Below are 68,620 nucleotides of genomic sequence, written 5' to 3'. Positions count from 1 at the left end.
CCGGTTTGCTGTCTGGTAATCCTGAACTCCTGCCTGCTGTGTTCAGCCCTGCAGTACCAGTGAGCCTCCTGCCTGCCCAGCCCTGTGCGTGACACGTTGCTTCCACCCACAACTCAGCAGCTACTGGCAGCATGGACGCAGCCACAGCTGCTGCACTTGTAGCTCAGAACCAGACGCTGCAGCAGACAGTAACCCAACTGAGCAATGCTGTGGCTCAGCTTCAGCAACAGCTTCAGCAGCAAGCTGCGGCAGTACCGCCACCGGCCACGCCCAAGTGCCCGGTGAGCCCACCAGAAAAGTTTGCGGGCAATGTGGAGGAGTTTCCTGTCTTCCTAGCCCAGTGCCAGCTGTACATCAGCCTGCGCCCCGAGACTTTCCTGATGATAAGACCAAGGTGGGCTTCATACTGAGTCTTTTGAAAGGCCAGGCGGCCAAATGGTCCACCCCTCTGCTCCTGGAATCGTCGCCGCTGCTGCAAGACTACACTGGGTTTGTGGAGCGGCTCCAGCAAACTTTTGCCAACCCCGTTAAGGCTGAGAGCGCCAACCGGCGCATCCGACGGCTCCGCCAGAGACGGGGGTCCGTGGCCACCTATGTGACGGAATTCCAGCTACTGGCTCAGGACCTTGCGTGGAACGAGGCAGCGCTGCAGGACCAGTTTGTGGAGGGCTTGTCCGATGAGGTTGCAGACGAGCTGGCCCGAACAGAACGCCCCAGTTCCCTGCAAAACCTTGTGGTGCTGTGCCAGCGCATTGACCAGCGCCTGGAAGCCCGGAGACAGGCACGCAGTGAAGGGGCCCGGCGGGGAGGGGTGCCCTGGCCAGTGCCCGCCGGCCCCTACTCCGCCCCCGCTGCTCCAAAGGGGGTGGAAGGGGTGGAGCCCATGCAGCTGGGCGGCACCCGACCCCGTCTTACGGCCGCAGAGAAAGCAAGGCGACGCACCCAGGGGCTCTGCTTGTACTGTGGCGGGGCTGGCCACTATGCCAACGCCTGCCTGGAAAAGCACCACCCAGAAGGTGCAGCAAAAGCCCGGCCCCGGCTCGCGGCGACCCACGCGGACCGGGGTGAGAGGTTTACACCAATGGGGCCCTCGACGTCGGAGGGGGACACCTCCTCCTCCACCTAGAAATCCAGTTGCCAGATGGGCGGCGTGTGGAAACCCGCGCCATGGTTGACTCTGGTGCTTCCCGGAGTTTCATGGACCGGCAGTTTGCCCATCAGCACCACATCCCGTTGCACAAAAAACCCATTGCTGCCCTAGTGGAGGCCATCGACGGGCGGCTACTGAAATCCGGGCCAGTAACCCACGAGACTGAGCCGGTGGAGGTAGTTGTGGAAGGCCACCGGGACCACGTCCAGTTCGATGTAGTCTGCATGCCGCACTTCTCGGTAGTGCTGGGGCTGACCTGGCTCAGGGGCAGCAACCCGCTCATCGACTGGAAGCGCCATGTCGTCCAGTTCCCGACCAGGAAGCCGGATCCCCTCCTGAAGCTGCTCGCCAGCGCCGACGCCAAGGTCCAGGGATCCCTGCTGCCACCCCGCTATGCAGAGTTCGCGGACGTGTTCGAGGAGAAGGGGGCTGATCAACTACCTCCGCACAGACCCTACGATTGTGCCATCAACCTGATTCCTGATAAATCCCTTCCCAACGGACGCCTGTACTCGTTATCGGAGCCAGAACGAGTGGCCCTCAAGGACTTTTTGGCAAAAAACCTAGCGCGGGGGTTTATCCGACCCTCAGCCTCTCCGACATCTGCACCAGTCCTGTTTGTCAAAAAGAAGGGAGGGGACTTGCGGTTATGCAACGATTACCGGGCCCTTAACCAGATTACAGTCAGAGACCGCTACCCACTACCTCTGATCCCTGACCTCTTAGAGCGGCTCCGAGGAGCAACCCGGTTCACTAAACTAGACCTGCGGGGGGCATATAACCTCATCCGGATACGGTCAGGGGATGAATGGAAGACAGCTTTTGGGACTCGTTACGGCCAGTTCGAGTACCTGGTAATGCCCTTTGGCCTATGTAATGCGCCAGCGGTCTTCCAGCGTTTCATCAACGACGTGTTCCGGGACCTCCTCGACCACTATGTCATCGTGTACTTGGATGACATCCTGATTTACTCCCGCAACCCTGCCAGGCATGGGGAGCATGTGCGTTCTGTGTTGGAGAGACTTAGACAGCATGGGTTGTATGCCAAGCTCGAGAAATGCGAATTTGACCGGGAAGAAGTCGAGTTCCTGGGACACCGAGTGTCCAACCAGGGAGTACAGATGGATCCCGCTAAGGTCGAGGCGGTACTTTCCTGGCAGGCCCCCCGAAACCGTAAAGAGGTTCAGCGCTTCTTAGGGTTTGCGAACTACTACCGACAGTTCATCCCTGACTTAATGCACTAGCCGTCCCCTTGACCCGATTGACACGGCCCCACCTGCCATTCCAATGGACCCCGGAAGCCCAACTGGCCTTTCAAACCCTGAAGACCCGGTTTACGACTGGACCGGTCCTTGTGTACCCAGATCCGAGCCTCCCGTTCATAGTGCAGGCTGACGCCTCTGACACCGCTTTGGGGGCAGTCTTAGCACAAAAACGCTCCTCCCACGAGGTGTCCCAACCATGTGCCTTCTACTCCCGACAGCTCACCCCAGCCGAGCGGAATTACACTATCTGGGAGAGGGAGCTGTTGGCCATCAAGGCTGCCTTTGAGACCTGGCGGCACCATTTGGAGGGAGCTCGGCACCCGGTGGTGGTGTATACAGACCACCGTAACCTAGAACATCTGCAAACCACCCGAAACCTAACGCAGCGCCAAATCCGATGGGCGTTGTTCTTCTCCCGCTTTCAATTTACGATCCAATATATCCCTGGCTCACAGAACAAGTTGGCGGATGCCCTGTCCCGGAAACCCGAATTCAGCCGGCAGGCAGGGGAGAAGCCACCGGCCACAGCCATTCTGGCTCCTGAGGTCTTTGCAGCCACCAATGCCCCAGATGCCCTGCAGGATCGGATCCAGCAAGCTCAAGGCACAGACCCCTGGACACAACGCATCACCCAGGGACTACAGGACCCCGCGCAGCCAGACCCCCCAGGCTACCTCCTGCAACAGGGCCTCCTTACATATGAAGGCCGAGTCTATGTTCCCCCAGGTGCGCTACGGGGGGAGGTACTGCAGCTTGCTCATGACACCCCAGCAGCTGGTCACTTTGGGAGATACAAGACCTTGCACCTATTGTCCAGGGATTTCTGGTGGCCCCGTATGCAGGTGGACGTGTTCCGCTACGTACAGTCCTGTGATACATGCCGGCGGGCCAAAGACCTTCCAGGGAAGCCAACAGGACTGTTACAACCACTGCCCACACCCGAGGGGCCCTGGGAAACCGTTTCCATGGATTTTGTCACGGACCTGCCACCCTCTAAAGGGCATACATGCATTGCGGTGTTTGTTGACCTGTTCACCACGCTGGCCCACTTTGTACCTTGCCCATCGCTGCCTACAGCCAAAGATTTGGCATACCAGTACGTCCAAAACGTGTTCCGGCACCATGGGATTCCCCGGCACCTGGTTTCAGATCGGGGGGTGCAATTTACTTCGCGTTTCTGGAAGGCCCTCCAGACACTGCTCGGAACCCAGGTTCATCTGTCCTCGGCCCATCATCCACAGTCCGATGGGCAGACGGAGCGGACCAATGCCACGTTGGAGCAATACCTGCGCTGCTACATAAACTACCAGCAGGATGACTGGGCAGACCTTCTAGCCATGGCCGAGTTCGCGTATAACAATTCAGTGCACGCCTCCACATGCCAGACCCCGTTCCTGGCCACCTACGGACGCCACCCACGTTACTTTCCCAGAGCAACGCCAAACTCATCAGTACCGTCAGCAGATGACTTCGTCCAGGAGCTGCAGGCCCTACACCTGGTTCTGCGAGAACAGTTGGACCGAGCCAAACGAGCCTACAAAGCAACCGCAGACCGGCGATGGTGGGAAGGGGACCCTTTGAAGGTGGGGGACTCGGTGTGGCTTTCCACTCGGCACATTCGGTCACAGCGGCCCTCCCAGAAATTGGACCACCGGTTCATCGGGCCCTACCGAATTACCGCCCAGATCACTCCTGTGGCCTACCGATTGGAGCTCCCGCCAACACTCCGGATCCACCCCGTGTTCCATCGCTCCCTGCTCACCCCGGTAGCACCTCCACACCCCCTCCGTGAACCTGTACCACCGCCTCCCCCGGTCCTGGTGGACGGACAGGAGGAGTACGAAGTAGAACGGCTCGTGGACTCTCGCTGGCACCGGGGCCGTCTGCAGTACCTGGTGGAATGGAAGGGCTATGGACCCGAGGATAGATCATGGGAACCGGCCGAGAACCTCCATGCACCCCGCTTCATCCGCCAGTTCCATCGGACCTACCCCAGCAAGCCCGGACCCTCGGGTGGAGGGGGCCTTGGGAGGGGGGATGGTGTCATGAGTCAGCCCCAGCCCCAACTGGCCACCTTACCTAGTGCCTCAGAGTCCTCCTCAGAAGATGAGCAGGAAGGGCCAGCAGGATCTCCTCTGGAGTTGGAAGCCCCTGCAGAAGCTATGGGAGAGGAGGAGCAGCCAGAAACTACTGCTGCTGCTCCAGAGGGAATTCAGCAGGAACAGCCTGGAGCTTCTGCAGAGACTGTCAGGGACGAGGAACAGCCAGAAACCTCCACAGAGGCTGTAAGAGACAAAGACTCCCCCAGGGCAAGAGCGAAATCCGAGCCTCTGGGGCCAGCTGAAAGGAGGAAACTTAGAGATAAGGCAGCGTTCCTGGAAAGGCGGAGGAGTGGCCGGCTACTAGCACAACGCCGGACTGGGCTGTTCGAGGGAGAGGCAACAGCTGCCCCTCATTAGGACAGCAATAAAGGAAGACGCTGGGAAGACCGAAGCGTGGAAGCAACTCAGCTCGCCACTCCCTGCTACCTGGACGTTCGTGTACCCTGCTCTGCTGCTTGCTTGGACTTTGACCTTGGCCTGCCTATTGACTACTCTTCTGCCTGTCCCTCTCTCTCTCTGACTGATAGCCTGATCCTGACACCTGGCCTGACTCCTGGACCCCGGTTTGCTGTCTGGTAATCCTGAACTCCTGCCTGCTGTGTTCAGCCCTGCAGTACCAGTGAGCCTCCTGCCTGCCCAGCCCTGTGCGCGACACTATCCTAGATGTGGTGTATCGTATAAACTCAAGATTTGCGACCTAGAGGAAGTTACCAAGAGACGTGATTGTGCAATTTACAACCAGAAATATGAAAGAAATGATTGTGAGCAAGCAATTCCAAGACCCATTGGAGGTTGATGGCAAGACGGTGATTATTATGAAGGAGTTACCTAGATCGGTGTTGCTTGATCGGAAAAAATATAAAGCCTTAGTCCAAATTTTGAAGGACATGAAAATAAGGTATAGATGGGAATTACTGGAAGGACTGGCATTTGAGTTTGGAGGAGTGAAAAAGCGCATCAGATCTGAATTTGAAATGGAAAAGTTTATGAGGGACAATGAAAAGGACTTACCAGCAACAAGGCTATGAACATGGAATGTAAGGTTATATCTTGGAATGTAAATGGACTTAATTCACCCAATAAGAGAAAAAGTACTTTTCACTGGCTATTAAAACAGAAATGTGATATTGTTTGTTTACAAGAGACTCATATTAGAAAACAGGATGTAAAATATCTAAAACTGAGCAAATTGGGCACTCATTTTGCAGCGGCCACAAAAAAGAAAAAAAGGGGAGTGGTCTTGTATATTAGAGAGGAGCTGCAGCCAAAGTTAGTGTTTAAGGACCCAGAAGCCAGATTTTTAGCGGTGGAATGTACATGGAATTTAAAGAAAGTGCTGGTGATTGGAATCTATGCACCTAATGGAGCAAAAGAAAGCTTCTTTGAGGATTTGAGGAAGCAATTAGATGAACTTTCTTACGACCAGATAATTCTTGCAGGAGACTTCAATGGAGTTACAAATTTGGAGCAGGACAAGAAATCAGCAACTGCACAAAAGAAAAGAGGACTACTACCAAAAACTTTTTTTGCATTAATGCAGCAGGAAACTTTGGAAGATGTATGGAGAATACAGAATCCCAAGGGCAGACAATTCACATTTTTCTCCGCAAGACACTCTACTTTATCACGAATTGACATGATCTGGGCCTCAAAGGACTTAGTGTTATGGACTAAAGAGGTGGAAATAATGCCTATGGTAGGCTCAGATCACAATCCAATTATGTGGAAGTTTGGGAAAAGAACTAAGAGGAAAGGATGGAGAATAAATGAGGACTTGTTGCAAGAGGGAGAAAACTTGGAGATGTTGAGAAGGGAAACTAAGTTCTTCATACAATACAACATGAATCGAGAAGTACCAACCAACAAGGTATGGGATACCTATAAGGCAGTAATTAGAGGCATACTAATGGACTTAAACGGAAGAGCCAGGAAAAAACAAGAGGAGAAGAGACAGGAGATTATAGGGAAAATAAAAGCCAAAGAAATACTACTAAAGAAAAGACCAGGGAAGAAGAAAGTTTACCAAGACATTAAAATTTTACAAGAACAGTTGACAGCAATGAATAATAAAGAACTGGAATGGAATTTGAAGAGAATGAATCAAAAGTCGTTTGAAGGAGCAAATAAACCTGGGAAATATTTGGCATGGCAATTGAAGAAGAGAAAGGAGAAGAAGACAATAAATAAAATATGTGAGGATAATAAAGTATATCTGGAACAGACTGCTATTAGCAGAGCCTTCTACAAATTTTACGCTAAATTGTATAATAAAAAAGAGGTGAATAAAGATTCAATAGCGACATATCTGGGGAAAATGAGGCTCCCAGTGATCTCGGAAGATTGGAGAAATAAATTGAATAGTGAAGTGACAGAGGAAGAGATAAGGAAGGCAATACAGTCAACAAATCTGGGTAAGGCGCCAGGGCCTGATGGACTCACAGCTAAATTTTATAAGGTAATGGTCAATGAACTGGTGTCATTCCTAAAAGAAGTGATCAATGGTGTTATGAGAGACCAAAGAATTCCAGATACTTGGAGTGAAGCTAATATATCACTGATCCCTAAAGAAGGACAGGACTTGACTAACGTCAAAAATTACAGACCTATTTCCTTACTTAACAATGACTATAAGATCTTTGCGAAGATCTTAGCGGAAAGAGTAAAGGGATGGCTATCCGAAGTTATTGGGGAAGAACAAGCTGGTTTTTTACCGAATAGACAAATCAGAGACAATTTAAGGACAGTTATAAATGCTATTGAATATTATGATAGGCGTTGTGATAAGGAGGTTGGGTTCTTCTTTGTGGACGCTGAAAAAGCATTTGACAATTTGAACTGGGATTTTATGTTCGCCACTATGGAACAGCTACAGTTGGGAGAAAGATTTATCAGAGCAGTAAAAGAAATCTACAGAGACCAGAGTGCAGCAATTGTGGTGAATGACGAGATGACTAAGAAATTGACTATAGGCAAAGGTACAAGACAAGGTTGCCCGTTGTCTCCACTGTTGTTTATAATGGTTTTGGAAATTTTGATGATACAGATCGGAGAAGATAATGCAATCCGTGGAATAAAGATAAAAGACTTTTCCTATAAGGTCAGAGCATTTGCAGACGATATAATGTTAATTGTGGAAGATCCAATTGAAAACATGCCAAGGGTAATAGAAAAAATCACAGAATTTGGAGATTTGGCAGGTTTTTTTGTAAACAAAAAGAAGTCAAAGATACTGTGTAAAAATATGACTAAACAAAAACAACAGCAACTTATGGAAATAACAGACTGTGAAGTAACAAATAAGGTGAAATATTTGGGAATTGAACTGACTGCAAAGAATATAGATCTATTCAAGAACAATTATGAGAAATTGTGGACTCAAATAGAGCGAGACTTGATTAAATGGAATAGATTGAATTTGTCATGGTTGGGAAGAATTGCAGCAGTCAAGATGAATGTGCTGCCAAGAGTGATGTTTTTGTTACAGACAATACCAGTTATTCGGGATTCCAAGCAGTTTGAGAAATGGCAGAGAAAGATATCGGACTTTGTTTGGGCAGGCAAAAAGCCTCGAGTGAAAATGAAAGTGTTACAGGACGCGAAAGAGAGAGGCGGAATGCAACTGCCCAACCTAAGACTTTACTATGAGGCAATCTGCTTGGTTTGGCTGAAGGACTGGATGATGCTTAAAAATCGCAAATTGCTGGCCTTAGAGGGATACAAAAAAATATTTGGATGGCATGCATACTTATGGTATGATAAAGTAAAAGCGGACTCTATGTTTTTACACCATTACATTCGGAGAAGCCTCTTCACAATATGGAAAAAGTACAGAGATTACCTACAAGAAGGAATTCCCTCCTGGGTGGTTCCTTATGAAGCGATAGATCCGAGAACTGTTGATAATGAACAACAGTGTTTAACGTATAAGGAGATAACACGAATAGAATTTTCTAAATTAAGAATAAAGACACAAGAAGAGTTGTCTCCAAATTATGACTGGTTTCAATATAGACAGCTCAGAGACCTTTATAAATCGGATTGTGCCAAGGGAGGGATAAGAATGGAGAACTCGGACTTGGAGGAAGTAATTTTACAAGAAGACAAAAAGGAAATTTCAAAGGTCTATAAAGTGTTGTTAAAATGGTATACTGAAGAAGAGGTAGTTAAGGTGCAAATGGTGAAGTGGGCTATAAATTTTAATAAAGAAATAACAATGGAGGCGTGGGAATATTTGTGGAAAAATACTTTGAAGATTACGACATGCACTAACATTAAAGAGAATGTCTATAAAATGATCTATCGTTGGTACCTGACACCAAAGAAAATTGCGCTAGGGAATGTGAACACGTCTAATAAATGCTGGAAATGTAAAAAGCATGAAGGATCTTTGTACCATATGTGGTGGACTTGTGAGGTAGTCAGGCAGTACTGGGGGGAAATAATAAGAGTAATAAGTGAGATTTTACAGTTTCAAGTTAATAAGAACCCAGAACTCCTGCTACTGAACTTGGGAATGGAAGATATTCCAGCACAACATAGGACATTGCTTTTTTACATGACAGCAGCGGCTAGACTTTTGTATGCGCAAAAGTGGAAAGTACAAGAAGTGCCAACTATCGAGGACTGGATTCACAAATTGCTGTACATGGCGGAGATGGATAAACTGACAAGAAAACTAAGAGACCTTGATCCAGGACAGTTTAACACAGATTGGGAGAAGCTGAAACAATATTTGGTGAAAAAATGGGAGGTGGGAGGAGAACTGTGGCAGTTTGAAAATTATTGAAGAAAAACAAAAGAAGAGAGAAGTGACTATACCGGGGGGAGGAGAGTTAAAGAAGAATTACTAAGCAATTATTCTATTTGATTATTCTATACAGTATTAAGTAATAGTTATTATGTGATATATAAGAATAGAAATTAATTAATTAATTATGTTGCTGGCAGATAGGGGTGTAATTGAGAATTAACAGAATTAAAATCCATGAATACAAGAAGGGGGGGAATGAGAAGTAGCATATAGAATATAGGTTAAATTGATTGACTTATGCTGAAGGTATTTTTGGTTATAGCGATATTTAGAAATGTGCAGAACATGGGTCAAATTGATTGACTTATGTCGAATGTATATTGTGTTTATAGGTATATTTAGAAATGTGTAGAATACGAGTCAAATTGATTGACTTTATGTTACAAAGATAAGAGATAAAAGAGGAAGTAAAGAGTAACATATAGAGTATAAGTTAAATTGGTTGACTTATAAATGTATTCATCACTTATGAGTACTCAAGTTATGTATAGGGAGGGATAAATTGTTTGTCCCATATTGATGACATTAGAATGAATAAGTTAGAGTACAGGATATTGAGAATATTACCAGTATTATTACTATTGAATAACATGCCAGGAATGTATTAGTTAGTTGATAAGTGAAGGGAAATTGACTTAGCACTGTGTTATAATAGACTAGCTTAGAAGAGTGTGAAAGTATATGTTTAATTGACAAAATAAGTTGAAATGAGTAGGGGAAGAATAGACAAAGGGTTGGAAAACTGTTGGAAGTCAACAAACGGGGGGGGGAAGGGAGGGGGTTAGAACTGGAATATTAAAGTAATTTGATTGTTATAAATGACAAAATATTTCTAATTCCAATAAAAAAAATTTTTTTAAAAAAAAAGAAGAGAGATTTTTGGGGCCAAATATGATTGTGCTGTGCGTACCAAACATTTTAATTTCTGAAAGAGAAACACTTCCTTGAGGAAAGCCATCTGAATCCCATACAAAATATCAGTGATCTGTGCATTTGTCCTGTTTGTTTACTAAAATGAACAGTATTTGTGATTTTGGAATCTGTTAAATTTAGACCAAATCAGAGGAAAAGTACTTGTGTCTTACCAAGTTAATAATTGATGCAACTTGAAAACATTAAATGTTAACTGTAAAATCTAATATTGAAATGAAACTTGGTAGTTAGTGGGCCTCCTCAAAGTGCCCTGTAACACACTTCCTATGTTCCAGATGTTTGGACCTCTCCCCTCATTGTGGAAGGTCTTTCCAAATCTTTGGGTCATTTCAACGTAGTGAAACTGGCTTCGGCAGAGTTCAGAAGGATGCCATTCTGCTCCGCCAAATTCTGGTATGAATCAGAGATTCTGGAATGACTTCTGTAATTTATTTCATAGAACCCCTCCTCCCTGCCCTGCCCTATATAGCCTAGGTGAGCCTGATCTCATCAGATCTCAGAAGCTAAGCAGGATCGGCCTTGGTTGTTAATTGGATAGGAGACTGCCACTGAAGACCAGAGTTGCAGAGGCAGGCAATGGCAAACCACCTTTGTTAGTCTCTTTCCATGAAAACCCCACCAGGGGTCGCCCTAAGTCAACTCTGACTTGAGGGCAACACACACACACCCCTCCTCCCCACACATCTTAGGCATGTGGGAAAAGGTGTGCATGCATGCAAGTGCGCAAGTTCATGGCTGATTCCAGACGACTAACCTGAAGGCACTGCATGCCGCTTTGTTCCGGATCGTGACAGGGAAAACGCAAAATATCGAGTTTTCTCGCGCGAGTTTGGCGCGACGTCGCACCAAACTCGTGCGAGAAAACGCGATATTTCGCGTTTTCCCCGTCGCGATCCGGAACATGGCGGCATGCAGTGCCTTCAGGTTAGTCGTCTGGAATTGGCCCATGTCTCCAGGCAATGATGTCACTTCCAGCACAACCAGAAATAATGGTGTCGCATCAGGGCCAATTCTTTAAACCTCGACCCCAAACACAGTGAAAATGCTATGTTTTGGACTGAGTGTTAAACAGCTAGCCCTGGCACAATGCCATCACTTTTGGGTTGCAGTGGGAGTGGTATCATCGACTGGAGACATGAGCACAGCTGTACCCATTTTCCTGGCCTGCCTCCCGTTTTTGTAATTTTGTAAAGAAAAAGGACTTGAAGAGCAGACCTTCCACGGACAACTGAGTGATGTTTTGACAACAAAATGGCAACTGCAGGGTTTATACTTCAGTGAAACTTGGTGGTCTTCAGTCCGGAAGAACCTGTCAATGATGTTTCATTGAGGTGTTTGGGGTTTTTTTTAGGAGTTTTGCAGTAAGTTATATAAACAGAAAAACAGACAGAAAAACGACATCTGGTCAAGATATTTTTTCTACAAAATGATGAAAACACCACAGGCAAAAGAGACGAGGGAAAGTTCCTTTCTATGCATCCAAACTGAGTTTGTTGTGGTGTTCCTGGTGACTGTTGTTTTCTGGCTCCTCCTCTACAGGAATCTAGAAGGAAATGCAGACAAGAAATGCATTTGAGCCCATGACATTTCATTTGTTTTCCTCCCGCTGTATTTGAGTTTACATTACAACACATAACCTTTTTCTCTCTCTCTCTGAGGCAATGCATTTAATTGGTAACAGAATAAACAAAGCTGCATTCTGTTCATGTCAGCAGTTCTGAGTCTGTCTCTGCCAACTATGACAAATTCTCATGTTTAACCTACAAATTCCAGTGTCTGCATAAGCATCAGTACATTGGATCCTTGCATCTTTTCACACCTGGTCTGCATGACAAAAGCCACAAACAAAATAGAGGGGAGGTCTCTAGAAACCAGTAAACAACCAGGGACCACAGTCCTGTGAGACCTAACAGATACTGAAGTTAGCAGTAATATGATTTTTAATTTAATTTTTAATGTTTCTATTTTTATAAAGTGCAAGGTGCAAAAAGTGCAATCTTATACTATGGCCATTTCCTCACGGCTTACCTTTACTCAGAATGACCCGGAACGTCGCGCAAAAAACGTGGAAGATTGTGTTTTCTCGTGCGAGAAAATGCAATCTTCCGCATTTTTTGCACAATGTTCCGGGTTGTTCCGAGCAAAGGTAAGCCATGTGGAAACGGCCTATGTCTAATAACTGTAAATTCTTCACATCCAATCAATTAATACCCAAGTCGCAAATATTCAATCAACCAGTGCTCCAAAACCAGGTAAGTGTCACAGTTCATTTCACTAAAGTCCATTTCCTGTTATAATTCCTTTTCTTATTTTCTTTTGCAGGCAGACAACCGTCATGGAAAACAAAAGTTTCATCCGACAGGAAGCAGTGATCCGGGAGAGTTGGCAACGGGTGCGCTAGCAACTGAAACATTCCGTTTCGCAAAGCTTCTTCCTAAGCCACATTCAAAAAGCATCTCCATACAGAATCAATTCTATCCATTAAATTGGCGATAATGCCAGCATTTTCCTCCCATTGTTAGTGCACCTGTTGCCAACTCTCCCGGATCACTGCTTCCCATTGGATGAAACTTTTGTTCTGCATGACAAAAGGTCTGTCGGTTACATTGTCAACTCTGCTTTGGGAAATTCCTAGAGATTTGGGGATGGAGACTGAGGAGGTCGGGGTTTGGGGAGGGGAGGGACATCAATGGGTATAATGCCACAGACTCCTCCCTCCAAAGCAGCTATTTTCTCCAGGGGAACCGATCTCCAACAGTTGTAATTCCAGGAGATCTCAAAACCCACCTGGAGACTGACAACCCTACCTGTAGGGTTAACTGCAGTTCTCTTCCTAACCATTTTTAGATCCCTTGAAAAAATCCGCAAATCCATTTTTATGGCCATTTTCTACCTCTCTGTGAGAAAGGTTTCATTGGATCTTTAGGAAGGAATAAATAACACTTGCTAACAGCTGAGAAACAGGGAAACAGGGATCTTCCAGTTAGTGAGTGGGGGGAGGGAGCTGTGAATTTCCTGCATTGTGCAGGGGGTTGGACTAGATGACCCTTGGCGTCTCTATGTTTCTATGTCATAGAACACGCACTGTGGTTCAAAAGTAGCCAAAAACTCTCTGAAGGTCTATTTCACACAAATAGTAAGGAAAGAGAAAGGACATTTATAGAACCAATGCTTGGAGAAACAGCCAGCAGCTAGCAACATGACAGATAAGAAAGGGAGAAAAGTAAAAGGAGTTCTTGAGGAGAATTCGGCCTTGCTTTGTTCAGGAACAAACTATTTGGTGTCAAGAACAAGACTTCACAAAAGAGTACAGTACAGAAGAATGCTGCAGCTTATTCTTGCCATTTTTATTAGAGACAGCTTTGGATGTGTTACTTTATATTTAGCCTTTGAACTTGAGGGTCTGAGGAGAGAGAAAAGTATCTATTCACTCTTGGTTGTGCCTTACGTCTTGAGTGTAACAGTCACATATGAGTTGCAAGTTTTCCTCAGTTCCTGAATGTGCAGTGTCCAATTTGGATTGTAAATGCAGTATGTAAGGCGACTCGCCCCCCTCCCCACAGGCACACAAACACCATTTTCCTGAACTCAAATGGCCTGGTGGGGGGATATTTGGTCTGTTGCGGAAACCCACAACTGTACACATGAGGTTTCCTCAGTGGGCAAAACAGAGCACCCCAAGACTGTTGCAGAGTAGGAAAACAGCACAGGTGGGAGGGGGAAGATTCTTCTCCACACGTGTCACGGTTGCCATGAAAATCAGGCACTGTGCATGTAGAAACTGAGGCTAACCTGCAATTCACATATGATTAGTTTCAGGTGGGTAGCCTTGGTGGCCTGCAGTAGAGGAACAAGATTTGAGTCCAGTAGCACTTTAAAGACCAGCAAGATTTCCAGGGTATGATGAGCTTTTGAGAGTCAAGTTTCATCAGATGAAGGGAGCTTAAATCTTGAAAGATGACACGTGAGTTTTGACTCTCAAAAGCGTATACCCTGGAGATCTTTTTAGTCTTTAAAGGGCTACTGATCTCAAATCTTGCCCCTCACATGTGACTCTGTTTCACAGGACCCAATCTGTATTCTCCAAAAGACGGAGAAACCATAAAGGAAATTGTGTGTTACCTAAGGATTCGACTTCACATTACCTTTTTTCTGTGTTTAATTTCAATGCAGGCTTATAAATTGTTTGATCAAGGAGGAGGCAGGGAAAGGTTAACTCTTCCCTTTTTTCCTCTGGAAAAAGCTACTCCTGCATCTCTTACTTCTCCAGGGGGGAAACTTATAGGTACTTATTTTGCCCCCAATGGGGCTAAAAAGCATTTAAAGGGGGGGGACAAATGTTCCACTGAGAAATGTTAAAGTTTCCCTCTCCCCTGGACACTTAATAACTCTTGGAGGGCATCTTCATCAGATAATAATGGTGAGGGAGTATAGCAGTTCATATGCCACCTTTCGGATATTTTTGCTTTGAGTTAGTTGTGCTTAAAACCAAGACAAATGTGTAAATCTCAATAACAGCTTGCCAGTGTTTTGTCTCAATCTCTCAACTGGAAATCTAAAAGAACCTGGTTCATGCTGTGATAAACTCTTAGAAAGACATTAGAGTAATATAATAATCAGGGCTTTTTTTCCGGGGAAAGAGGTGGTGGAACTCAGTGGGTTGCCCTTGGAGAAAATGGTCACATGGCTGGTGGCCCCGCCCCCTGATCTCCAGACAGAGGGGAGTTGAGATTGCCCTCCATGGAGGGCAGTCTCAACTCCCCTCTGTCTGGAGATCAGGGGGCAGGGCCACCGGCCATGTGACCATTTTCAAGAGGTTCCGGAACTCCGTTCCACCGCGTTCCAGCTGAAAAAAAGCCCTGAACCTAATCGGAACACATCATTCCAAATGTGACCAAATCACTCTACTATGATGTCTTATTTTTCCATTCCTTCCTAATGTAGGAGGGGGAGAGAGAGAGAAAGAGAGAGAGAGGCTGAATGAAGAAAATGGATACCAAATAAATGGAATGCAGAGAGATCTGTAGGATGGGAGAAAAGAGAGGAGGTAGTGGATGGGGTTCAGAGAACACAGTATTTGATATGGAGAAAGTAGGTTAAAAAGACAGAGAGAGACGAGTGAGGTGAGGAAACAGCAATAGAAGGGGGGCACCAGATGAGAGGAGCCAGCCACGGAGTGACGTAGAAAGAGAGAAGGACGTGTGCTTGCAGGATCAGGGACAGAAAGAGAAGGTTCTATGTGATGCCAAGGCGGGTGATAGAGAATGCACTTGAAAGAAGTGAAATTGTTAAAAAAAACCTCCCCTAAATGGCCTTTTCATGGTTAACCCACCAATTAAGCCAACTTCAATTGAAAAAGAAGTAAAACTGACTTTGAGTGTGATTTGATTTCTACACTAATTGTCAACAATCCTGTAGGACTGACAGCACTCTGAGAACCAAGCTACAAGTGACACCTTACACAGGTTGGTCACTTGTCAGCTTCCCTCAAGTTTTGATGGGAAATGTAGGCGTCCTGGTTTTACAGCTTGGCTCTGCATTACAGCTGCAAGACCAGGATGCCTACATTTCCCATCAAAACTTGAGGGAAGCTGACAAGTGTCCAACCTGTGTCAGGCGTCACTTGTAGTTTGGCTCTGAGACAAAGGAGCCCCATTGCTTCTTCTAAGGTTACCATTTTGAAAGGTGTAATTTGGGAAAGGACTCTTATGAAGTGGATCCATCTGTTAAGGAAGCAGAAGCTCTCTCAATTGCAATGGATGGATCAAAAGCAGAAAGTGGCACTGGCCACGCTTCTAACTCTGCCATCTACTTTTCAGCATGTGGCATCATGCTGCGCTACAAACCCTGGTTAGCTTGAAGGAAAAGTTCTCTGCTGCACAATTGTATCCTACCTCCCAATACACCGAGTCGTCATAACACAACTGATCCGGGGGCTGTCCCAGGAAAGGCAAGCTCAGAATCAATCCTGCATCGTGGGAGAAGAAAACAGCAATAGATTGTTAATGGGCAGTTCTTTGTAGCAGTTTCTATATATCAGAGTCCCCAACATTTTTGAGCCTGTGGGCATCTTTGGACTTTTGACAGAGTGTGATTGGCACAGCCACAAAATGGCTGCCTCAGATGTGACCAGCCACAAAATGGCTGCTTCAAAAATTGCCCTCATCAAAACAGTCTGTTTTAAAAAAATAAAAAATAAAATAAAATGCTACATGGATTTCAGCAGCTCAACCTTTCATTCATTAATAAATTATTTTCTTTTTAATTTAAACTTAAAATTAATTTATATGGAAGCTTTGTATATTCTTATGCAATCTGGAAAAAATGGGAAGTGATGTCCAGATCCCAAATGAGATACAAGTACTATCTACCTTCTTGATTTTAAATATATATTACTCTACCCAAGAGTTTGTATTTTCACAAAACGTTTTGCGCAGATACAGGCACATTTCTAAGACTACATTCAGAGGGCTTTCGTTTACTGACCTGTGAATGCTCCTCCTACCAAAGCGATCCCGATGGAGCATCCTAAAGCAGCAGCCTGCATACCAGGTGATATTCTAAAATATGATGAAATAAAATAACACATCGTATCACTTTCACAGGAACAATATGGGAACGACATGAAATTATATGCGCAATTTTTCTTACACGACAACATACAAAACATCTTTCAGTGTATATAAAATAGGCCCTGTAACAATATGTTTTTCCAGATCTGTGATTGTCCCAATACATGGCTATGATCAGTCCATTTGACGCCAGAGATATGCGGTTCTCTCCTGGCCTTCATGAGCTCACTGACTGCCTCTTTCCTTGATTGGTCACAGGAAGAAGGAAGCTAACAATTCCTTCTCTGTAATTTCCTGTAAAGGGATCTGGTAAGGGGACGTCAAGGGAAAAAGCCCAACTTGTACACAGCTTTCCTTGCCTCTGTGGTGATCCAGTGGTCAATGATTTTCTCTCCAATGGGAGGAAATAAAGATGCTGGAACTTTGCATCAAGCATTCATTTCAGTCCAATGATAATTTCCTGACTGACAGAGAATTCTAAAGAGGAACCATCTTGGACCTCTGAATAGTGGACAGTTGAGTTTTATCTTACCCCAGGCAATTGACAAAACCATGCAAAATGTTCACAATTCTTTAACCCCTATTCTCAAAGTTTCATTTGTGAAACTTTATAGTCATGTTTGATGGTCAGGCCCACCAACTCTGATTAGGGTTGCCTGCCTCCTGCTGTGGGTGGGGCATCCCTCACACCCATTTTTCACTTGCTGCCCCTGTTCACTGGCTGGCAGGGGGGAAAAGATGGGGAATGCAGGCCAGGAGCCATTGGAGCATGCAGCAAAATGGCACAAATACACTCCGGAGGCCCCAATGACATCATTTCTTGTTGAAAACCTGAAGCTATGGGATCTCCGAGGGGCCAAGTCAGCCTAAACATAGAGAAAAAGAGAAAGCTGGATAGGGGTCCTCACCAGCCTAGTAACCCGCCTCCCACATATTATAGAAGTGTCCTATATGGGTTTCAGTAGATCCCTTGAAGAAGCACAATGGTAGTAGTTATATGCTGAGACGGGGTTGGAGCCAGCTCCTATTGTCAACACAGTGTTTATATTCTTCTGCTGCAGTTGTGAGACAGATGTTAGGACTGGACTAAAGAAAGAACAGGCATTCCAACAGAGAAAGCAAAAACAAATACTTTTCATTCGTGGATGGATGGATAACAAAGAATATTGTTAAAATATTGTTTCACCAATAGATTAAAAACTATAAGATATTGTATGGTTAAACAAAATAACCTGTTAACTTGTACAGCAGCAGCAATAATGCTTGCAATACCCCCAAGAATGCCAGGTAAACCATGCAGATTGTGGACGCCACAGGTGTCTTGAATTCTCAGGAATGTGGCAATAAGTGGCTGAAAGGAAAGAAATGCGATTATCTGCATGGTGCCTTTCCATTAAGAGATAATTAAAAAGGTTTTAAAATAGATATCTGAAGAAACAAAGTACAGGCTGCAATATGGCCCTTTCCCGGCATGCAGCTACGCTGCTAAAGCTGGGGGCCATTAGGTGCCGCCCTGGAAGGAGGCAGGCAGCACCACCCCTTCCTTTCACTCCAGGGTTTGGCTGGGAGGGCAGAGACAAGGGCCTTGGGAGGCTGCTCCGCCCTGCCCAGCCGCAGTTGGGAAGAGTCGCCCGGCCTGAGCAGAGCCCACCTAAAGCTCTCTCAGCCAAGCTCCTCGGAGGCTGTTTTACCAAAGGCCCTCCTGGTTATGCAGGGATAGCTGCCTGGGAGAAGTGGTGAGATTCCCCTGCTTGCTCCCTTCAGACTCCAGGAGGAGAGCCAGGGCCCAGCGCCAGGCTCAGTGGTTTGGCAGAGGCTTTTTCTTACTTACATTTGGGGCCTGTTGTCTGTCAGTCAGGAGGGCTGAAGCAGGGTGATACCAGCCCTTGCAGGCCTCCGGCCTACCTAGGCTCCTCTCCCCTCTCCCCCCCCGCTTTTTACTTTATTGGGAGAGAGGACTTCTAGCAGCAGCAACAGGCTTTGCTGTAGGCCACAGGGGTGAGATGCAGCCATCTGAAGGGAGGATTAATTCATACTTTATTACTACTGGCCTAGCAGAGTGGATGCTAGTAGCCCCCCTCCCCCCCCCGGTCTGGGCTTTCCCCTCCCCTGCCGTTACACTTACTTGGGAGGGAGTATTGCCAGCAGCAATAACTTGGCCTAAGGACTTCAGGCAGCAGGGGCCATTTTGTGGGAGGGCTTGGTAGTTTATTCAGTGGGGTGCAGCCATTTTGAGAGTGGCACCCAGTGGCCTGCTTAGCCTCCTGGCAGTAGCGGCCATGTTGTGAAGGCATCTACAATATGCAGAGCTCTGGGAGGTGGCCATTTTGAGTGTGGGCTTTGTGTGGCCTGATTTGCCTCCTGCTTACTGGCAGTAGCAGCCATTTTAGTGGGGCTTTTGCAGCTTATCATGTGGTAGGGTGGCCATTTTGAGAGTGCCACCTCTGCTTAGCTTCCTGGCAATGGTGGCCAAGTTGTGAAGGCATCTATAATATGCATAGCACCAGGGGTGGCCATTTTGTTTGTGGGCTTTGTGTGGCCTGATTTGCCTTTTGCTTTCTGGCAGTAGTGGCCATTTTGTGGGCTTTTTGCAGATTATCCTGTGCTGGCAGTGACCATTTTGAGTGTGTCTCATAGTGGCCTGCTTAGCTTGCACTGGTGGCCATTTTATAGAGGCCTCTACAGGTAACACAGTGTTTGGGCTGCCATTTTGGGGGTGCTGTGTCCCTATTGGGCTTTGAAGCTCTAAAAGCAGTTATTTTATAGTACATTGCATTACTGTACATTTCCATCATGCCACCCAAAAAGGGCAAGCAGGCAGAAAATAGGCCTCCTGCAAAGCGGCCCTGCAGACTCTTCCTTTGAGGATGATGAAGTGTCCAAGGGGAGGAGGGAAATACTGGGCTATCAGTGTCTTTCAGTCAGGAGGGCTGAAGCAGGGTTAGGCCCAGCCCCTGTAGGCCTCCTGCCTATCTAGGCTTCCCTAGAGGCCTCTACAGCCCAATAGGGACACAGCACCCCCAAAATGGCAGCCCAAACACTGTGTTGCCTGTAGAGGCCTCCCTGTTTTCACTTTATTTGGAGAGTGTACTTACAGCAGCAGCAGCAGCAGTGACGGCCTGGCTGAGGCTGGGGTGGGGTGGGGTGGGGTGGGGGGCTTGCAGTCATCTGAAGGGTGGTTTGCTGCACACTTTATTTCTACTGGTGTAGCAAGGATATACAGTCCCAGAGTGGTGACTGGTTAAACACCTCCTTCTTTTTCCCTGCTCAATTTTGCAGCCTTGGTGGGCCTAAAGAGCTGTTTTTTAGGTTTTGTCACTCAGGCCACCTAATGACATGCTGTGTTATGGCATCTGCTGAAATCTGCAATGGTATCACGCAGGGCACTGAAGTCTAAGATGTGATCTGATCTTTCTACTAGATTAACAGCTGGTAGCGGATCTGGCCTGGGCTGCTGTAATCCAGTCAGGTTGAGGTGACAGTGGATAATTGACAAGGTAGGTAAGTCCACTGGCCCCTAGTGCTTGGCTGTGGGGGCTCTGGGGGGGGGGGTCAGGCAACAGTCTCCTGACTCCCATGTTCAGACTCCTGAGTTGTATCGTCTTGGGTCTGGCCTTCAAGTTTCGCAGTTGAGCCATTGGGTTGTTACTTGACTCAGTCCTAAAGGGACAACCATAAAGGGAGCAGCATGTTGGGGGTTAACTTTCCTCTTCAGGAAGTGGAGGAGAAGGATGAGGTGGACCTGAGGAGGGAGACATGTAAATGAGACTTAAGAAGGTTTACTGCACCTGGGCCAGTCGGCTGCTGGCCAGCCTTTATGGGAGCTCCAGCAACTGGCGGGGCACCAAGCTTTGTCTCCGAGTTGTTGGCACCTACAAGAGGAGTTTGCTTGAAGTCTATGCTGCTTCTGGGTTGGCACCTAGAAGTGGTGTTCCCTTGGGGTTTCCGCTGTCTTGGGGCCCAGTGGCTTCTGGGTTTAGTTCAGGGGACTGGTAGGCTGAAAAGTGGCCCATTTACCAGTCAGTACGGGAGTCTAACTATAAATCATATATGATTGGAATTTTCCAGTCCTCGTGGCAGTTGGATTGTGGGGAGGGAACTAGATAACCCCTCAACCCACTTCATGTATACAATTAGGCAGTGGTGCCCATACCTAACCCTCTCTCATCCAAGTGGCATAGGATTTTGAGATGGGTCCTGATAGGTTCTGGAGACTGGTACCGGCGTTTCGGTTTTAAGGCAGTGCCCAGTATTGCCTGCAGATGGAATGGTGCAGCTTGTCCCTCGGATTTCCTCTGAGCTATGCCTCCAGGGAGGGCTATTGTTGCTTGGCAACCGGGTAGATCACCCCCAGCATCTGGTGAACTTATGATCAAGTGGCCAGCAGTCTGTAGGCTGGGGTACCAGTTGGTCTGTAGGAGTTCTGCCTGAGCTGATAGATCTCTCCCACAGTTTCGGTAAGCCAGTTTGGTGTGAGAGCCAGTTTGGTGTAGTGGTTAAGAGCATGTGACTTAAATCTGGAGAACCGGGTTTGATTCCCCACTCCTCCGCTTGAAACCAACTAGGTGATCTTGGGTCAGTCACAGCTTTTGAGAGCTCTCTCAGCCCCACCCATCTCACAGGGTGTTTGTTGTGTGGGGATAATAATGGCATGCTGAGTGGGTGTTAAGTCATCCTGATGGGTGGTATATAAATTATTATTATTATTTAAAAAGGTAAGGGTGGTCCCCTGTGCAAGCACCGAGTCATTGCTGACCCATGGGGGGATGTTGTGTTGCGACATTTTCTTGGCAGACTTTGTGTGGGGTGGATTGCCATTGCCTTCCCCGGTTTTCTGAACTTTGACCCCAAGGGGCTGGGTGCTCATTTTGCCCACCTTGGAGGGATGGAGGGCTGAGTCAGCCTTGGGCCTGCTGCCTGAACCCGGCTTCCACCGGGATCGAACTTACTGTTATGGGTGAGTGGAAAGTTAAGGGGCTTGCCTCACATCCATTGGCTGCCATCCGACAGCTTAGGCGCCTTTTGGTTCGCCAGTAAACCTCCAAGTTTGAAGTAAGCCTAGGCAGTTTTCGGAGTCACATGACATTAATGGTGGGCATGGGAGTTAGATCCTGAGCATTAGTGCAGTGCCACAAGTAGGGTTTTTCTTTTTGTTGTAATTGTGAATGGCAGACAAAAAGATGCTTGAATATTTCTGAAGTTTTGAGGAGATCACCAGTTAGCAATTGGATTTGTTTTATTAATGATCTAAACGGTCTGACTTTTTATTAATTTCTGATGCACAACCCTATCTTCCAGACTTCTCTGTTTGTGAGTCTGCCCACAGAGGAGGCTTTCATCTATCTAATTACGTTGTTCCTAGTCCACAAAACCTCTCTCATTCCTTCCCAGCCTCTTCCTCCTAAAGGGGGAAAACCCTCTGAAACAAAGTAAGGTACAACTGTGATATCAGAGTGATATCAGAATAGCCCCCAAGCTGAGATTCATTTAGATTACCATTTCTAAAAAGCAAAAACTCACAGTTAAATATTTGAATCCAAGGACTGAGATGATTCCAGCAATGCAGCCGATCAACATAGCTCCGAAGGGCTGGATTTCCAAATCGGCGCAAGAACCCACAGCAACTCCTCCTGCTAAGGTAGCATTTTGAATGTGCACCTGGATGCAATAGAAACATTGACGGTGAAATAAAGATCAGAAGCACCAAGAGACTGAATGGCTTGCCTGTAATTACCTAATGCAGCATTTAAAGTGGGACTGGAAGTTAATTTGTAAAAATGGCATTAGGGCTCGGCTTAGCATCCTGGGAAAAAGGGAACATAGGGAAGCAACACCGATCAACAGCTCTTCAGGATTTCAAGTGAACTTCCTTTCCTACCATAACTGTTCTATATCCATTGACTGGGATGCAACCGAGGACCTTAATTGTACAAAGCAAGCGCTCTGCCGCTGAGCTATGTTTGCTCAATAATTTGCCATTCATTCTCAGGTGGTCAGCCGTGTTGATCTGCAGTAGAACAGCAGGATGTGAGCCCAGTGGCACCTTAAAGACCAACAAGATTTTCAGGGTATAAGTTTTCAAGAGTCCAGCTCCCCTCGTTAGATACCCTAAAGGTGCTACCAGTCTTGCTTGCCTTTTATTGGTGATGGTCTGTCTACTCCAATATTGATTGCTTGGCTATTTGACATTCTTTGCATTGGAAGGGACTGGCTTGAAGTTGGAGCTTTAGACAGGTTGAATATGGACAAGGATAGGGCATATGGTAACTGCTAGAGTTGGGGATGCACCAGTGAAGGACCTGTGTGGTGTATTGGTTAGAGAATTGGATTAGGATCTGGGAGACCCTGCTTTAGATCTGCCGTAGAAGCTCACTGGGTGAGCTTGATCCAGTTGTTCTTTTACAGCATCGCCTATCCCAAAGGGTGGTTGTGAGGATAAAATAGAGAAGGGGAAAGAACCACATATGGCTCCTAAGCTCCTTGCAGGAAACAAAGGTAGCATCCTGAACTTCTGAAAAACTCTACTCAGCCCCAGTTGATTCTCATGGACAAACATATTTGTAGTGTGTTCCTATGCAGAGTTACTCCAGTCTAAGCTCACTGATTTGCAATGGGCTTAGACTGGAGTAACTCCTCCAAGGATGGCACAGTGAGGGACCCACAGGAGTTCCAGAGAATGCTTACCATGTCCAGTTTGCCTCTCTTTTCGACCAGGCTCGAGAAGGCAAAAGCGGTGAGCGTGCACGCTGCCAAAGAGAAGTACGTGTTCATGATTGCTCTGTGCTGGTCTTCTGGTGCTGCGATTGCTGAATTAAAAGTGGGCCAAAAAAGCCAAAGGAACAGGGTACCTGTAAAAATATTAAAAAGCACAGCCTGTTACAGACTCAGTGCATTTTCAAAGGACAGGGATTTTACATTCTACTAATGCTGGACTGAGCTGGAGCGGGAATTCATTGTTTCACGTGGCTTGAATATGCCCCCAGGTTTTTGGGGGCGGGATACTTGGCGGCGCAGAGGGCAATCTAAACTCTCCTCTTTCTGGAGATCGGGGCAGGGCCACCAGCCATGTGACCATTTTCTCTGAGGGCAATCCACTGAGTTCCACCACCTCTTTTCCCAGAAAAAAAAGCCCTGGTCGTGGCTGTTTCACGGCTCACTCTAACCATTACACTATACTGGCTCTTTAATAGTGGCAAGAGTTAGTACAACTATTACTGTTATATTATTATCCAAACCACTGTTACTGCACACCTTGCCATATGATCACATCCCCTTACTTTCACATACACTGAGTAATATACTGTGTCTGCTTTCAATGCACTTTAGCAATTGTTTGCAAGTGGATTTTCCATTTCGTATCGTAAAATCCAGTTGCAAAGAGCACTGAAAGTGGATTGAAAGTGCATTATTCAGTGTGTGAGAAGTATCTGTCACTTCATTTTCAAATGAATGGTTGTTAATGATGTAAACACTGACTGGGTAGTTTTAAAATGTTAAAAGCCCTATTAACTTTAAAAGCAGCATGTGATTCACTACTGTTTATCTTAAATTCATCATCAACGCATGAAAAAGTAGTTAGGCGGGTAGTCCTGTTGGTCTGCAGTAGAAGAGCAGGATTTGAGTCCAGTGGTATCTTAGAGACCAACGGGGCTTTTTTTCAGTGGGAGCACGGTGGAATGGAGTTCTGGATCCTCTTGAAAATGGTCACATGGCCAGTGGCCCCACCCCCTGATCTCCAGACAGAGGAGAGTTTAGATGGCCCTCCGCGCCACTTGGTGCGGAGGGCAATCTCAACTCCTCTCTGTCTGGAGATCAGGGGGTGGGGCCACCGGCCATGTGACCATTTTTGCTGAGGGCAATTTAAACTTTTAAAAACTCCCCCTTGTTCCAGCTGACCCAAAGTGACCTCATTGTGCGGTCCTGAGTTCCACTACTGAGTTCCACCACCTCTTTTCCCAGAAAAAAAAGCCCTGGACACTCCCAAAATAGAAGGAGTGTCCCTAACTGTTAACAATAGATTTAATGGGTCAAAAGTTCACAACCAACAAGATTTTCAGAGTGTAAGCCTTTGAGAGGCACAGTTCCCTTCTCTGGAGATGAGTAGGAATGCAGATCCCTGAGCCTTTATATCCCATTACATCGTACCTTTATATCCTGATGCCCTCCCTTGTAACACTCCACCCACATTTCACTGGGATATAAAGGCTCAGGGATCTCCATTCCTTCTCATGTCTGAAGAAGGGAGCTCTGACTCTCAAAAGCAGAAAATTTTATTGTTCTTTCTGGTGCCACTGGACTCAAATCCTGCATGAAAAAGTAATTAATCTGGGTCAGACTTACTAAGGGCTCACACAAAAGAGACAAAGATCATCATCTCAGCCCATCTAAAAAAATGCCAAAGGGAAAAGATCATGCAGCCTCGCTTAGACTAAGAGCCAAGCTACAAGTGACACCTGACACAGGTTGGACACTTATCAGCTTCCCTCAAGTTCTGATGGGAAATGTAGGCATTCTGGTCTTGCAGCTGTAATGGAGAGCCAAGCTGTAAAACCAGGACGCCTACATTTCTCATCAAAACTTGAGGGAAGCTGACAAGTGTCCAACCTGTGTAAGGCGTCGTTTGTAGCTTGGCTCTTAGGGTTATGCACATAAGGGAATATAACCTTTCTACTCAGTTTTGCTATTTGATCCTAGTGCCTTCAAAAATGTGTGATCTTCATGTAGTGTAGATAACCTCCAGGCAGAAACATTTCCAAGGGAGGGCTCCAAAGATGGTGAGGGGTCTGGAGACCAAGTTCTATGAGAAAAGGTTGAAGGAGTTGGGTACATCTAGCATGGAGAGGAGACGACTGAGGTATTTGAATGGCTGTCACACAGAGGACAGAGTGGAGCTGTTGTCTGTTGCTCGACAGCCAATAGCTTAAACCAAAAGAGTTTTCAGCTAAACATCAGGAAGATCTTTCTGATGGTTAGTGGTTCCTCAGTGAACTGTGAGGCAATGGCCTCTCCTTTGGAGGTATTTAAGCAGAGGCTAGGTGGCCATCTATCAGCAAAACTGATTCTATGACTCAATATGAACGTAGGCAGATTGTGAGAGAGGGCGGGAAGGGATGAGCCAACGCTCAGCTTTCACGACCCTTTCTTACGTGCTCAGGGTAATGCTGATTGCCAAATTAGGGTCAGGGTGGAATTTTCCTCCAGATCAGATTGTTCAGGGATCTTGGAGGTTGCCTTCTAGGAAGTGAGCAGGGGGTTATTTGGGATGTGGGGGTGGGGAGGGAGAGTTGTGAATTTCTTGTATTGTGCAGGGGTTGAACTAGATGATCCTTGGGTCTCCTTTCAGCCCTATGTTTCTATCACCCAGAATTACAACTGATCTCCAGACTGAAGAGATCAGCTCCCCTGGAGAAAATGGCTCCACTGGAGGGTGGAATCTATGGCATTATATCCCACTAGGGTCTCTCCCTTCCCCAAACCCTCCCCTCCCCAAGCTCTACCTCCCAGTCTCCAGAAATTTCCTAACCTGGAGCTTCCCTTAGAAGTGCTGTCATCAACACAGACCCACCCAGAACAGACAACAGGCCTCTGACTTACCAATCATAGCAAACATGTCTGAGTGGTAGGCGGAACCTTCGTTTTCATGCCCGTTTTTCAAACCTGGGCGGTATAAGAGTCTGGAGACAGCCAGACCAAAGTAGGCTCCAAAAACATGGATGGTCATGGATGCTCCGGTATCAGCAGCCTGCAATATGACACAATTCGCTTTGTCAGTCTGTTGTGACTTCCTGCACAAAAGGTGCAGGCATGAAGGATGCCAGTTTTAGGGCAACGGAGAAGCAAATTCTGCTCAGGATTAAAGAGCTAGCAGCCCAGGAAAAGCTCTCTCTCTTTCAATGGCACTGGCTTTTAAAAACAGATTATACATTACAGAATCTCTGTTGACTATCTTTCCTTTGAAGACATCTATAGGTCTCTGTTTCTTTGGCTCACAGCCACAAGTATAGCCATTTTCAGAATATGACTGAGAAATTAGTACGCAAGATCAAACTTTTAAGAGGGCCTTTTCTATAGGTTCTGTAGTTTCACGAAGAAGTATATTTTATCTTTGTTTATGTGGGTTGCTTGTAATGTTTTAAAAATGATTTTCTTTGTTTTCATTTTATTGTCAGCCAGGGCCGATTCCAGACGGCCCTCCGCATCCCGAAACGTCGCGCGTCATTGCGCGGAAAACACGAAATATCGCGTTGTCTCGCGCGAGTTTTGTACGAGGTCGCGCAAAACTCGCGCGAGAAAACGCGATATTTCGCGTTTTCCGCGCGACGACGCGTGACATTTCGGGATGCGGAGGGCCGTCTGGAATCGGCCCAGCTTGGGTCCATATAGTGGAAAAGTGGGTTAAAAATTTAAATAAGTTCTAAGGAGAATAAATGAATGCACACGGGGCAGTAAGGTCACGGAGGTAAAGTCCGCCCCAACCTATTTGTGTCCATCATGTTTGTACAAGTTTAGATGCGTCCTAAGCAGAGTTATACCCTCCCCGGTAAATGTAACCCTGCCTAAGATTTCAATACAGGCCTCCTAAAAACTCAGGATTCTTGGTTGCGTGGAGAGGGTCATGCACTGCACGAGTGTATGCTCTGTACAGGCGATCCATTGAATACACCTAACTCAGGTATGGGCTTCGATGTCATAGTCCCTTTCTGCCCCCTATTCCTCCTCCCCCCCCGCCCGCCCGCCCGGGCATTTATTATACCAACCCCACCCCACCATCTGAAAAAGACTTTTCTTTATGGCCTTATTGTGATCTACCCCAATAGATAATGACTTGTTCTGGATTAGGGTTACGGCGTCTCTATGTGTTGGCAGTACAAATATTCTTCCCCTGTGGTTAGATGTTACAGAGACAATCTCAGATCAGGAGGAGGACCCTGTTTGGGTGGGAAGGCGGCATAGAAATTGTGTGTGTGTGTGTGTGTGTGTGTGTGTGTGTGTGTGTGTGTGTGTGTGTGTGTGTGTGAGAGAGAGAGAGAGAGAGAGAGAGAGAGAGAGAGAGAGAATATACACCAGACCATTTCCTGATATAATTTTATAGTTACTTTTTCACTTCACAGTAAAAATCTTATAGTTGCATTTTACATTTCAGTTGGTATATAGTCTACTGTATTGCAAGCCTGCCACCTTGAGGGCACAAAGCATTAAACACTACTGCTGCATGGATGAGTCTCAGGGCTAATGAGTCATGGGAAGGGTTCTTTGATATTCGTTCTTTGATTCTCTCTACAAGAGACACCTCGGCACATGTTCATTAACTGTAGGGAGATGCAATGTTCTCCCGGAAGCCTAGTTTAAAACGATAGAGCTGGCAGAGATTGCTCCTCAGAGCATTTGTTAATTTCATCTTCTCCTCCCCAAAGGCTCGGTCAATCTCACCTCTCCAGTCTAAAACTGTGTGGGATTGCAACCAGAGGGCAGCGAGGAATGGAAATAGGCTGGGCCTGCCTTCCAGAGCCGGGCTTGGACCTGGAGAGGTTCTAATGGGCTGAAGTTTCCCCTCTGGCATTTCAGAGCCCCTTCACACAGCTCCAGTATACAGCAAAGCCTTTGCCCTGCCACTGGCTGTGTCTTTTTAAATTACCCTTCCTGGCTAACATTGCATCTCAGAAGTCTCATGTAGAGAGACTCTTGGAAGCAGCCCCTGTCTCCCACCACAGGGATGCATTAGCAATTGACAGCTTGTGTCCCTTGTTTGCTCCTGTAGATTAGGCCTGGGATCTAAACAGTGGAAGATGGGTGAGTGATAGAAGCCTGTTGGCTTCTTATGAAATATGGCTGTTACAGCAGCTGAAGAATATAATCTTTGCTGCCTGCCAGAATACCCACCATGCATTGACCTGAGGGAGTCTTTACATCAGGATCTCAAAAATCTACATAAAACCTGCTTTTTCTGTGTTGTGTATTTTATAACATCTGGCCTGACGAAGACTTCTGGGGAACTCAAAAAGTTTGCACATTGTTGTTTTTAAGACCACTGAGTTGGTCGTTAAAAAATGGTATTGAATGGATTGTGTTGTTGACTTTTGCTTTTGGATCCACACGGCTGTAAACAACTTGCTGATTAGACAGCCTATTTTTTTTTCTTAATTCATACCTTTGTGCTTCTACTTCTTTAAACTTGAGCCAACAAAGGCCTTTGGTGGCATCAAGCTGCTGGGTTTAAACAGTTGGTCCCAGTTGCCACAAATGAGTAACAAAAAAGAAGGAAAGACAATAATAAGCTAGAAAGATCAAGAGTCCAGTCGCACCTATATGACTAGCAAAATTTGTGCCAGGGTATGAGCTTCCGTGTGAGATAAGATAAGATAAGATAAGATAAGATAAGATAAGATAAGATAAGATAAGATAAGATAAGATAAGATAAGATAGTTTTTGTCATTTTTCCAGTTAAGTGGGGGGGTTGCAGAATAAGTGATTAGAGGGAGGAAAGGGAGAGAGAAGGACGACAGGGCAACGGAGGGCTGGGGGTGGGCAAAGTAACTGATCAGAAAAGTTGACAAGAATTAAAGCCGTGCATCTCCCTTAAAGAGAAAAAGTGCAGTGCCAAAGTCAAGATAATCTGCAAGGGCAAGGAAGATGGGGAAGGGGTGAAGTAAAGCAGGAAACAGGGAGGCAAACTGAAGCCATAAAGACGGCACATAAACTTCCCTTGTAAAGCAGGCTTTTGAGTTGGGCAAAGGTGACAGTTTTGCTTCCTTGATACAAGCAGAGCTGAAAATTCTTACCCTGAATACTTTCACCACAAGGTGTTCGTTGCATGCAAAGATGGTGATTTCAAAAATGGCCATAATTAACATCTGGACTGGGCTTGTTTTCCCCAGGACAGCTCCGAAGGAGATCAGGACTGTTGCTGTGCTAAAGTCTGCATTGATAATACTTTGAGTTTTAAGCCGCAGGAGGGAAAAAAGAAACAAAGATCAAAAATCCGGTTATCATGTATGCCCTGGATCCCAACAAATGGGCTGAAGGCATAAGATGCAGTTCTACAGCAGGAATGAAGCAGATCGGGCATTGTAAGCATAGATGCTTGACAAGATACTGGATGGGACCTTTATGTAAGCCACTGTAAGGGCCAAACTTAGATGTCAGAGATGCTTTAGGCTGATCCTGCACTGGGGAAGGGGTTGGACTAGATGGTCTGTATGGCCCCTTCCAACTCTATGATTCTATGTAAGCCACAGTTCCGCCTCATGTCTCTCTCTTCCTGCCATCTAACAGAAACTGTGTGTGTTATAGAAGAGAGCAAGAGTCCAGCAGCACCTATAAGACTAACAAAATTTGTGGTAGGGTATGAGCTTTCGTGAGTCACAGCTCACTTCTTCAGAAATCTTAAGTATCTGAAAAAGTGAACTGTGACTCATGAAAGCTCATGCCCTACCACAAATGTTATCTTATAGGCGCTCCTGGACTCTTGCTCTTTTCTACTGCTACAGACAGACTAACGTGGCTATCTATCTTAGTGTGTGTGCTATGACATCATCAACCTCACCACACCTCATTAGCCAATGAGAGTGGGATGGTGTAAATCCACATGATGACGTCACATCAAACCTTGATGACGGCTGATTCCGCACACGTTGGATAATGCACTTTCAATGCACTTTATCAATCGTTTGAGGTGGATTTTTTATTCCGCACACGAAAAAATCCATTCCAAATGATCTATAAAGAGGATTGGAAGCGCATTATCCAACGTGTGTGGAATCAGCCGACATCTCGTCAAATCTTGTTTGCTTTCAATGTTCCAAGGGAGAGCGTGGGACTGCACCTTATAACGTTTCACTCTGCCCTCAGTTCCTTGATGGGGAGAATAAATGTAGGGGGTTTTTTTAAAGGTAGATACGGAAGATGTGAAAGCTGGCAATACAACCTGTGAACTTTTGAAAACAAACTGTTTCTTTCTGCCAGTGTCTTTCCCCCCAAATTTAAACTGGGGGAGAAACCCTCCTCTGAAATGTTTCCTCTTTTGGAATGACTGAAATGCTTTTAAGACATACATTATTATGAAGATATTTATGTAAGGCAATCTGCAACAATAGTGAATAAAAATACTGGTCTACGCTGTAGCCAAATCCAACATATTTTCAAGGATGCTTATTGCTTAAATGTGATTAATTTTGCCCACAGCTAATATGACATACTGTGTGTATAATTGTAATACACTGTCAAAGAGTTCGGTGTTCTTTAGTTGAACTCAATATTCAAATACAATGCTAGTTGTATTGTGACTCTATCAGACTGTTTCTGTCCAAATAAGGAATTTCATTTCGTTTACTATAAAATGTGTGTTTTCTATTTCAACTTGCATTTTCTCCTATCACTTAAGGCAGAAGCTAAGATACACAAGCTAAGACAAAGATTTCCCCTGAGGCCCCCTCGCACAATCCAAACCTAACACAAGCATCATGTCAAAATAAACTACCTGGATTCCTCAGCTCCACTGCCCCCCCCCCCCAACTAGGAACTGAGCCCCACAGAATTCTGTCCCACCTCATCACCAGCCTTGTCCAAAGAAACATATAGTCAGATTTTTAGCAGCCTCAGATTCAAGACAGCCTTATATTTAGAATGTCACAAGATTTGAAGAAGGGTGTAGTGATTTCATACAACACTTTCTGCTTTCCTTTGATATGGTAATCAAAGAGGAACCCTGTTATGAATTCCACTTTCATGATGGGTAGCTACACTAGTCAATTGTAGCTACAGCAAAGAGTTCTATGGTACCTTAGAAGCTAACACATTTATAGGAATATAAGCTTTTGTGAGGTAATATTCACTTTACATGAAATAGTCTGAATTGGCATGTATCCCCACCAATTTAGGACATCATTTCACATGTCCAACAGCGTGGACTCTAGCTTACATATACTTGTACTGCAATAAATAAATGTATTCAGGAGTGGCGCCAGTGTTTCTGGCGCCCCCAGCCAGCCGGTGGGCCAGGCGCATGCGCGCGCACACACACACACCAGCCTACGTGATGACATTATGTGTGATGTCATCACTGGCGCCCGTGCGAGCCAGACCAATTGCTGCAGTGGGCAGCTGGGACGGTGCATGGGTGTCCTCCCAGCTGTCCCACTCGGTTGCCCTGCGTCGCCCCAGATGCCTGCCTGCGGCTGCTGTGCCCAGCCAGGGGCATGTGTTGGCGGCGGCGGCAGTGCGGGGCGGGAGGGCTGGGAGGCTGCGGGTCCATGGTGCGCGCTCCTGCCCCCAGTGCCTCCTCCGGCACCCCCTCTGGCGCCACGCACCCTGAGGCAACTGCGTACTTGGCCTCAAGGGGTGTGCCGGCCCTGAATGTATTAGTCTTTGTTACAGCACTCTTTAAATTCCAGCATGCTTTGGAGGAGGGCCTCTGGAGGCTGATCGTGCACCACTTGAAGCTAAGACTGCTCATCACGAGGTGCTGCTCTTACCTTTTAATGCCAATAAAGATTTCATTTGGTCTCATGTGCCAAAATCCCTGCATGAGGGTGCCCCACTGGAGGCCCAGGGCAGCAATGAGCATGTTGAAACCAACACTGCTGAAGCCATATTTCTTCAGGAAGGTCATCAAGAAACCAAAGCCGATGAATATCATCACATGAACATCCTGAAAGTCTGTGGACAGAAAAGCCAGACATTGCCTCGAGTTCATGCGTCTAAGAAGCTATTAAGGTCCACTTATTGCCAGCGACCTATTCTGAAGTACCCAGTGCTTTCCCACAGAAGGAATCCTGAAGAGAGAAAACCAACCGTTTCTGATATGGGCAAGTTATTTCAAAACACAGAAGTGAACCAAATAATGAGGACAGTGAAGGTAGACGTTGCAATGTATTACAGAAAAAGTTAACTTTAAAAACACCATTTGCATGTATTTTGAAAATCCCAGCTACTGTTTTCTTAAACAAACCAATAAAAATATGGGATGCAAGATACTGTCCTTTCTATTGCTATTGACTTAGGCCATCATGACCAGGGTTTTTTTTCTGCGAAAAGGTGGTGGAACTCAGTGGGTTGCCCTTGGAGAAAATGGTCACATGGCTGGTGGCCCCGCCCCCTGATCTCCAGACAGAGGGGAGTTTAGATGGCCCTCCGTGCCACTTGGCCATGTGACCATTTTCAAGAGGTTCTGGAACACTGTTCCACCGCATTCCCGCTGAAAAAAAGCCCTGCTCATGACACATTATACAATCCATACGTTTTCTGTCAACTTGTGTCTCATTTTTGGCCATGTAAGATAGGTGGAAAAAAGAGAAAAGTGAAGTCACATTACACTCATAAAGACTCTGAAAAGAGCACAAAGGCTATCTTTTCTATTGTTTCTGCCCATTGATAAGGAAATTGCTTGCCAAGCCAGAACTGAAAGAGTAATACACCAAAAGACGAATACATCAGGCAAAGCAGGTTTTTAGTAGCAAATGTGGAGATATGGAGATATATAAAGATCACATGCAGAGCCAGTTTGGTGTAGTGGTTAAGAGCATGGGATTCTAATCTGGAGAACCGGGTTTGATTCCCTACTCCTCCACTTGAAGCCAGCTAGGTGACCTTGGGCTAGTCACAGCTCTCTGGAGCTCTCTCCGCCCCACCCACCTCACAGGGTGTTTTGTTGTGGGGATAATAATGACATACTGTGTAAACCGCTCTGAGTGGGCATTAAGTTGTCCTGAAAGGCAGTATATAATGTTGTTGTTGTTATAAAATTTTTGAAAATGCTGTTCTTTTTAAATGGAAGATGTTTTGAATCCAAAAACTAAGGCCTCTGGCAAGAAAATAAGTTCTGGCAATTAAACTCAACAAGTCACCTCCATGTCAGCTGTGAGCTACTGCAGCACAGTGGTTTAGTGGTTCGGCTGCGAATCAGTGCTCTACTTGTTCGAATCCCACTTCTGCCATGAGCTCGGTAGGTGGCCTTGGGTAAGCCACTCCTCTCAGCCCAGCTCTCCAGCTGTATTGTGGGGATAATAATAACACTAACTTGTTCACCGCCCAGACACTAGTCTGTCTAGAAGAGCAGTATATAAGTGCAGTTATTATTATTATTATTATTATTATTATTATGTCTCTAATTATCAAATAAACCATCCACTTTGAGTCTCAGTAATGAGAAAGGCAGACTATAAATAAAGTAAATAAATAAATGTAGATGTTGTAGTATATACATAGCCCTGTGCTGTAATAGGCACTGCCGTATCCTGTGTAAATCACAAACGAGTAGACTGGAAAGTCAAAACAGCTCTGGAGCAAGAGGAGTTGAGGAAAACCCGCAGCTTTTCTAGCACTGCAACAGTCACTTCTCTCAGCTGTCTTCTGGCCTTCAGTTGCTCTCCAGGGGAGTGACCCTACAGAAACTTTCCCAGTAAACTGATGGTCCATTTACCTCTGAGACCAGCTCATTAATTAAACCTTGATTTCCTATAAAATCATGGAAATCCTCTCAAGCTTTCTAATAAGAGTGGATAAATTATTCAATTACACTGAAAGAAAATCAGCAATAGACTGGCTTGAATCCAGAGATATGCAAGAAAAAATATAAAAAGACTTGTGCAACACCTGGCACTTTCCTCTTTAGATATTATAGTGCCCCTATGTTGGTTGCTCTAGATCTTGCACAGGCAGAAATGCAAGTTTGGAGGCTACAATAATTTTGACTTAGAACAAACATCTATCACAGTCTTTTCCTTGCACACACAAAGTGTGTGTTGACCTGGCCATAGCTTTTGATTCTATAGATATTGACTTTGGAAGAAATTGGCAAAGACCAATATTGACAAAAGACTGCTGCTTCTCACCCGCGAGTTATACTCAGATACATATGCAAAATTCAAAGTGGGCACCTCGGGCTCTCTAACCAGTGAGATTCCGGCAGGTAAGGGGGTAAAGCAAGCATGTATATTGGCCCCCTTGTAACATCGTATCGAGATTATCCAGCCCAGAATTTGTCTCATTTACTATAGGCCATCAGAAAATTTCAGTTCTCTTGTATATGAATGATATGGTCCTAATCTCCCTAAATAGTACAGGTTTAAAGAGACTGTTGCATAATCTGGGTGAATACAGTAAAGAAAAGAAACTTCCTATCAAGTGTACGAAAACTAAAGTAGTGGTTTTCCAAAGAAGGCCAAAAAAGTTTCTTTGGAGTATACATGGCACTCCAATTGAGCAATGCAAAACTTCTAAATATCTGGGTTTAATATATAGCAAAACCTTGAACTGGAACGTCCATCTAGCTTCTATAACATCTTCAGCCTTTAAGACTATCATAATAATAATGAGATTCTATTATACCAGGGGAGACTTTCTTATAGATCCAGCTGTAAAACTCTACGTTAGTAAAGTTATTTCTCAGTTATTGTATGGCATTAAGGTATGGGGCTGGAATACTCACAAGTCTGGAAACAATTCAAAATCTTTTCTTGCGGCAAATTTTAGCATTGCCAAAAGGGCCACCAGCGGCTCTGATGCAGAAAGATCTTGGCCTCCCCTCAACCAGGGCTCATGCCCTGGAAAAATCACCTACTAACAAATATTGATTCATTTAGTAAAACTTAGTTTTAATCTAAAGTCAAAACAAAGCCCGCACAATTTTTTTTAACAATATTATCTCTCATTTACCATTTTGGATCTCTTGTTATGACCTTTAGGAAATAATTTAGATTTGTGGAATTGGTGTAGAATGGGGACACCTTAATCGATTATTCCTTAGTAGTCCGATCAAAATTTGCTCCATAGTGTAAAACTATAAAAAAGATAACATCAGAGCCTTGCACTTGGTAGATATAACAGCACATAATCTCAGAACAGCATTTATATCGCTGTGCTTTAAAACTATGCCAACGGAGCTACTTACTGGATGATATTTAAAAATATCCCATGAACAATGCATTTGTGTATGCAGAAGTTCAGCGGAAGGTCTTCCCCCACTATGTTTTGATTTGCCCTCTACTCTTGGATCCCAGAAATAAATTTCTGGCAAAGACATTAGAGAGCTTACATTCCTTTTTTTTTTTTTTTTATAAATTTTTTATTTTTCAGTATACTACACAACACTACAATAACACTACACAAGACTATCACAAGGAAAGGAAAAGGATGAAGAGAAAGGGAAGGGGCGGGGAAAAGGGGACATAAAGGGAAGGATAAACTACATTCAACACTACACTTCAATGTTTTCCCTTCATACTGCCATAATAGAAAAAAATAGCTCAATAAAATGATGATGGGGTGGTTAATCATACAGATTACACATTTCAAATTCTAATTAAACTTTCCTCCCCCTTCTGGGTCCCGGATGCAATTCTCTCTGTGCAACCGCAGCTGCGGTGCTCTCCTCCCCCCCCCCCCCAGGCTTCTCCTTTTCTTCGTTCTTGGTACACTGGAATTCCGGGTTTTTATCCTCAAAATCCTTTAGTTGATCTTCTGATAGTATCTTATAGGCTTGATCTTTATGTCTAAACCATATTCCTTCTGGAAGTAACCATTTATACTTTATTCCATGGTCCCTCAGAAGAGCTGCGAACTTTTTGTACTTAAAACGTCTTTTCCGGACTAGAAATGGAACGTCCTTTAAAATCTTGACTTTAAGACCCATAAAGTCCAAATCCGCATTGTATGAGTTATATAGGATAGTGTCCCGAATCTTTTTAAATGAAAAGTCAATAATGATCTCGCGAGGCAACTGTCGCTTTGTTGCATATTTTGAAGAAGCCCGACGGACCTCCAAAATGGCGCTTTTAACCTCTTCTTTAGTTGTCCTCGCGGGTGTCGCCAGTAGTTCCGAGACCAAATCCCACAGATCCTCATTTTCCTCCTCTTTCACATTTTGGAGACGCAAAGTTGTCTGCATTCGTTCCACCTGTAGCCCGATCAGCTGGTTCTCCACCAACTTCAGCTCTTTTTTCGTAGCCTTCACAAGTGACGCACTTTCCAGAGCAGACTTCTCTGCCCCCCTGCTACTTCCTTAATGGTTTTCACTTCGCTTTCAATTGAGCCCACCCTTTGATCAGTTTCGTTCAGCTTGTCAACAAAGGGTTTTATGGCTTCCACCACCGCCCTGCGCACCAACTCTTCGAGCGACTCTCCCTTCTGTAAGGTAGCCGAGATTGACTTACCGAGAGCGGGACTTTGCTTCTTTGCTGCCATTTTTTGGGGGGGGGGGGCACCAGCCAGATCCTGGAACTCACCGAAGGGGAAGAGCGAGTCTTCTTCAGATCAACCTCTCCTTCACAAACGCTTGTAGAACAGAAGGGATTCGCTTGTTTACAGGCTTCCGCCTGTTTCTTTTATTTGCCGTTTCTCGTTGCCCGGCGGCACTCAAGGCGCCGCGCACGTCTGCCGGCCTCCATAGGGACAAACGGGCAATTCCCCCCCCCGCATTAATTCCGGGAGGTTCTTCCCGCAGCGTCCCGGACCCTGCCTCCCTAACTGGGAGTCCTGGGGGCTAATCCTTGCAGATCAGCCACCCGGTCAGGGTGCCCGGTCGTTTCCTCCCGGACCTGCCGAGAGGAGCGTCCGGCATGGCTGAGAAAGCGAAACCGACCTCGAGAGCTTACATTCCTTTTCTGATTCTGGCAAACTAGAATTTATGCTCTCAGACGTGGATCCCCTTGTTTCCAATAGGATGGTACTTTTTGTTTTAGCTGCCGGGAAAATTAGAGCAAATGTGGTTCTTAAGAAAGCAGTCAGTTGAAATGAAATGTAATTTTTGTGTTTGAATGTGAATTTTTAGAGATGGGTATGATTTTAGAAATTTTAAATGTTTAGAGCTGTAAATGTTTTTAACTTGTAAATGCCTACGACCACATACAATAAATTCACCTGTCTGTCTAGTCAGGGTTGCAGTTCCCCTGCTAGGGGGTGGGAGATCCCCTAGGCTCCTCCCACCACCATCACTTACCTGGCCGGTGGGGGAACAGGCATAGGAATGGGCCCCTGGGGCATGCTTCCAGCTCACCACCATGTCACTCCCAGGAGTGACGTCATTGTGCAGGCCCCAACAGTGCTCCCGGGCTTTGTGGTGGGCCAATTCAGCCCCTTTGGGAGCCCAAATCAGCCCAGCATGAAGCCTGGGAGCTCTTCCGGGGCCTGCACAATAACAGCACTCCTGGAAGTGACATCATCACACTGCTTTGCACATGAGAGGAAAGACCCTGCAGGTAAGTGCCAGGTCCCCCCTCCCACTGAGAAGGTAAGGGTAGCTGGCAACGCTAGGTGCAAGGAATTTTGTGCTAACCCACTGTCTTTAATAATTTTTATTCCTCATTGCAGTAACAATACAGAAACAAAACAGCCTTAAGGAAATAGAAAGGTGTAACTGAACACTAAGGGCCAAACTACAAGTAACAAATGACACAGGTTGGACACTTGTCAGCTTCCCTCAAGTTTTGATGGGAAATGTAGGCAGCTTGGCGGAATGTTGGACAAGTGACAGTTGAAAAGTCCATTGGACAGCAGTCGGAGAGCCAAGCTGCAAGACCAGGACGCCTACATTTCCCATCAAAACTTGAGGGAAGCTGACAAGTGTCCAACCTGTGTCATTTATCACTTGTAGCTTGGCCCTCAGTCATATTAATTAAAACTGATTCTCACTGATTGAATAGAAAAAAGTTTTACTTACAGTGCAATCCTGAACAGTGTTACACCTATTGAAGTCGGTGGGCTCAGGAGAGTGTAACTGTTTAGAATTGTATTGGTAATCTGCCAATTAAACACTGCTCTTCTAGTAAATGTATAAAATTATTGTAGCTGGGAGATCCCCCAGGCTCCCCCCCCCCCACCACTTAGCCATCAACTGCAGCTAAAATTATCAGATCTTGCAGTTCTTTGGGAAACACTTAGGCAAATATCACCCTGTATTGGTCACCATATATACAATTAATGTAGGGGATGCCTCGCTGTTTATGACTTTGGTCATGGAAACAATAATTAAGAAGAAGAAAATATACAGTTAAGGATGCCAACTCTGGGGTGAGACATTCCTGGAGATTTGTGGGTGGAGCCTGCGGAGGGGAAGGATGCCAGTAGGGTATAATGCCATAGAATCCACCCTCCAAAGCAGCCATTTTTCCTAGAGGAGCTGATGTCTGTAGCCTGGAGATCAGTTATAATGCTGGGAGATCTCCAGGCCATCTGGAGGTTGGCAATCCTATATACAGTCAAAATTGGTAGTGTCATGAGGCATACACAGTTTCCTGGTGGTGGAGAGTGCTGTTAAGTCATAGCTGACTTATGGCATCCCCTAGCGGAGTTTTCATGGCAAGACACTAACAGAGGTGCTTTGCCATTGCCTGCCTCTGCAACCCTGGCCTTTGTTGGAGGTCTCCCATCCAATTACTAACCAAGGCTGACCCTGCTTATCTTCTGAGATTTGGCGAGATAAGGCTCACCTGGGCTATCCAGGTCAGGGCATACAATTTCCTACACAGATGTTTTACCTATGTAGGGAATCTGCCATGTGACAAACAGTCTTCATGCTGAATCTTAACCCTGTAGGTTTCCAATGTCCCAAAGTGGTACAGCTGGGGGAACCCAAGCCTATGACGAAAGAAAGGTAATGGTGTGAATCCAATCTTCCTCCACGAAGTCTTCCTCCAGCTTTTTGATTGGAGGGATAGCCACATGGTTTGGAGGAAGGATTCAAAATTTGCTCAGTGGAATGGTAGGTTAGGTGTAAAATCCATCCCATTATTTCTTAAGTGGGCCTTAAGTGTCATGAAATATTTCTGTCTAAGGACTCATCAAGGCATGGAGGAGTTAACCCCTTCTACAACTGTAGGCAGAGGGGAAATATGTTTCTTTGTGTGAAGAAGAACCAGCTTATAGTCTGGAAAAGATAGAGTGAGATGCAGACAGGCAGGGCTTTTTTTCTGGGAAAAGAGGTGGTGGAACTCAGTGGGTTGCCCTCGGTAGAAAATGGTCACATGGCTGGTGGCCCCGCCCCCTGATCTCCAGACAGAGGAGAGTTTAGATTGCCCTCCGCACTGCTCAGCGGCACAGAGGGCAATCTCAACTCCCCTCTGTCTGGAGATCAGGGGGTGGGGCCACCAGCCATGTGACCATTTTCAAGGGGTTCCGGAACTCCGTCCCATTGCGTTCCAGCTGAAAAAAAGCCCTGCAGACAGGTACTGCTTAGAGTTGGTGGAAGCGCCATGGAGTGCAGGATCTTTTCCCTTGAGACGCAGGGCAGTGGACCTGCTGCCCCTTTGCCTCTCCCTGTGCTCCATTTATATATTTTTGGAAATAAAGCAAATATTCCCAAACTGCTTCCTGAGCTTTGCCTTCCAAAAGGAACCAAGATAAGCATGAGTGTTGCCAACTTGGGGTCAGGAAATTCCTGGTGATTTGAAGGTGGAGCCTTGGGAGGGTATTGGGGGACCTCAACAAGAGATAATGCCCTCCAAAGCTGCTCTTTTCTACAGGGGAACTGGTCTCTGTTGTCTGGAGATTGGTTGTAATGCCAGGCGAGAACTCCAGGTCCCATCTGGAAGTTGGCAAACCTAGTAAGCACTGTCCCTGGCCCCTCTCACAGCTCGGAGAAGTAGGAAGTCATGTAACAATATTTCAAAGTAATTCGCCCACATCTCCCCTAATGGCATTATATGGGCAGTGTTTTAGCAGTAATGGATGTCAAAAAATTGGGGACAGTCCCTGCTAAATAGGAAGCACTCAAGTGATCCACTTCTTTGTGGCAATCAAAACCTAAGAGACTATAAAAATCTTAAGAGCTGTGTCAATGAAAGATGGCTACATAGTTGTATCCCTCTACAGTGCTCTGCTAAGTGTGGGATCTTCCCCCCAGAACAAGGAAATTCCCATTAGAGGAAGATGCTCTTCCACTGGAGGAAGGCTTTTAGGGACAGAGGAAGACTTCACACTGAATGGAGCAAAGTGGTAAGACGCAGCCCATTGTTTCTTATAGAACAGAGAATCAGGTATGCAGGGCTTTTTTTCTGGGGAAAGAGGTGGTGGAACTCAGTGGGTTGCCCTCGGGGAAAAGGGTCACATGGCTGGTGGCCCCGCCCCCTGATCTCCAGACAGAGGGGAGTTGAGATTGCCCTCTGCGCCTCCAAGGGCGCAGAGGGCAATCTCAACTCCCCTCTGTCTGGAGATCAGGGGGCGGGGCCACCAGCCATGTGACCATTTTCAAGAGGTTCCGGAACTCCGTTCCCCCGCGTTCCCCCTGAAAAAAAGCCCTGCAGGCATGTCATTATTTTAAATGAAAAAGGTAGTTGCGCTATTTCTGTGTCCTTGTACAATGCATACAGACGTCATAAAGATAAATATTCTGTTTACACTGACTGCAGCCTTCATTGAATTGCTGCTGCTCCAATTAGTCCGAGAAAGAGTTTGGCCCTCTGCTGACAGGCAACTGTTTCCCATACAAAACCTCAGTGAGGAACTATAATTGTATTTTTCCTCACAGGATAAAACTTACAAAGAGAGCCATATAATAAGAAACCAGTGAAATAGAGAAAAGGGTTACCTGGGAGGGGGATCAGAGGAGGTAGCTGTTTTAGATTGTTGTAAAAAAACCCAAAGAGCCTGTGCTGGCATCTTTAAAAAACTACGTTTCACACAGTCATGTCATTAGATATAAAGCGATAGGCAGGTGAGTTCTGCTTAATCACTACCCTATTTAAGCATCCATAGAACAGATGAGCTACAGTTCTAATAATGCATCTAGGCCGATGCTTGTTTAGAGTAGAGACGCTTTCTCCAGGAATGAAAGAAGCTGCTGACCTTGCCATTTCCAGAGGCTATCAAGCTACAATACGCTCATTCTAACTCGTCGCTTCATTTTTACTCATCTAGATCAGTCTCCTGCAAATGGGAAGGAAAAAGCTTTGGAAACAGTAAATGAGAATTCTCTAGATTGTCTCTCTGAAGTCCAACAAGTTCAAATGTGCTACAATTTGAACTCTAGAATTTGGCAAACAGTATAGAAATAGAGGAAATATAGTACATAGTGTATAGTGTACAGTGTATAGTATATAGTATAGAAACGGAGCAGTATAGAAATGGAGGGGGGGGACTTGTAACAGTTTCTTCAGTCAATTTCTTACAAGCCTGGATCTTTCCAAGTAAAGCAGCGAGTGAAATTGAATTACTTTTTACTACTAGATAGAAACCCAGTTGGTACCCTAATAATAATAACTGTACTTATATACTGCACCTCTAGAGAGATTAGTGCCTGACTCAGAGTGGTGAACTAACAGTGAAATCCGAAGCAGAGTTACTCCGGTCTATGCCCACTGGAATAACTCCTCTCAGGATATCACTGTAAGTCGGTGTTATTATTATCCCCTCAGTTCAGCTGGGGGGCTCGGGCTGAGAGGAGCGGCTTGCCCAAAGCCACCTGATGAGCTCAGGACAATAGTGGGATTCAAACCAGCAGAGAGCTGGTTCTCATCCCAGCAGCACTTAACTACTATGCTACAGCAGCTCTCTATTGCCAGTTTATGGAACACAAAATACACATAGGAAGAGAGGCAGAGGAATTGTACATTCTGCAGATGAACCTGGGACTGTGCATATTTCAAGCTAGAGAAAGGTGCTAGAAATCTGTAGCCTTTTAACCTACAAAGAACACTCACATGGGTATAAGTGAAGATCAGCCGTCCTGCTCTCATCCACTGGAGTGTATTTTACGAACACCCCAAATAAAACAATAATGGCCAGCTCCAAAAAAATAGCCAGCACAGGCAATTTGATCCGCATGTTGCTCGTGAAGCCAGTATTCATGTTGAGCGTCTTTGATGTAAGCTGCCACGGAGAGATAATGAGAGACGGGCTTGCTGTCAGCCTTCAGCTGGCTTGCGCACAAATGTTTATAATGACATGGCAAAAAAAAAAATCCCAAGTGTAAAACCCATCGAAGGAGGAGCCTAACTTTATAAATGGGTTCCTTTTCAGATATTTCCCATCTTCATATACATAAAGCGATCAAATCAGGTGACTCATCTTGTGGTTTTATAACACTACTACCTCCTTCCCCCCCCACACACACTTTATTTAAAAAAAGGAACAACTTTAGCTTTTATTGAATGCAAAAAGGAGCTGTTACAATAAATTCCAGTCTACAGCATCCTGCTCTGATAGGCCCTGCGCAGAGTAAAGCGTTGCATTGTAGCCACAGAGGTCTGCTTCCATAGATAAGACAGAACTGAAAACCTTTTGTCTAGTAAGAAGCAGTAACAAATATCGTGAAAACTAACTAAGCCGCAAAATAAACTGTCATTCAAAAATTGTGTTCCACGTTTTAATAAAGCTTTCACAAAAAAGACTTAGTATAATATTCTTATAATTATTATTCCATAAGTACTCCCAATACCAACGATATATTCATAAGTCCATCAATTACAATCCTTACAGTTATTGAAAACCCTTATACAAAAATGTAGAAAAGCCTCTGTCTTAAAGTGGCTTCAGCCACTTGTTCTGACTCACGAGTAAACCCAATCAAAAAAGTTCTGGTGCAAAGTAAAAATTTCCCATAGTCTTCAATTATATTTTTTCTAATTATTGCACTAGCTAGTGTAAGGATTGTAATTGATGGGCTTACGAATCTAACTGCCATAGAGTTTACCCTCCAGAGCAGCCATTCTTCCCAGGGGAACTGATCTCTGACATCTGGAAATCAGTTGCAATTCTTGGAGTTCTACAGTGCCCCCCCTCCCCGGAAATTCCCACGAAGTGCAGTCAACAAATCAAAAACTTTTTTATCCTTTAAACACTTTAAGGTGCAGAGTTCTCATACGTCAATGACCACGTATATAGATGCAGAGGAGTTAGCCGTGTTAGTCTGTGGTAGCAAAATCAAAAAGAGTCCAGTAGCACCTTTAAGACTAACCAATTTTATTGTAGCATAAGCTTTCGAGAATCAAGTTCTGCATCTGATGAAGAGAACTTGATTCTCGAAAGCTTATGCTACAATAAAATTGGTTAGTCTTAAAGGTGCTACTGGACTCTTTTTGATCATGTATATAGAATAAATACTATAGGAAATACAATGTTGCCAGCCACCAGCATATAAAAAAATTGATTGCTGCTATTCACTGGAAATACCATTCATTTGTCTACACTCATTAATCCCCATTTACTACAACTTCCTGAACAAATATGCAACAAATATACAATAAATAGTGTAATAAATATTCCAATAAATACCTGTCCATAATAAATAGTTAATAAATATAGGCTGTTGTGCTGTTAATTTCTGTTGATAAAATTATGGGGAAGGTAAGGACGATGATCCAAAATTCTTGATAGTATATAACAACGTGGATGGCTTCTCAGCCAGATTCCTGGAAGGTAAGTACAATGTGTCTTAATTCCTCTCTGGATAACATGTTCTATTCTTACGTGTTTTTTTCTAGGTTGTCTTTTGGTCAGTTGCATATACCCGTGAGAACCCTATTTTGTGGTTTTTCCCACCTGGAAGTTGGCAGCCCTCTTGCTAATGAGAGCATAGAAGGAGGCTAGCAGGACCAATGGATTGACTCGATATAAGGGTTTGTGCTTTGTGCTTTCCTGGGGTGACGATGTTATAGCCAGAGACAACCCACGTCCCACACAATTTGGCTTGGGAGCATTCTCTGGGATCAAGAATTCGTCTATCCTTTATGTGACAAAAAGTTGTTAACTTTAGAGCAGCGATCTTGCAGTTGATTATACTCTAGCCAGCTGTGACCCTTGCACACCTTAACTGGCACAGTTTTGGATGATCTGGAAAATTACAGAATCCTGCCAATGCTACTTTAGATGCATTTGTGATGATGAAAAGGTGGAGTGAGTCATTTCCTACTGAAGTGAATGGAAGGGTTAGCAATCTGTTGAGATATAATCTTCAGACGCTAACTGGGGTGCTGTTGTTTAGAGTTTCAGTCAACCTGGAACAAGATTTTTGGAACATTATGTAATACATCTCTTTAGACTGTTTAAACTGGGTTCAAAAGGGTGTGAAAATTTAAAAACATCAAAACTGTTGGAGTCTGTAGTTCATTTCATCTAGTACCATGAAGGAACACGCCCTGTACACTCAAATATCAGCTTCTTTAGCCCCCGTAGATGTGAGATGATATGCAAATCTCCACCCCAAAGAGCATATAGTCTGAAGAAAAATAGCCCCACCTTGAGAGAAACCCTACTTTATAGGCAGTTTCTTTCTTCTTCCCTGACTCTTCCAGCGTATTTTACAAATATAATGGATTATAAGCACAGAAAGGCCTTCACTAAGGTGCACCTACATAGATAACCATTTCCACACACCCTTAAAGGGACGGCCCACTCACTGAATCCTGGCGACATCTCCATTTGCAAAATGTTTGTGAGCTGTTTGGCTTCCGGTTTTTTTGGTGCCTTTTCTGTGACCATGGAAAAGTATATTCCTAGAAAAGGTGCCAAAGAAAAGGAAGCCAAACAGCCTGCAACCATTTTGCAAACAGAGACGTCTGGAGGCTTTAAGAGGATTCCATATAGTGAAAAGAGTGTGCTCCTGTGATTATAGGTCCCTTGAGGATTTGTCCCATGTCACATTCCAGTGTCCAAGATTTGAAGATGAGCACAGCAGATATGTGAGGACCAGGGCTTTTTTTCAGCGGGAACGCAGTGGAACGGAGTTCTGGCACCTTTTAAAAATGGTCACATGGTTGGTGGCCCCACCCCCTGATCTCCAGACAGAGGGGAGTTTAGATTGCCCTCAGCGGCGCGGAGACCAATCTAACCTCCCCTCTGTCTGGAGATCAGGGGGTGGGGCCACCAACCATGTGACCATTTTCTTGAGGGCAACCCACTGAGTTCCACCACTTCTTTCCCCAGAAAAAAAGCCCTGTTGAGGACCATTATATCTTGTCTCCCAGGAAGGTCAGACCAGGAGAAATTAGCTTTATTATTGTCAGATAGGGACAAATCTATTCAAATGTCAAGGTTTGTCACTGTAATCATAAAGGTGAAGAAGACAATGAGGAGTGCTGACCCAAGCGTGGTTGACCCGTAATTACTCTACTCTGGGTCGTTGGCCTTTGGATTGTATGGTGTTTTATTATCAGATACTTAAATGGCATTTCTATATTTTAATCCTTTCTGTGAAAATGTCCAGAAATTTTATTGTATTTTATTTTTAAATTTTGTATTGATGGACATTCAATTTTCTCTTGTATTTTTGCTTTGGTTTTTTGCTAATGCAATAAAGATTGACAATGAAGAAGAAACAGACAATACAAAAGGTGTGGAGGTGAAGGAGTAAAGTTGCCAACTAGGCTTGGCAGCCCTCCTTACCTCTAAAGTGGGGGACTGGGAGTTGCCAGGCAGGTATGTGTGGGGGGGAGTGATCCTGCTGTTGTGAGCATGCACCTACACACCAGAGGCCCTGATGACATCACTTCTGTTTGAAAACTGGAAGCTACGGGGGTCTGAGCTTTCAAGTCAAGCTCCCTTCTGAAGAAGGCACCTGACTAATAGGGTTGCCAAGTTCCTATACCCTCCCAGTGGGAGGGGAGACCTGGCACTTATCTTGTGCTTTTTGGAATCTTCTTTGCACATGTGCACTCCTGGCGCTTGTGTGATGGCATTATTATTATTATTATTATTATTATTATTATTTACATTTCTAACTCGCCCTTCCTGCAAGCGAGCTCAGGGCAAGGTACAACAGATTAAACAATTATAATACAAATATTAAAACCATAAAACAACAGTTCATCATAAAATCAACAAACAGATAATAACTGTCCCAAGATGGGATCAATTCCAGATTCCTGCCCATCAACATACAGGAGGAGGGAAGTGGACAGATAATGTACTGCAACCCATATGTGGGTCAGCAACGAATGGGCATTACATAGCCCCGTGCTGTACCCATATGTTGGGCAGCCGGCTGGTGGACAATGTATAACCCCACACTTCTGGGAAGTGATGTCATCATGCTGGCCATGGGCACGCTCCCATGCTTTGTGTGGGGCCAAAACTACCCCTAGCCAAGCGCAGGAGAATGTCCATGGCCATCTCAACGCCATTACTTCAGGAAGTGATGTCACACTCCACCAGGAGCACCCCCAATGCATGGTTTCCTACATTGCCTGCTGGTGGTGGGTGATCACTGGGGGGGGGGGGTTTTGCCACCTCCCACCAATCACCAGCAATTGGTGGGCAACAGGACAAACCCCTGGGAGATTGCCTGCCACCAGCAGGCAACTGAAAAGCCTACTAATGAAGCAAGGTTGACTCTAGAACTCTTGTTGGTCTTTAAGGTACTACTGTCCTTCTAGAATGAAGAGGGCTTTCTAGATCCTTCTGTGATAAATATTTACCAGGCTAGTTTGTGCTAGTCATTCCATCATGCAGCACCTACTATATAAAAGTACTTGTGATGCAGTAACGGCAGCTAGAACTAGTGACGAAGATTATGGAGAGTGCAGAAATGGACAAATTGGCCTCAATATTGAAAGGGCGAATGGAAGGGGACTTTGCTGGGCCCTGGACTTCATTCTATGATTGGGTTAAAAATAAGCACAAATACTTGAGTATATTAAGGATATAAAGGCTCGAATATAATTTGTTTTAATCATCACAGTCTATTTGTAGTATCAAATGATGTGTAGAGTAATGTTGTAAGCAGACTTTTTAGCGTGTTTGTTGATTTCCCCCTCCTATCCCCCCTTTCCCCTTCCCATGCCCCTCCCTGTCCTGACCTCGTTAAAATTTAATAAAATATATATTGAAAAAATAAATAAATAAAAGTACTTGTGAGCACTGCTGGATAAAGTTCCCTTCACGATAACTGAAATGGTACCTCATCAAGCTGTTCCAAAAAGATAAGGAACTCTAGCAGCTACAGAACAAGCGGGTGCTAAAGCACATGGGCTGTGAGCATTTTCTACCAGTCCCATGTGTTGCGTTCTATCGGAAACTTGATTCTGGAAGTGCAGGTGAAGACTTGAGTTTTACAGAGATTATAGTCCATTGCCAATGGGTATTTTTTATTCCCAAAGAAAACATGAAAATCTCTGATAAAGCCGAACACAGCCGAAAAAGCATAGGAATCATGCTTACTGTAATATTATTTATTAACAAAATTTACAGCCATCTTTCGGCTCTTATCAGGGCCATTGAGACAGCTAAAAGATTAAAACCAAATAATTAAAATACTTATTTAAAAAAACATGAAAGCCGAAACAGAAACACATCAATCAAACAATTAAAACCAAAACATTTGGTTGTCCATTAGACAATTGTTTCACCTCCACAAAGTTCTTCAGGACTGTTTCTGCCGCCCTTCCAGTCTTCACCCACCCACCATGTTAAACATGAACCTACCTGAAGTTGCCTTCTGCTGAAAGAACAAAAAAAGGGAGGGGGGACTTAACCTCCCCAAAATGAATTAAGAACCAAGAAGGTTAAAGAAATCCCAATCAAAGGGCCAAGTATTAAAATTACTAACTATAGAACATAAAAGTATATCGATATACAAAAGTACTTGTATTTATTGCAGGATCATGTAGAAACTACAGGTCCAAATATAGCCTCGTTTCAGATTAAAATCATACAAACAACCTGTTCCTTTTAATCTGGAGATTCTGGTTATTGAACCGGTGACCTTCTGCGTCCACTTTTGTCCGATCTGGCAGATGCTCTGTCCCTGAGCCACATCCCCTCCCCAAAATGAGGGCAAGTGATGCCAGCCGGGTATGCGATTTCTTCCTCTGACAACAGCCCAGCCCCCCCCCCAGGATATGAACAGAATTCTGCCCTTTGAAAGGCATTGTGTGCCAAGCCAGCTTCTCAACTTTACAGGCAGGCAGTCAAAACACCTCTTTTATCTCCTCAAAGAAGTAAATGGTAAGCAGCACTAACGTGGCAAGTTTCTGGTGGGTAACCATGTTGGTCTGTAGTAGAAGAGTAAGATTCAGGTCTGGTAGAACTTTAAACACCAACTAGATTTTCAAGGTATAAGCTTTTGAGAGTCTTACTAATGTGGCAAGTTTCAATTGAGTTTTCACTTCTTTTATTATTGGATCTGAATTTCCCTTGCTTTCTCTACTGTGCATTTGATTGGCAAGGAGGGGAAACAGTATGTGCCTTTTTGGTGGACATTTCTTCTCCAAAGTTTTCTCCTCCTTGTATATATACGATGGTTGGGAAATATGGGCTGAATCCACACACCCGCGGAGCGTCCCGGCGTTGTGCGAAACGTTCGCTAAACACCCGGAAGTGTAGCGTCTCTAGCGCGATTCTAGCAAATTGCGCTAGAAAGATGCTACACTTCCGAGTGTTTAGCGAACGTTTCGCGCAACGCCGGGACGCTCCGCGGGTGTGTGGATTCAGCCATGTTATTGCAGGTTGGATAGCAGAATCTGTTATTGCAGGGTAGATAGTGGAGGGGGAAAGAGGGATGTATTTTTCTGGGGAAGGGGGGATTACAGCAAGAACATTTCCTTTATTTTTTTTTCAAAAAGAAATTGATCCTTTCATCCATTGGTTAAATGGATGGAAAATGTTCCTTGCCTTGCCTTTTCCCAGCCCAGTTTTGTAAGCAGCAGTGTGATAAATGAAAACATAATTTCAACAAAACTGTAATTAAATCAATGATTGCATTCAGCTTTCTTTGCCCTTGAGCTATTTCTTGTCTGAATTTGCCTTTGTTTGACCCTCATGTGTCCTTGAGGAGGGGTCTTGCCTTCCTTCCTGGCTAGTGAACTTCCCAGGAGTAGGAAGCTGTCCGCTGGAAGCAAGAATCAGAACTAAATAGACCTTTTTATCTGATTCAGCAAGCCTTATGCAACACGGGGATGTAATCTGTAATTTAAATGGCCTTTCCCCACCCTCTGTACATAGTTTGATAGCGCCATGCATTTACTTTATATGGTCATATATTTTAAAGTTAACAATGGAAGTCTTTCGTTACAAATTTGTGTGCCAAGTTTACAATGTAGGAGCTTTTTCCTGCTCAGGAGGCAGGCTCTGCTAAAAATTAAAACAAGTCAGGTTATTAATTGTCTTAAAAAGAATGAAACCTCCGCCAGATGTTCAAATAACAGAATTAACAGTGAAATCCTAAGAAGAGTTACTCCAGTCTAATCCCATTGTTTTCAGTGGGCTTAGACTGGAGTAACTCTGCTTAGGGTTTCACTGTAAACAAGTTGTTTTTGGAAATAAATCTGATAGCTATTTTTGTTGGTTTCAGCAGGGAATAGTTTGTGAGAGCTTCTCCCATTCATCCAACTGGAATTACTTTTTTAAGGATCGTCGGGAATCCAAGGGATCATCCTTCTCAAATTTCAGGCCAGTAGTTGGTCAGTTCTATAAATAACCAAAATTCTGACTTGCAGTTTCTGTATGGGGAAAGTTCCCTATCTTTCTCAGGGTCTTTAACTAGACTGCTCTATTTTTTCAAAAAATGAATCATATAGGCAGGTAAACCCTGCTCCTCCCCCCCCCCCCAGTTGCTGCATTCTTGTGTTTTAGGGATTTTTTCTCCCAGCCCAACTCTGATACCCAAATTCAGCAGGGATGGGGGGAAACCCTGAATTCACTGGCCTCCTCTATGGACAGACGACTGCTGTTTCTCATCTGGGCCATTCACAAGCAAATTGCCTCAGAGTAAGGGGCAGTCGAATTACGCATTTAACCAACCCCATTCAAACTTACAAGGGTGTCAGGCAGAGCTGCCTTTTATCCCTCTTTCTGTTTATCTTCCACATCAATAGTTTGGCAAACTTTGTGAATGACTCTGGGTTGTACCCTCCCAAATTAGCAAATCAGCACATTCATGTGTTTATCAGGCCTGCTATCCACAGTACTGCCATATTGTTTTCTAACTGCTGTATTTTCCATTCTTGTTTGTCTGCAGGTTCACAGAGACAGCTGTGTTCCCAGGACGGCCTTATCTAGCATGGCTGGCCACAGACCTTGGAGGAGCCTCGCTTCCGCATTCCCAAACCTCTGCTTCCTCTAGACTACTGGGGGTGGGATTAGCAAGGAGGGTTTTGATATATTGCAACAAAGCTTTGTGATCAGCCAGAAGCTTTCTTGCCTTTGGATTTATTATGGACACCTGTACTTTGAATATAATCTTTCAATAAAGACCCTTTTGACTCAAGAGACCTTGGATTTCTTGCAGCAAGGGGTGGGAGATGAAATCAGAGTAACTTGAATTCCATAGATTGACAGTGTTGTTATATGCAGATGATGCTGTATTACTTTCTAGAAACCCCATAGAGCTGAAACGAGCCCTTCAAAAATTCTCCCAATACTGTGATACTGAACATCTTCTAATTAACTACCAGAAAACTAAGATTCTGGCTTTCGGAAAAAACCTAAAGATCAGATGATGGGAGCTTCAGGGGCACCAGCTAGAACAAGTTACCAGCTTTAAATATCTGGGTGTAGTCCTGCAAGCCTCTGGCACCAAAACAATACATAGCAGCTTTGTTGCCGCTGTAGGAATAAAAACAGCAAAGAGCATACTGAAATTCTACTGGTCACAAGAGGGGGTATTATGTACCAGCTGTGCTCAGACGGTTTAAAGCTAAATCGTTATATGGATCATTCTTGGGGGCGCCATCTTCCTCTTTCTCTCCACTTGAGAAAGTGCAGTCCAAATTCCTTATAGCCCTATTAAAAGTGCCCAAATGCGTGCCATACTCGTGGGTCAGACTGAAAATAGGAATGTTATGGGTAGAGGCCATAATCTGTATCCTTTCAATTTTCAAATGGCTGATAGGAAGTGTAAACCCTCAAGGTCTGTTCCCTCTAATACTCCAAGATCAATTTCAATCTAGTTGGCAAAAGGTGACTTTGAAATCCCTGGATAAATTGGGTCTTTCCCCCCAAAGCCTGTTAGTCATTGAGCTAGACCAAGCAAAATCACTCATTAAGCAGAGACAGACACTGAAAGATAAATGGGTTTATTCAGATCACCAAGTTTTATCTCCCCTGAAAATACTAGATATAGGGGTGTGTATGCCCAAAAAATTCAGGTGTCCCGCTTAGGTTTTCTGCTATTTTGCTCGATTCAGTATGCTCCATTAAAATTCGGAGCATACTGAAGTGAGGGGGGCAGACCTCCCACCCCCACCCCCCGGGGGCAAGCCCACTCACCCCCACCCACCCTACTTACCTGGCCAGCAGGGAGGGGGAGGCCATGGATCAGTTGTTTGGCAGGGAGATCCCCGCCAAGCAGCTGATAGGAATTGCTTCAGGAAGCTTTGATTCGGGGTTTCCACTTCGGAAATCCCAAATCATTGCGAATTGGGTCCGATTTGGGTACTTGACCCAAATCCGAATCCCAGATCGCACACCCCTAACTAGATATATTGCCACCCCTGCAGCTTACGTCTATTTCCTTGAATCCAACAACTCCAGAAGGGCATTTACTCTAGCTAGAAGCTCGACTCTGCCCTCTGCAGTTCTGGAAGAAAAGTTTAAAGCAGTGTCTTATTCTCTTAGGCTTTGTTTCTGCCCGTTAAGATCAATTGATTCAAAAGAACACATTTTCTTCAATTGTACAAATCACAGAAAAATTAGATTGGAAACCATTAGTCCATTAGTAGAAAGGTTCCCTGGTAGTTTGAATAAAATTAAACTTGACTATCTCCTGTCTGATCGAAATCATCAGACAACACATCAAGTAGCGAAATTCTGCGCCCAGGTCTATAAGCATTATAAATTGCATATGGCAGTCTTAATGAATTTTAACTTTTTAAATAACTAATCTATGTTATGGTTTTATTTTTATTTTTTAATATTTACTCACTGTTCTCCTTCCACATTCAATCCTAATTGTTTTTTAAATTGATTTATATAGATTGTTTTACTTATGCTGGTCGCAGACTATAGCAATAAATCTGAACCTAAACCTGAACCACTGGAGTAAGAAACTGGATAGATAAAGAGTCAAAATCAGGGCTTTTGTCAGCGGGAACGCAGTGGAACGGAGTTCCGGAACCTCTTGAAAATGGTCACATGGCTGGTGGCCCTGCCCCCTGATCTCCAGATCAAACTCTCCTCTGTCTGGAGATCAGGGGGCGGGGCCACCAGCCATGTGACCCTTTTCTCCGAGGTCAGCCTACTGAGTTCCACCACCTCTTTTCCCAGAAAAAAGTCCTGGTTAAAATCCTACAAATACTGACATAGAAGCTAAAGAATACTCCAGATACATACAGATGTACCAGAAAAAGGGAGCCGTAATGTATATTTCTTCAGTGGGATGAAACTACTTCATTCAGCATTTGAAATATCAATTACAAATTGTCAATCCATGAACCAAATGCTGATTTAGGCTGTTCTCTCATGCTTCAGGTGGTTTGTTTAGACCTCATTTTGAAAAAATGAAGCACTGTACATACATTCATTCAACTGAGTAATCATTCCATGTCTAATTAAAACAGACATGTTTTAAGTTTAAAAAGTGCAGAAGCTAATTCATTGCTGGGTAAATGTTGGATTTGGCTACAAACAGGAATAATTGATTTCCCCTGAGCTCAGTTCTTAAAAGTATATATCTAATATAAATACAGTGAGTCCACCGCCATGGCGAGCTCACTTCTCAAATTATAGAAAAGAGCAAGAGATCAGTAGCACTTATAAGACTAACAAAAATTATTGTAGGGTATGAGCTTTCGTGAGACACAGCTCACTTCTTCAGCTTGAAGAAGTGAGCTGTGTCTCACGAAAGCTCATATCCTACAATAAATTTTGTTAGTCTTATAGGTGCTACTGATCTCTTGCTCTTTTCTACTACTACAGACAGACTGACACAGCTACCCATCTTGATCTTCGCAGATTATGTATGTCTAGACACACCCTCAACGAATAACCCATCTTTAGCAATACACTTAGATGCAGATAAGATTGCATTTGCCAAGGCATGTTTCCATGGTCCTTATATTTACTTTAGAAAATTACTTTGACTTTCTCCTCCCTACTTCATTTCCTCTGCTGTAAATACTTTAGTGGTTACATAGTTAAAATTTTAGAGACTTAAGTTGTAAGCTTGACTTTTTTACAATGTTAAGATATCATTGACATTTACGCATTTACCTCCAAGTTTATAGCGTGAATTGTAGATGTTATTTGAAGGAAATATAACACTTAACAGAGGAGTTCAAAATTGGAAGACGTTTCTTTAAAAGTGCCAGGAGAGGCCATGCTGGCATCTCTGAAGGACATAGCTTCCATTTATATCCAGATGAGGGGGATGAATCCAGACAGCGTTTTAAACCTCACTTAATTCTCCTCCTTACAACATCCCCTGTCCTGTATGCCTTATGTGCAGGGCCTTTTTTTCTGGGAAAAGAGGTGGTGGAGCTCAGCAGCATGGAGGGCAATCTCAACTCCCCTCTGTCTGGAGATCAGGGGGCGGGGCCACCAGCCATGTGACCATTTTCAAGAGGTTCCGGAACTCCGTTCCACCGCGTTCCAGCTGAAAAAAAGCCCTGCTTATGTGTCCTCTAATCCCTAACCTTTTTTTTATTTTATAGAAATTTTATTTAAAAGAAAAGATATGAAAACAGGAAGTGCATAATAAAAGGTTATAGAAACACTACATTTGAAACTGAATTGAGACTCACACAAAATTATATAAACAGTACATTTGGAATTAATTTAAGACTTATACAAGCACTGTATTTAAAATGACATTCAACTAATAGAAAAATACATTCAAAATTTGCCATAACTAAACATAATTGTATAATGGCTCCTCTTCCCCCTCCTTGGTTACTTATACTTATATAAGCTATAATAACTTTTTTGATTAATCATTTCCCTATGTTTTATCTTCTTATCTTTATACTAAGTTACCTTAATTAATATATTGTCGAAGGCTTTCACGGCTGGAGAACGATGGTTGTTGTGTATTTTCCGGGCTGTATCGCCGTGGTCTTGTCATTGTAGTTTCTGACATTTCGCCAGCAGTTGTGACTGGCATCTTCAGAGGTGTAGCACCGAAAGACAGAGATCTCTCAGTGTCAATGTCTTTCAGTGCTATACCTCTGAAGATCCCAGTCACAGCTGCTGGTGAAACGTCAGGAACTACAATGACAAGACCACGGCCATACAGCCTGGAAAATACCTTAATTAATGTTACTTTCTGCCTAAGCAGTAAAAAAAATCCTGCCATTTTCTCCAAAATTCAGCAATTGGTCTATTATGTAGATAAATAGTTAATTTGGCTATTGATGCATATTCATAAATCTTATCTATCCACTCCGACACCTCAGAGCAGATATCTGTTTTCCATTTTGTGTCGTATAATACTCTTGCTGCTGTCACCATGTAATGGAAAAGGTCTCCTTGTTCTTTTGTAACATTAGTTGGTAGGATGTTTAAGATCATGTTTTCTTGGATTAACCTTTCTGTTCCCCCAGAGGGGACCCCTATTTCTCTTTTTCTGAACATTAGTCTAGCAAAGATCTTGCACCTTTGAAATCTGCAATCACAGAGGCCGTGGAATCATAGGTAAAGCTGTTAATTGATGGTTTCAATGTATGGCTGCTAGGGGAGTCATCTGAAGGCACAATCTTGAGTGGTGGTGGTGGTGGTATGTTATGCAGGTGATATAGAGTCTAGGGTTTTAAACAGAAATTCTCTTAATTCCTCTTTACCCAGTTTCTCCCTGAAATCCAAAAATCATTTTACTTTCCTCCTTTTAGGATTTTGGAGACAGTCTCTAATCCTTTCCTTTTTTGATCAAAAAGGAACTTGAAGAGAGCAGGTGCAGGAAGGGAGGTTTTGCCAAATTTCAGAATTTCACTCTTTAGATGCTCAGAGGCAGGCAATGTCTTCCCAAGACTTCCTATCTTCCTGCCAGAGCACCACCCTGGGGTATATAACATAAAACATAAGAGCTGAAGTTACAAAAGGGTGCCTTGATTTCTCTTCAAAGAGAAACGAAAGAGAAATCTTGCTCTTAAAAGAGAAAAAAGTGAATAAGAGAAATCAATGGCTATACCGAAAAACCAAATTTCAGAAAAAAAATTCCCTACCCCATTACAACCCACAGAATCATAGGAAAATGTTGATAGATGGTTTCAATGTATAACTGGTGGGAGAGTTCTCTGAAGGCCCTGTCTGGAGTGGTGAGATGTTGTACAGATAGTATAGACTCTAAGAGCCAAGCTACAAGTGACGAATGACACTGTTCACTTGCTAGGCAAGTGTCCTTCGTCACTTGTAGCTTGGCTCTTAGAGAGATTTTCTCTTTTTTTTCTTTTTTTTAATAATTTTTTTTATTTTTAATTTCTAACATAAAAACTACAAAAAACTACAGAAATATAAAGGAAAAAAAGGGGGCTGGGGAAAAGGGAAGAGCAACATATAAACAGAAAACACACACGACGTCTACATGTCTTGTATTCCCTTCATGCTGCAATTTTTCTTTAAAGTTAATTTTCTAACATGCTATCAGATTGGTAGATCTTATAAAATACAGACTACGTTCAGGATCAGGTCTCCCCCCCCCCCCCCGCGTCTCGGTCTCAGTTCTCTCTGCGCAGCTACAATAGCTGCGCTCGTTCCCTCCTCCCCCCCACTCTCCCCTTCAGACTTTGGACTTTCTTCTTGCTGAAACTCCTGATGGTTAAACAAGAAGTCTCTCAGATGTATTTCCGATATTATCTTGTAGGTTTGATCTTTGTATCTGAACCAGATGCCTTCCGGAAACAACCATTTGTATTTTACATCACATTTCCTCAGGAAAGCCGCAAGTCTTTTATACTTAAATCTTCTTTTACGAGCCAAAAATGGAACATCCTTCAATATCTTAACCTTATTGCCCAGATAGTCCAAGTCCACATTATACGAATTATACAAGATGGTGTCCCGAGTCTTCTTAGATGAAAAGTCAATAATAATCTCGCGAGGCAGCTGACGCTTCATTGCATATTTTGAAGATGTCCGATGGACTTCCAAAATATCGCTTTTTAACTCTTCTTTAGTTGCCTTTGCGAATGACGCCAAAAGTTCCGACACCAAAACTTTTAGATTTTCACTTTGCTCCTCTTTTACATTCTGAAGACGCAGTACCGTTTGGGCACAGTCCACTTGTAATCCTATTATTTGATTCTCCAAAAGCTTCACTTCTTTACTTGTTGCTTTCATGAGTACTACGTTTTCACGTGCAGACTGCTCTGCTCCAGACGCTGTTTCTTTAATGGTTTTCACTTCGCTTTCCACTGAATCAACCTTTTGCCCCATTTCATTTAGCTTTGCTACAAAGGGCTGCATAGCTTCAAAGACCGCTCATCTAACCATCTCGTCCAAAGTTTCCCCCTTCCCCTGTAACATCGCCATCACCGATTTACTCATCGCAGGGCTCTGCTTTTTCGTCGCCATCTTAGGGGGGGGGGCGCCAGCTAAGTTCCGAAACTCCGTGAAGGGGAAGAAATCCGCGCCTTCTTAGCCTCAACTCCCACCAATCCTTCGCATACGCTTAGAAATCAGAAGGGATTCGCTTACTTACAGGTTTTCACCTTAAATCTGTTTATTGCCATTCTCCATGGCCCGGCAGCACGCGAAGTGCTGCGCAAGTCTGCCGGCCTCCGTTGGAGCAAACGGGCAATTTACTCCCTGCATTGCTTTCAGGGGGTTCTTCCCGCCGCAGTCCGGACCCTGCCTCCCTCACTGGGAGTCCTGGGGGTTAACCCTCGCAGGTCAACCGCCCGGTCAGGCTGCTCGGACGTTTCCTCCCGGACCTGCGGAGAGGAGTGTCCGACATGGCTGGGAAAACGAAAACGAATCCGGCTCTTAGAGAGATTTTCTCAGTTGCTACATTTATTTCTCTTGAAACGTGCATGGTACATTCTTGAGTTGTTTAGTACTGAATGAATATAAGATACTGTCTCGGATATCTATCCTTTGTGCTATATGGAAAAGCAAATCATACCTATCTTAAATAAACAGATTCTATCCTATGACACTGTACGCAAGGGTTAAGTGTGATGGCACATGCCAATCTGGCCCTGTGGTTTATAAAATTCTGGTATATGGCAGGAACAGAACCCAGCAGATTTCAGATGTTCAAAGGCTTCCTCCTAAACATGCTGTTGGTGGGCAGGGAGGCCAAAGCTGGAATATATCAAACATGCAGAATAATGCATTTTCAATCCACTTTCAATGCACTTGAACAATTGTTTGCAAGTAAATTTTCCTGTTTCACACACTAATATCTAGATGGAAAGTCCGTTGAAAGTGCATTGTGTGAAAGCAGCGTAGACAGGAAAGGTAATGATTGGTGGTTTTCTTGAACATCAGTAACCTTAAATGGATGCGGTCATTTAATTTCTGCATTAAATACCTAAGATGATGATGCCATATGGGGTTGTTTGGGTGGTTATTGCTAAGGACACATGCTGGTTTGGCTCATGCCCTGTTCGCCAGTCACAAATGGGGAGCCGCTTTTTCAGCTTGTTGGTGGTTCAGCAGGTGGCCTTGCAGTATTTCTTCCTAACAGGGCAATCAGCTTTTCAGGCATGTGTGTACTCTCACGGCACAATTTAGTTCTTCTCAGGGTTTTTTTTCTGGGGAAAGAGGTGGTGGAACTCAGTGGGTTGCCCTCGGAGAAAATGGTCACATGGCTGGTGGCCCCGCCCCCTGGTCTCCAGACAGAGGGGAGTTTAGATTGCCCTCTGCACTGCTAGTGGCGTAGCGGGCAATCTAAACTTCCCCTCTGTCTGGAGATCAGGGGGCGGGGCCACCAGCCATGTGGCCATTTTCAAGAGGTTCCGGGACTCCATTCCACTGCATTCCAGCTGAAAAAAAGCCCTGGTTCTTCTCTTCCTGTCCTGCCTGCACCATTGCTCAGCTCTGCAGGCAACTGTTTGAATAGACAGTTAAATCAGTTGCAAATTGTATAGCTGAGTCAGCTGTAAATCATGTATTTAAAACAAAAAAAAGGACCACTCTGAGCTACAAAGTCAAACCCCACAATATGTTTTTATCACAGGGGTCCCCGACCATGGTGCCCCGACACCTTTCCTGGTGCCCGTCAAGTGTTTTTAGAAAGTAGGCAGGGCCAGATGGAGTTTTTGCCCAGCAACATTTCTGAATGGCCATTGGAGATTTGATTGGCTGTGAAGATTTTTAAAAAAGTTGCTTTGGTACATAGCTGCCACCACTGCAGAAAGATTTTCACTGCTTGACTGAGAGAAAGCTGTGTGTATGCAAAAAATAAAAATTCCCCACTTTAAAATAATATGTTCATTTTCAAAGGCATCCTATGAAAGAGAGCTTCTGCCTGAATTAAGTGGTTAAAATACAATTAATAATATTAACAATAATAACAACTGCATTTATATACCGCTCTTCTAGACAGATTAGTGCCCCACCCAGAGCGGTGAACAAGTTAGTGGTATTATTATCCCCACAATACAGCTGGGGAGCTGGGGCTGAGATGAGAGTCTTACTTGTCAGGTTCAACATGCTTTAATGTATGTTCTTGCCTAACCGACTCCATCTTTAATCCTTTCAGTGTTTAAGTGCTTTCTTCACAGGTGCCAAGGTTCCCAGGCAGCTATCTCACAGAGACGGATTGTTTTGGCTACCGATGTTCCACCAAGAACCGGCCTTGAGAGACTTTCGCTTTCCTAGCTTCAAAGGGACTGTTTTGAGAACTATGGGGGGAGGTTGGGCTTGCTGGGATCTGTTACTCTGTACCTCATGCTTTGCCTGTCATTGGTAACAATGCATATGTACCATCCTGAATATTGTATTCAGGCCAGTGGACTATAATGAACTAATTCTCCAGTAAAAACCTTTTGGAAACAATGGACTGTTGTCTGATTGCAGAGGGTAGTCTGGAATAAGGACATTATCTAGCCACAGCTCTGACATTTTGTTACCAATCAAATTTTTCCAATGCCTAAGCCGGATCAGACGGACTCCAAGGCTGTCCCGCTCAGGGATCCTTTGTTTGACCCGTATGCCTCCCCCGGCTCCCAAGGATTGGAACCTCAAGGACCTGTACCGAGAGGAAACAGCTCCTCTGTTACTACGCTCTACACTCTCGCTCCCAGCAGTGCAGATACCCGGCCCAGAGCTACAGCCGAACCACTGTTTTCCGTGCCCACTCTGACGCAGTGGGGCGCGAGACCAAGGGAGATGAGGGAACGGAGGGCCAGTACGATGTTAACGCAAACACAGGTGGATAGTCGGCGCAGTTTGGAGTCAATACCTGAGCAGACCAGCAGCCGACCGTGGCTTTACTGGAAAAGGACAACCGAACAAACGGAGTGGGAGACGTCCCGCCGTGGCGCCCTAAGCTGGGATTATTCGGAAGTCACCCCGTGGTCGGGGCAACAAGACGTTAGTGAGCACCAGTGGGTGCAGCTTCAAAGCAGAACGATTGCAGTTGATTCTGGAATATCAGCAATCACTGGTTTGGTGAAAGGGATCTTAGCCGCACGATCTCAAGAAGACCAAGGAGTGGAAGAACTCATACCTGGTCTACCAAAACCACATGCTGAATATGCGCCCACCTCGCAAGCTACTGGTTATACTGAACCGGAGGAGGTGGATCCAGACAGAGTTCAAGTTTTGGAGACCCGACTAGCAAGCATGGAAGAGAGTTTAGCCCATGCCGTACACCTACTTTCTGTACTTGTGGCGGGGGACGGCGGATGAGAGCCGCCAGCTGATCTGCCAGTTATTCATCAAAGTCTGTCTACTTTACAAAGCCTGGTGCCCCGCCCCGAAGGCCCTTTCCAACCATGGCCTCAACAGCCACCCGAAACTGGAGATTCTGGGTCTGAAGGTGGGGAGAGACCCTATCCAGAAGATCCATGTCCTGAGGACCCAATCTGGCTGGGGCCGCAGCAACTAGGAGATCCTGAGCCTGAGGACGGAGATAGACCCCGTCCAGAAACTCCTCGCCCAGAAGGCCCGATCGTACCAACTGATAAAGGCGGAGGAGGTGAAGAACCAGAACGTCCAGTGAGGCCTGCATCCCCAGCAGCACCTCCACCCACGACCCAAGCGAGTGAACAGCCAGTGCTACCGAGGGGGGATACGCCACGAACCATACCGGGGACAAGCACGGTGGGTACCGGTACCACTCCCTGGCCACACCAGATGCCGGGGCAAAGAGGGACCCTGACACCAAATCAGCCAGTCCCCGGAGGGACGCAGGAACCTCCGCAACCCCCCCTCTTCAACCTACCCCGTTACAACCGGCGCCCAAAAGACCGTCTCCTATGCCTCTGTTGCCAGCGCCCAGATTGCCGGCGCCCCGAGGTACGCCGCCGGTCCAACCCACGCCTTTTCGGCCAGCTCCATTTCAACCTTTGCCAAGAGGCCCCCCGCAGCCGATCCCGGGGGGACCTCCTCCACGACAACCTCAACCTCGGCCTCAGCAACCTCCGATACTACCACCGCCCGCCCCTCAGCAGCCTCCACTGCAACTCACTCCGCTCGAAGTTTATCCGACACCAGAACCACCTCCCAGGCAAGAACTTCCCATGGGATGGGTGAAATTGGAAGCTACCTTTGATGGAGACCCGTCCAAACTGGGATTTTTCCTTGTCCAAGCAGTACAGTTTTTCAATCGATGGGGACATTTATTTGGAAGTGAAGCCAGTCAAATCGAACACCTGGGATCGAGACTTCAAGGCAAAGCGGCGGACTGGTATGTAGGACTTTATGATGTTGGTGCCCCCGAGTTGAATACACTTCAAGGGCTAGTGGACGCGATCCGTGCCCAATATGAGGATCCCCTAGAAGAAACTAGGGCCCGGACTGAATTGCAGTCTATTAGACAAGGCAGCATGTCGGCTAGAGACTATGTTACAAAATTCCGACAGCTCGCTGCCAAATGCCCCAGGTGTGAGGAATCCACCAAAATCATTTTATTTAAACAAGGACTAAATCCTAAATTGTTGGATAGAGCCCTCATGCAAGATAATCCTCCTACGCTATTAGGGTGGATCCAGTTAACCTGCGAAGTAGAAAATCGCATGCTGGAAGTTCGTTTAGTAGAACAACATCAACAACCAGCTGGCCAAAGGCGCTCCTCAGTCCTCGTTCGAGGAGGCCGAGGGGTTGGATACGCTACTCGCGGAGCGAGAGATGCTAGATGGCAACAAGGGTTGTGCCTGCAGTGTGGCCAAAGTGGTCACTTCGCAGCGCAATGTCCGTACCGGCCTGTGCAAAGACCTCTGCTCCAACTAAGACGTCCAGCCCCCGCAACCTATTCGGCGCCACCGCACCCAACACCAGCTCCCAGATCCGCGAGGGGCAGAGGAGCTCCTCGGAAGAACCTCCCCGAGAGAGGGTTAGAGTTAGAAGAAGTTATGGAATATGATTCAACGGCTCTAACCGGGGAGGAGAATCCAGAAAGTCCCGCTTCAGGAAACGAAATAGATCTGTCGTAAAAGGACCCAAACGGCAGATCAAACCTCAGTCTGTTCCTGCCTTGAACAGACCTCCAGGGTCCATACTCTTCATACCGGTAATATTAGTAAATCCAGATCGAAAAATGCACATCCGCGTGCAAGCTCTAATAGATTCGGGCTGCTCAAGAGACATTATTGCTCCAGACTTGGTGAATGGATTAGTGCTTCCTGTACAGGAACTACAAACACCCGTTATTTTTGAGCAAATGGACGGCACTAATATGAACCCAGTCACTACCGAAACCACTCCGGTCGTAACCGGCATGGGGCACCATTGGGAGGTAAGATCATTCATCATTAGTGCCACCACCAAATACCCCTTGATCCTGGGAAGCCGATGGTTGTGCGATCACAACCCCTATATAAACTGGGCAGAAGGAAGCATTACGTTCAGCCATGACGCCTGCAAAAGTCACTGTTGGAATCAAAATTGGGGTGTCAATCCTACCCACAAAGAATCAGCTCTACTCAGCCAAGAAGAAATTAATCAGATACCCAAGGAATATAGAGCCTACATCCAAGCCTTCACAGAAGAAGAGGCCAATACTTTACCTCCACATAGGAGGACAGACTGTGCCGTGGAAATTTTACCAGGCACCTCGCTGCCTAAGGGCCGCCTATACCCCATGAGCCCCAACGAAAGAGAAGAACTTCGCAAATTCATTGACACGAATCTTCAAAGAGGATTTATACGACCTGCTAACAGCCCGCATGCCGCACCAGTGCTCTTCGTCAAAAAGAAAGATGGGGGATTAAGACTATGCACGGATTTTCGTGGACTTAACGCTGTATCATCCAGCAACGCATACCCCATCCCGCTCATCAGAGACCTTCTCAACGTCGTGGCTCAAAGTAAGATCTTTACAAAATTGGACTTAAAAGATGCCTACTTCCACGTTCGTATCAGAGCAGGTGATGAATGGAAAACCGCTTTTAACACGCCCCTCGGCCAGTATGAATATTTAGTTATGCCGTTTGGATTAGCTGGGGCACCGTCGGTTTTCATGTCCATGATCAATGAAGTCTTACATGAATTTTTGTACAAAGGAGTGGTGGTTTACCTAGATGATGTTTTAATTTATTCAGAATGTGAGGAGGAACACATTGATCTTGTTAAAAGAGTCCTAACCACCCTAATGTGTAACAAACTGCCCATCAAACTATCTAAATGTGAATTTCATAAAACAGAACTCACTTATTTGGGCTACTGCATCTCCAAAGATGGGTTAAAAATGGATCCGAGCAAAGTACAAGCAATCCAAAGTTGGCAAACTCCTACTACGCGCAAGGAACTACAGTCCTTTTTAGGTTTCGCCAACTTCTATAGAGAGTTCATTGCAAACTTTGCTCAACTTACACTCCCCCTAACTGAACTGTTAAAAACTAAAGACAAGGGGGATAATGCCAAAAAGCCGAGTGCCAAGTTGCCTTGGACACGAGATTGCCAAGAGGCATTCAATCTTCTCAAAATGCAATTTGTTTCCGAACCTGCCCTCCAACACCCCGACGAAAATCGCCCCTTTGTAGTGCAGGTCGACGCCAGCGACACCGCAATAGGGGGCGTACTTTTACAGAAGGGGGAGGACGGGAAACTCAAGCCCTGTGCCTTCCTATCCCGGAAATTTTCGGAAGCAGAAAGAAATTGGAATGTATGGGAGAAGGAAGCATTTGCTGTAAAAGCAGCTCTCACTACCTGGAGGCATTGGTTTAGAGGGAGCCCATCATCCCTTCGAGGTCTGGACGGACCATAAAAATTTAGAAGCCCTATGCAGTCCTCGGAGACTAAATGCTAAACAGCTGCGCTGGGCAGAATACTTTTCCAAATTCAATTTCACGTTAAACTTTTTGCCGGGCAAAACTAACTTTCTAGCTGATGCCCTCTCGCGCATGCCCCAACACAAAAGCAAAAGGGAGGAGACTATAGACACCGTCTTTTCGCCTACGCAATTAGGGGGTGTGGTAACAACGCGCAGTCGCACTGCCCAGCCCCCTCAACCCGATCAGGGGTGGAGATTGAAGCTGAAAGCTGAAGTGGAAAAGGAGGGGGGGAAAGTGCCCAAAGACAAACTGCAACAATCAAAACAGGGGGAATGGCTTTGGGGCGACCGCTTTTATGTACCCGACAGCTTACGAAAAGAAGTCTTACAGCGCTGTCACGATGCCCCCATGGCAGGACACTATGGGTACTTAAAGACGCTGCATTTAGTACAGCGTCAATTTTGGTGGCCAGGCATGCGTAAGGACATTTCCCAATATGTAGCATCCTGCCCCATTTGCCTCAGTGCCAAATCCCGCAAAGGCAAACCTCCCGGATTATTACAACTGTTAGAAACACCAAGCAGACCGTGGGAAGTAATTTCCATGGACTTTATCACTGATTTACCCCCCTCCAAAGGGCACAACTGTATTCTGGTGGTAGTGGATTTATTCTCCAAGCAAGCACACTTTATACCTTGCACCACTATACCTTCAGCTAGAAAACTGGCGGATATTTTCCTGAAACACATTGTAAAATTACATTCTTTTCTGTCTAAGGTGATTTCGGATCGCGGCGGACAGTTCGTTGCCAACTTCTGGCGGGAGCTTTTACAAATGCTAGATATTGAACAAGGTTTAAGTTCAAGCCATCATCCTCAAACCGACGGACAGTCGGAAAAAACTAATCAAATCCTGGAGCAATTTCTTCGCTGTTATATTAACTTCCAACAAGATAATTGGGTCGATTTGCTCCCTCTGGCAGAATTCTCTTACAATAACAGTGTGCACGCCTCCACAGGAGAAACTCCCTTCAAAGTCGTTTATGGCTTCCACTTCAAACCCTTCCCGTTTGAAGTGCTCCCCCCTCCTACGGCGGCTTCCAGAGACGTAACAGAATGGTGGGGGGAAGCTGCTCAACAATGGACTCAAATTAAACAACATCTCGACAAAGCCAAAGAGGATTACAAAAAATACGCCGACCGCCACCGTGCGGCTGATTGGGATTTGCAACCAGGCGACCTTGTCTATCTATCCACAAAGAATTTGAAAGTGACTCAAACCAGTCGTAAACTCGCATTAAAATTTCTTGGATCCTTTCCTGTTCGTAAAGTGATCAACAAAGTGACTGTTGCCTTGGATTTACCAAAGAATTTGCGCCATGTACACGATACTTTTCACATTAGTCTATTGAAAAGAACCCCTCCTGCAAACCAATGGCACATCCGTGCCCCTCCAATTCCAACTTTAATTGATGATCAAACTCATTACGAAGTACAGCAAATTTTGGACTCTAAAATAAAAAGAAACCAACTGTTTTATCTTATCAGGTGGAAGGACTTTGACTCTGGGTTCGATGAATGGGTGAATTCTGTGCATGTTCATGCTCCTAGATTAGTGAAAGCGTTCCATTCTCGCTACCCACATAAACCTGGGGGAGGGGCATCTTAGAGGGGGCAGAATGTCAGGTTCAACATGCTCTAATGTATGTTCTTGCCTAACCGACTCCATCTTTAATCCTTTCAGTGTTTAAGTGCTTTCTTCACAGGTGCCAAGGTTCCCAGGCAGCTATCTCACAGAGACGGATTGTTTTGGCTACCGATGTTCCACCAAGAACCGGCCTTGAGAGACTTTCGCTTTCCTAGCTTCAAAGGGACTGTTTTGAGAACTATGGGGGGAGGTTGGGCTTGCTGGGATCTGTTACTCTGTACCTCATGCTTTGCCTGTCATTGGTAACAATGCATATGTACCATCCTGAATATTGTATTCAGGCCAGTGGACTATAATGAACTAATTCTCCAGTAAAAACCTTTTGGAAACAATGGACTGTTGTCTGATTGCAGAGGGTAGTCTGGAATAAGGACATTATCTAGCCACAGCTCTGACATTACTGAGCTCATGGTAGTAGTGGGATTCAAACCAGTAGAGTGCTGATTCGCAGCCAAACCACTTAACCACTAGGCTACAGCAGCTCTCATAAGCATAAGCTTGCTTTTGGTTAGCCTCACCTCCTGCAGCAGCCATTCTGTAGTTGCACCCACCACCCTGGATCAGGATTCCAAAGGTCCCTGCAAATTCAAAAAGGCTCGGAAGCCCGGTTTTAACAAGTCCAAAGATATGCAAATGACTTCCTCCCAGGGCTGTTTCAGCTTGGGAAAACAGCAGCAGAATAGAGCAGGACTTACTCTTCCTCTCACTCCATGGTCCCAAACTGAATGAGGCCCCCACGGGCTTTAAAAAACAACATCCTCCACAGCTGTTGTGAAAGAGAGTCGTGTCTGGGAAACTCGTACCCACCTTTTTAAAAAAAAATGTATTGTGTAGTTTAGCCATAGTTTATGTTAATGGCATTGGTCTCATTTACCTGAAGGACTGTTTCACCTGCTATGTCCCAATGTGACAGCTGCACTCACCTGAGCAAAACCTTTTGAAGATGCCACCCTGCAAACAGGTGAAATCAGCAGCTACCTGTTCACTAATATTCTCTGTGATGGCTCCCGGCTTGCCTTAGGCTATCAGAAAGGCCCCTAGCCGTCTTTCTTTTCTTCCTTTTGTACAATGCACAAAACAAAAATGTTCAGGAGGGCATTCTTGTAAGAACTGTGTATGATGGATCATCTCAAAATGTAACTTCTATAATGGATAGTATCAGGGCTTTTTTTCAGCTGGAACACGGTGGAACAGAGTTCCGGAACCTCTTTAAAATGGTCACATGGCTGGTGGCTCCGCCCCCTGATCTCCAGACAGAGGGGAGTTGAGATTGACCTACGTGCCATTTTCTCTGAGGGCAACCCACTGAGTCCCCCCACCTCTTTTCCCAGAAAAAAAGCCCTGGATAGTATATTGCAAAGTTTATTGTACCTATCACCCCCTTTTTACTGAAATTCAGTGTCTTCTACCTTTTTAACCCTTTGGTATGGTATGTCAAACTTTGCCTTAGACTTTTTCTGCTTTCATTGTTTTTTTAATACTTCAGACCAGCCCCATTGCACTGTTTTGTTTATGAAAAATCTTCACTGTTGGATTAAATAGTTTTTATTATATGCTTGCTGTTTCATTGAATTGTCTTTATCATATTTTGCCACCGTCTTTGAATCTCCGTGAGAAAGGTAGACTAAAATAAATAAATTAATGGCTGGATGGGCAGTGTTGAAAAACCCAGTGAAAGCCTGGATGGCAGACATTGGCATCATTTGGTACTGAATTTAACAGATTGGGTAATTGTTACATACTTTACCCTTAGTGCTGAGCATGATATGTTTGACCAGTGAGGACATTCAATGTGAAATTCATGCTGTTCCTCAATACTGCAAGACTACAAATGTTCAAAGAAATACTTTGGTAATGGTGTGATAAGTTGGATCAGGTGCATAGTTATGGTTGCCAGGCATTGCTTGGCAACTAGCGGGAGACCGGGGGGGGAGGGGTTCAATGTTGCAGGAAGCAGCCATCAGCGATGTTATGATGTCACTTCCAGGAAAAATCTGGAAGTGATGTCATGCCTGTTTTGCCAGAGGCAGGGGATTGTGCAGAAGCAAGATATTGTCAAATACTATCATTGTTTTAATAAAAGCAAGCAAAGACAGTACAATTATGCCGGGAGTATCTTACATCCCTTCTACTGCTAGGGGCTCCTTTTAACAATGTCTGTGCCCCATGGCCTTTTTCCACAGCACCCTCTCTGTCCTGATCTATGGTGACGTCTTCTTTTGAGCCTTTTTCTACCCACCTTTTAGACTAACTTAACTTCCTGAGTCATGCTTGCCAGGCCTAACGATCAGCAACGCCTGGTGCTCATGCTTTCCTCCCCAAGGAGGCTGAGGATAACACAAGAAAGCCCTGCTTACAGCTGTTTGCAGTAAGCCTAATCAACCCAAGGCAATCAGTAAATATATTCCAAGAACAGCCATCTGATAACAGCATTCATAAGCTTTCTCAGGTTTGTGTGCATTTGCATTACAATGCCTCTCTAGGAATTGCCAGAAACTCTATAATAAAATAACATTTTCAGCAATTCCTAGAGAGGCATGCCAGTGTTTCCAGGTTTTTCCTGGAAGTGACATCATATCGTTGCCAATGGGCGTTTTACATTTTTTTTCTCCTGCTAGCCATTAGAGTGCCAGAGATCAGTGCCCACTGGGGACAGGACATTTTGTTGGAATAGAGGTGACTCAGTATGCCTGGAGGCTGGGTGGGGGCACTATTTTTCCCTCTAGAACCAGACTGTGTATATACATGAATCCTTTCTTTGTCTGAGCTAAAAGCTTTTCTCTGACTTTTCCTCCTTTTTCTGTGCCTTTGTTTTCTCTCTCCTGATGGTCTTGCAAGAAGCAAGACACTCCTGCAGATCTCTCCTGTGCAAGCATGCCAGAGACACCCCCATACTCTCATACTCCT

General features: G+C 45.0%; 1 protein-coding gene across 1 annotated transcript; it reads right to left on the bottom strand.

Annotated features, from left to right (window-relative positions):
* Window positions 1–11,660: 11,660 nt before the first annotated feature.
* RHAG (Rh associated glycoprotein) lies at window positions 11,661–42,663 on the bottom strand. The gene is made up of 10 exons (XM_054980100.1): window positions 42,461–42,663; window positions 32,303–32,486; window positions 29,612–29,762; window positions 26,427–26,574; window positions 23,517–23,680; window positions 22,353–22,490; window positions 18,065–18,183; window positions 16,747–16,820; window positions 16,155–16,228; window positions 11,661–11,803 (listed from the first exon to the last, which is right to left on the bottom strand). Exons 1-10 carry the CDS (start codon window positions 42,606–42,608, stop codon window positions 11,732–11,734), a joined length of 1,272 nt encoding a protein of 423 aa, XP_054836075.1. The 5' UTR covers window positions 42,609–42,663; the 3' UTR covers window positions 11,661–11,731.
* Window positions 42,664–68,620: the final 25,957 nt, after the last annotated feature.

This window comes from Eublepharis macularius, chromosome 1, assembly GCF_028583425.1.
Source record: "Eublepharis macularius isolate TG4126 chromosome 1, MPM_Emac_v1.0, whole genome shotgun sequence".
Taxonomy (NCBI): Eukaryota; Metazoa; Chordata; class Lepidosauria; order Squamata; family Eublepharidae; genus Eublepharis; species Eublepharis macularius.
This window is presented reverse-complemented; position numbering and strand designations above follow the sequence as displayed.

Coding starts and splice junctions, on each gene's coding strand:
- RHAG (XM_054980100.1), bottom strand. CDS start 42,608: ATGAATACTGGCTTCACGAGCAACATGCGGATCAAATTGCCTGTGCTG. Junction 29,763..32,302: donor ATCTTTATTGGCATTAAAAG/GTAAGAGCAGCA, acceptor TAAAACTCAAAG/TATTATCAATGCAGACTTTA. Junction 16,821..18,064: donor GCTGCTGTACAAGTTAACAG/GTTATTTTGTTT, acceptor ATCATATTTTAG/AATATCACCTGGTATGCAGG.